Genomic DNA, 72089 nt, shown 5'->3' on the forward strand with positions numbered 1-72089 from the left:
AGGTAAGTGTGTTTTGTCTGCAACTGACAAAGAAGCTACGCTTTCCATTCAAACCAGAACTTCCTTGGAGCGCAACAAAACTAATGACTAACGAACCCTATCACATCCTTTTCTCATGAGTGTTACTTCCCTGTGTTAGCCAGCCACTTAGGCCAAAAATGACGACATGGAAGGAAAGGGCAGCCCACAGTCCTTCCTCCTCGCACAGCTTCCTTACTCATCAGTAAGGCAGAGAATATTGGTAGAACATGCGCATATCCAGAAGAGAAATAGAAATAACGGAGGTAGCTTTGTGCAGTGTTTCAGCTGTTCTGGGAGGAATGAAATACACGTATGAACTACAAAATAGGAGTTGTATAATTTCAGTGATTCCACGTACAAGTTAGAAGCTCTTATGTTTGAATTTTAAACTGGCCCTACACAATCTAAAGATGAACCATAAAATTCATGCTATTACTTTAAATTTAAATTTTTACTTTAAATAGCAAATTTCTAAAAAAAAAAAAAAAGTAAGTCAAGAGAGAGAGACTGCGGAAGAAAGGAAAGCTTTATATTTGGTACCTGTAGTGGTACTTTCCCCCTGCTTTTTGAACAAGGGGCCCCACAAATTATGTGGCTGGCCTTAGTGGTGGGGTGGTGGGTAGTGACATTAAGTGACGGAGACTTCACATTTCTAGGAGATAGATCAGGAGGCCCCTATTTCCCTGTAATTGAAAGTAACATATTCCTTTTGGGTTTGATTATCTTTTTTATTTCTCCCTTCCCACAACCAGTATAAAAATACAATTAATGCAGATACAAGGATCCAATTTTTAAAAATCAGAGTGCAAAGAGGGCCAAAGCCCCACCCAGGTTTAACTTACATATTTACAGGGTGTGTGGCACAGGTGTGGCTACAGAGGCACACTGAAAAGGTGGTATTACAAAATATACAAAGACAGTCTTTATATTTCATAGTAGAACCTGGCCTTATTTCCAAATGAGAGCACTATAGAATACAAATCACACTACTATTTACTATATAACTTATGAAAAACGCTGTACAAGTGTGTGACCATAAATAGAGAGTATAAATGGCTCTGTTTGGGAATTGGTATCTACATGGGGGAAGGTCGGGGGAGGGCTCAGTTTGTTTCCCCAACCTGTTAGGATGATGGATAAGCTAGGATGGGGAGGGAAGGGTCTAGAGTGTGGTTGCACGAATCTCCCTTTCTCAGACTTGATCGAAGATCACTCAGTCTCTGGGGAGAATTGGAACTCCTTAGGGTGAGGAGCAGTGGAGGGAAGAGGTGTAACTACAAGAAGAGGCTCTAGAAGGCACAGAGAAGGCATCTGGGGCAAGAAGGAACACATCCCTTGGACTCATGGACACACACAGACCCCTACTGCTACTTGATGACCACAGTTCTGTGGGCAGTCCAGCATGCCCTGGTTTCTGCCCTTAGAGAGAAGGAAATCAACGTTCATCTATCTATGGGAGAATGTTTGGAAAGAGGTTCTGGCTTGGACGGATGGATGGATGGATGGAAGCTGACCACCAAAAGCTGACTCAGTCATCTTGCACAGGGAGCACACAGGCAGAGAGAAATGTAGCACTGTTCCATACTCAGGTGCTGCCTGGGATTCAGGTGACAGCAGTGGAGGGGACTTAGAGAACCTGTATATCTTATTCCAAAAGACTCAACAGGGATGGGTTTTTATCTGACCAAGAGAGCAGCAGTAGGCTTTAGCCACAACGTCTGTCAATTTGGCCTCTAAGTTAGTCAGATTAAAAAGAATGAGGTCCTTTGGGTAGATAAACTATCTCCTCAAATGTTCCCCATTCCCTAGCTCTCATCCTACAACTGCCCAGCTCAAGAACAGGACCACTCTCTTCTTAGGAAGACAGCGCAACAGGTGAGCCAGAGTTCGTCCTGAACCTCCCTCTGTAGCCCAGATGTGGCTCCCATCTCGGAAACTTGAGAGCACAGCAGGTAAACTGCTTGGACTAGCTATACCTGCTCAGGTGACTTGCGGAGCACTGGGAAGTGGGAAAGACCCCCACCTGTGGTCTTCTCCAGGTCTCCAAACAAACACATTATTTCCCCTGAACTGGGCTGGTCTGGGGCAAGGACGCCTGGGAGCAGCTGCTCTTGGTTGAAGCCAGTCTTTGCTATAAGAGATGTCTGAGCTTTATCACAATAAAGAAAAGCATATGTGTATGTATGTCACCTTTGAGAACCTTCCATAAATTCCTCCCTTGGGGCTTTTCCTTTGGAAGAGGATGGTTTGAGTCTGAAAATAAGTCCTATCAGCCAACCCAGCTGTGTGCAGGGGCGGGTGAGATCATCTCTTCTGGCCAGGTTTCATTGTCTAATTCTCTTTCAGTGTCGTTCTGCGCCTTCCTGGGAGGGGAAGACCCAGGGTGCAGGGGCTGAGATGAAACTACTATGCAGGCTGATATACTGGGTGAAGGGAAATGAGAGTGGGGACTGATGTCAAATCCATTTCTCGATGGGAAACAAATCCCCATGAGATGGACAAAGGCATGTAGAACTAGGAGTGTGAGCATGTGGGACTTGAGGCCCCTCCTCCCACCTCTGGGCAGCCCCTACAAGGCTGTGAGGCTGGAGACGGTCTTTGTGCCCAGGGCATCCACTTCAGACTTGGGGACTTCGTCCTGCGGCTCTCTGCTCATGGCCATGTTATCAAAGGCCTGGGGGGCCTTGATGGGGATATCCTGCCCCTCCTCCGGGTCCTTGCAGCACTTGCTGCAGCGGCAGCAATTGGGACAGCCGCACAGCAGACAGCAGGCACGGCAGCAGACGCGGCAGCAGCAGCAGCAGCGTGTCTGGCAGCAGTCGGTGAGCTGGGAGATCAGGTTGTCCCAGGGCTTCAGCGAGTGCATCCACAAGGGCAGGAAGTTCCAGTTCTGGAGCTTCCTGGGCAGGATGCGTGGGCAGCGGGACTGCAGGAGCCTGAGGGCCACCACGAGAAGAAGCACGAAGATGATGGGCACTCCCACGCCCACCAGCACCGGCCAGCCGGCCAGGGAGAGGCCAAACACTGCCAGCGGGACCAGGAAGAAGAGGAAGATCAGGTAGAAGATGGCAAACCAGCGGTACTTAGCTGAGATGTTGCCCAGCCCCTTGGCCAGGCGGATGGGCAGGCGGGTGAATGGGATTGGGTACCACAGCAAGATGCCTGAGATGTTGAAGAAAAAGTGGCACAGGGCAATCTGAAACACAAGAGGTTGGACAGGTGAGTGGGTCTGTGGCGTGGTGGGGGTGGAGAGGAGGGCTTCACCAGGCAGGCATCAGTAGCAGAGTCACGGGGCTTCCTTGACTTCTTAGCTCAGCCCAGAGTGAGACCTGCATTACCTGAGGACCTACTATGTGTCTGGGGACAAGAGGAGGGAGGGCAAGGGAGGTGACCTGCTGAATCACAGCTCAATTTTCAGAAGTCCTTTAGGCAAAATGACCCTCATGAATGCGCCCACTGCCACCCAGTGTCTTGGACCTGCTGCTTTCAGCTGGGCGGTTGAGAGCTGGTGGCACAGAAGGAAAAGGCTCACAGGATAGCTGACTTTCTTGGCTCAATGGGAGAGTGAAGGAAGGATGGGTACAGCTAACAAAAAATAATAGCAGCAGCAACTGATGTTTATGGTGTGTTTCTTATGTGCGAGGCAACTGTTCTAGGCACTTTACGTGAATTACTTCAATCCTCAAAAACTATCCTATGAGATGGCAATGTTCATAATCCCCATTTGATGGAGGGGGAAACTGAGGCACCATGAGGCTAAACTATTTTCCCAAAGTCACATAGGTGGCAGATGGTAGAGTGGGATTCAAACCCAGGTGGCCTGGCTCCAGCGGCCACGCACTGTGCCACTTCCCTATGTGTGCCAAGTGGGGGCCAGGCATCATGCTGGGGACTTGGGACCAGCCTCGTACAATACACTAGCCACTAGCCAGCCACGTATGGCAACTGAGCACTTGAAATGTGGCTGTTCCACATTGAGATGCACCGTAAGTGTAAAATACACACTGGATTTCAAAGACTTAGCCCAAAAAAGAATGTAAAATATCTCACCAATTTTTTTATATTGGTCACATGTTGAAATGACAATGGGTTAAGTCAAACACGTTATTAAAATTGATCTCCCTGTTTCTTTTTACTTTTTAAAAATGTGGCTACTGTGCCCGGCCTGGTGGTGTAGTGGTTAAGTTCGCCTGCTCTGCTTCGGGGGCCCAGGGTTCGCAGGTTCGGATCCCAGGCAGAGACCTACACACCACTTATCAAGCCATGCTATGGCGGCATCCCACATACAAAATAGAGGGATATTGGCACAGGTGTTAGCTCAGCAACAATCTCCCTCAAGCAAAAAGAGTAAGATTGGCAACAGATGGTAGCTCAAGGCTAATCTTCCTCACCAAAAAATTAAAAATTTAAAAATAAAAATGTGGCTCCCAAAAAATTTTAAATTACATGGGTGGCTCAGATTTATATTCTGTACTCACATTATATTTCTGTTGGACAGCACGACTTCAGATAGTTCCCCATCAGATCTTTATAATAATCTTAATGAGATAAGGATCATGGTTCCCATTTTTCAGACGACAGAATTGATGCTTGAAGGTTAGGTCATCTGCCTAAGGTCACTTAGTGTGTAAGTGGTGGGACAAGGATTCAAATACCAAAAGTCTTCTTGCCCAAGGTCACCTACTTGATCCAGGCAAGGCAGGTTCCCGATTTTTCTTGTAATGCCAGGCCCAGGCCACAGGCGACCTCCTAATGTCCAGGCAGAGTTCCCCAAGAGGGGGCAAGGTGACAGGAAGTGGTGTCTATGCTTTCCACCTCTATCAAGTGGCCACCCCAAGTTTGTTTAAATGACCACCAGGGATGGGAGTCTCACTACCTCTCTGAGGGGCAGATGGCTTTCACTGTTCTCAAATCTGTCTCCCCATGGCTTCTCCTCCACATCACAGTTTTGACATAACAGAACAAAGCTTGACTCTCGTTAGAAACCACCTACTTGCAATAACGCGGATGGGGTTGAATCCCACCCCCAGAGCCCCTGCCCCGTGCAGCATTTCCTGACCTGGAGTGAGCTCTTCAACGTATTCCCTGGGCTGGCTAAGGAGGCTAGAATGGCGGTGGTGGTGGTGCCGATGTTGGAGCCCAGCGTGAGAGGATACGCCCTCTCAATGCTTATCACACCGATACCTGGAGGAAAAAGACAAAGCCCATGGCATCAGCCCCAAGGGATCATGGACGATGGCAGTGGCGGCCAGAAGAAGCCAGGGAGAAACTCACCAATGAGTGGGGTCAGAGCAGATGTGAACACAGAGCTGCTCTGCACGATGAAGGTCATGCCGGCCCCCACGAGGATGGCCAGGTAGCCAGTCACCCAGCCAAAGGGAAAGGGGAAATCTGGAAGACAGAAGCAAAATAGATCTGTTATAATCCTTCTAGGGAAGGTGTGGATTGGAAGCCCACCTGGCCCCTCCACAGGACCCAGGGGGCTGGGCTGGGCTCGAGGATTAGGTTGTATAGATGCCTCCCCACCCCACACCTGAAATGGCAAACCGGATTTTCAGAATCCTTTTACCCTGCATGTGATTATGAAGACAAAAACACATACTCACTGGAGGTCAGAGGTGAGAAATGCTGAACCCATCTCTTATGGACTGAATGTTTGTGTCCCCCCAAATTCACACATTGAAACCTTAACCTCAGTGTGATGGCATTAGGAAGTGGGGCCTTTGGAAGGTGATTAGGTCACAAGGGTGGAGTCCTCATGAATGGATTAGTACCCTCAGAGAAGACAGCTTGCTTCCCGTCCACTCTCTGCTCCCTGTGAGGACACACTGAGAAGGCAGCCATCTGTAAATCAGGAAGTGGGTCCTCACCAGAACCTGACCATGCTGGCACCCTGATCTTGCACTTCCCAGGCTTCAGGACTGTGAGAAATTAATTACTGCTGTTTAAGCCAAACAGGCTCTGGTAATTTGTTTCAGCAGCTGAACTGACTGAGACACCACCCAGATAACCACCCTCCTCCCCAAAGCACTGGGAACACTTGGACCTCCATCCTTCCTCCTGCCCTGGTCTCCCGACACGGCGCACCCTCTCCCTTTGTTTCCACTTAAAGGAGCCCTGAGGAAATGCAGCAGTTCAGGAGCCCTGCGAACCCAGCCCTCTGGACCACAGGCACAGGACCAGGCCCTGCATCCCCGGCCCTGGATCACCCAGAGCCACTCAGCTCTTCCTAAAGACAACCTTCTGACAACCCTGGAAGGTAGATATTGTTGGCCCTGCTTCACTGAGATTTCACAGAGGACTGATGTCCTCGGCTAGGTTCGCTCTCATTGGCCAGGACGCCATACTCAGCAGGAGCTCCTCTTGGCCAGTAGAGTCGCAGTGGCTGCCTCAGGATGCTGATGTATTTATCCAGAACCACATTTTCTTCCCAAGAGTCAGAGGGAAGTGGGGACCACAGTGGGCATCTGTCACCCTTTTTCCTAAGGGATCCTAACAGACCCAGTAAAGTCCTGAGCATATAGGAAATCTTCCAGGAAGGAAGACCACCTCAAAGCTCTCTGGATTTGAGCTAGCTCTTTCTCAGGACCTTGCAAACCTGCAAGGGAAGCTTGTGCCCACTCCCCAGGCTCCTCTCAAGACACCAAGGAAGATTTCAAGGGTGAATGGCATCTTAATTTCTGCAGCTTATCAGATCCAGAGAGAAACTCCCATGCAGAGGCCATTGCTAGAAGCGAATCTAAAGGAGCCCACCCTGGGGTGGCCACAGCGATGTCACCCCCTAGAAGGACCAGAATGAGGGACAGTGCACCTACCAGTGTTGAGGGTCTTCTTGATGACAACTGCTACCTGCCCCTGGAGCACGGAGCCCAGGAGCTTGACGATGACGATCAGGCAGCCACAGAGGACCAGCAGGGAGATGATCAGCAGGATGATGCCAACAGCAAGATCCGGAAGGCTGGAATTCACAAAGATGTGCTGGCCTGAAGAGAGTAGGAAAAGCCCCTGTTAGGAGGATGTGGGGCCCCCTGAGGCCACAGATTCTTATTTATTCTCCAACATTCTCCTGTCTCATAGTAAGAGAGTCTTGGTTTTAGCTTGACCCAGGGCAGCCCCAAATAGAGCTCACGCTTCCCAGCTTCCCTTGCAGCTAAGGGTAGCCCTGAGGCTGTGTTCTGCCAGTGGGATCGCCTGAGGCTGGAAGACGAAGTGAAATCTAAAATCACACAACTAGTCAGGGGCAGATCCAGGCCTCCCACCCCATTCTTCTATCTCTAAATCCCATGCTGTGTTTTACTCATGATACTGAGGATACTCACAATAAAGTTACTGTCAAAGGGATATGGAAGTACATGGAGAAGCACTCTGGAATCTGTCGACGAGTTCTCAGATGGTACGGAACTGCCAGAGGAACTGGGCTTCCAGTACTGCTTCTGCCCTTTACCATGGGACCTTAGGCTTGGCACCTGTCCCCTAAGCCTCAGTTTCCTCCACTGTGAAAACACATAGCTCATTCCCCGGTGCAGAGTTGGTGCTCAGTGAACCTTACTGCCCTTCTTTCCATCACTTACTGGGGCTCCACACAGAGAAGAAAGCCCCACCACCACCCGAGACAGCCCGACTGGGTGGCTGACGCTCTACCGAGTTCCACTCACATTTGGCAATGTTCTTCTGGTAGGTCACGTTCTTGATGGTCCAGGTGTAGTTGCCATCCATCCAACAGAGGGAAGGGGAGGTGCAGTTCTCACCCGAGGGGATGGTGACATTCATCGGCGTCTGGGTTGTAAACATGAGAAATGGTATATCTAGTCCAGCGTGCTCACTTTTGGTGGGGAGTGGCAGACAACGTGGGGAACAGTAGGGAGACACATATTGATGTTTGCATCTATAAGCGAGATGCACTGCTTCCAAGGGTCCTTCCATAAATGGAAACCGAGAGGCAGCCAGAGATAAGCCAAGAGCCATGAAAATGATGACAACCCAGAAATAACGTATCCATGGTGCAGGGTGGGGCAAAAGGGGGTCTGTCTGTCCTACTGCATTCTGTCTGTCCACCCAGCATTCAACAACTTGTTTCCTTAAGGATTCTCACTGGCCCATCTTGATTTTTCACATTTCCTTAATTTTCCTTTCCCTTATCTTTTATTTGCCCATTTTCCCACTTTGAATGAAAGGTTTTGCTTACAGTATGCCAAGAATTCACCCACCCAGTGATGTTCTTAGAAACTTACCATGCTGGTCAAAGTTTTGCACCAAATCTTGATCAGACTCTTGTTTTTGGCTGCTTCGTCATTCAGTGCAACTTGGTTGATAACATCTTTATCCAGCTGAGAAAGGCAATAGACAGAAGAGCGTGTCCTCAGAACTGAGGTGGGGCAGAGCATGGGGGTTGCTGTTAAGAGGGGCTCTGAGGACATGAACCTGACTGCGAGCCCCTGCAAGAGTGAGTTGGGACTCACTATCTGCACTCCCAGGGTGGAGCACAGCACAAAGACATCAGCAGGTACTTGATAAATAAATGGTTGTATGAACACGGACTGGTACCTAGGAAGCAGACGGTAGATATTCACTGGTAGAGCGAATGGCAGAGAAAACCAGAAGGTAACCAAGCAGAGAAAACCAAGCTGGCCCTTTCTCCCCAGGCCGCATCCACAAAGCCTTCTTTCATTTATTTCACTTATATGGACAGACTGGTGACCAGAGGGGTGAGATGGAAGGAAGGACGGGAAACTTCCTCTTTGGCTGGGAGTAGGGTAATCTTTTATCAAGTAGCCCACTGATGCTGAGGTTAGTAGTGGGAATAAAGTGGTCCCAAGTGTCCAATGGAGAGTCTTTGAGTCTTGAGAGGCACTCGCCATCCCCCACCCCGACTCCAATAAAGATGACACGTGTTGAAGTCAAGGAAACCAAAAAGGCCAATGACTCCCCAGTGTCTCTGAAGTTCTGCGCCCCCCGCCTTGGCCTTTTCCAGAGGCCACCAAAGAGCCATGTTTATACTCATCCTTCTCCACCATCTCTGCCCCTCTGAGGAGGGTAGGGAAGGGGGAGGGAGTTAGCTCCCTTCCCTGTCTGAACGAAGCTGGTTACCTGGACTATGAGCTTTGTGAAAGGATCTGTGATAACTTTCAGAAGTGCTGGGGCATCTTCTCCATTCTTGAAGTTGAAGCTGTTCACCACCAGGTTGGTCAGGATCTCCAGATAATGGGTGGCGGCTTCCAGGGGCAAGAGCACCAACACGGAGAGCCAGTTGAAGAAGTCGTGGACAGTGGCCCCCGCAAAAGCCCTACAGGAGGGGAACCCCACCCCAAGCCAATGGCCAGGTTAGTCAAAGGGCAAGTGGGCACCAGTCTAGGTAGGTCATTACTTGTATCATCTGCCAGGTGTCACCTGTGTACACAAGTGTGTACAATCTCAATTCGTCCTCACAGCAATCCTCAAAGTGGGTGGTATTAATATGCCCATTTGACAGAGGAGGAAATTGAGGACCAGCAAGCATAGAGGAGTTGAAGACCACTGCAGGGGCACTGGGTCCAGGATCCTTGTCTCCCACTGCCTGGCAGAGCCTTTCCCAGCAATCAGACAGCACTCAGTGCTCTCCTCTTGGGAAAAAAGGAACTAGCCACGTGACAGCTGCAGCAATTAGCTCCATGACCACTGTTTGGAAGGAGTGCATCAAAACCACTTTTGACTCACACATATCGAAGACACCCTTCCTTTGGAAAGGTGGGGACCAGGATGATGGTCATCGTCAAAGCCCTCTACACACCTGAATTCTGAACCCTTTTTTAAAGATCTTGAGACTCTGATGATACATTTGAACAGTCTCCACAAGAAACAAGGCTAGTATATACCACAATTTTCTTCTATCTGAGAAAATTCACAGGTTCTCCCTGAATTCCATCCTTCTGTCTCCAGATTAAGAAACTCTAGTCGTTTTCCTTAATGAAGAAATTTTCCTTTTATAAACATCTGCAGGGTGCAGCAGTTAAGTGCACACATTCCACTTCTCGGCAGCCTGGGGTTTGCCGGTTCAGATCCCGGGTGTGGACATGGCACTGCTTGGCATGCCATGCTGTGATAGGCGTCCCACATATAAAGTAGAGGAAGATGGGCATGGATGTTAGCTCAGGGCCAGTCTTCCTCAGCAAAAAGAGAAGGATTGGCAGCAGTTAGCTCAGGGCTACTCTTCCTCAAAAAAAAAAAATTAAATTAAAAATAAAATTAAATTAAAAACATCTGCATGTCAAAAAACACCCAAAACCAAATGGGACATGGGATATGAACAGAGAGAAGTTAATAAAACATGTGAGAGAGAATGCTTAAATTCTCTAGTAGTAAAAGAAATTTATTTGTAATTTATTTATTTGTGAGTACAAACTTTCACCTACCTTATTAGCTAATATTTTAAAAAGTAACTTTTTCTTCCTAGAGAGAATGATTTAAGACTTTTTCATACAATGCTGATGTAAAGTGACACAAATACTTCTTAGCAGTTTGGCAAAATGTTTTAAGAGTTTTACAGCTGTTTAATATAGTAATTATTGTTCTAGGAATCTGTCTAAGAACATAATCCAAACCACCAGGAAAGAAAGATACACATTACCTAAGAAGTTACTGAAAGCAATCTATTTAGAGAGCCCAAACCAGGCGAGCTAGGTCAGTTATATTCCTCTGTGTAGGCACCTTCATAGATCTTACTTTTATATCTCATAGGTTATCCAGAGGCAAAAGTTAGTGTGAAAAGACCCCAAAATCTAAAATAAGAAAACCTGGATTGAGTCCCAGCCATTCCCCTCAGTGAAGTTACTTAATCTCTTTGCATTCCTAGATTTATAAGATGGGACATAAAAAAGCCTACTCAAAGGCCAGCCCTGGTGGCCTACTGGTTAAATTCAGTGGCCCAGGTTCGGTTCCCGTGCACGGACATATACCACTTGTCTGTCAGTGGCCACACTGTTGTGTTGGCTCACATACAAAAGGAGGAAGATTGGCAACAGATGTTAGCTCAGGGTGCATCTTCCTCAGGGAAAAAAAAAAAAAAGCCTGCTGGACTTCTTGAGAAGATCAAATTCGCAAGCGCCCTGGATAACGTGTATTATTGTTGTGACACTTGGGACATTGTATCAGGGACCAAAGGAGGTCAGCCGCGCCTCTGGGGCAGTGAATGTCTCTGCAGACATCTGCTGCCTCCAAATCACCAACGCAGGAGGGACGATGTTTGCTAGCCCCCGCTACCAGCCTGTTTGACGCCATCTGCCTGACCCGCACAGTGAGCACATCTTGTGGACACCCTGGTAACTGCTTCTGCACTTTAATAAGCTCTGCAAAAAGTGCCTCACCCGTTAGAAGAGAGGCTTCCCCTTGCCTATATCCAACCCGCCCCATTTTCAGATCTTACGCATCCACAAAGCTACATTTTGCCTTTTATTGGCATGCAGTGAAGAACAAAGAAAAAGTGGCCTGGATTCAGTTGGCCAAAAATGGAAGCTTTTGGAGGTTATAATTATTTATGACTAAGTGGGACAGAAAATCCTATCCCAACTGGGCTTGTTTTAACTACACCGGCCTGTAGGTAAGCTTCTAGCGAGGGCTTGCCAAGCACCTTGCTAATCATTTACCTGTATGGTTGTGTTTAATCCCTTAGACAACACAGTGGTGACAGATACTATTATTATCCCTGCCATGCACACCAGGGAGCTGAGTTTAATTGCTGGTAAGTGTGTGATCCCAGCCCCTAGCTGTATTCCACTGCGGTGACTTCTCTACGATCCAGGAATGACAAGCATATTCTTACTCGCTAGTTAAAGGTAGTTACAACAACCTGGCCAAACCGATGCGCCTGATGGTGGCAAAGGCTGGTTCTGAGCCTCCTACCTTCTGAATTCATTCCGGTCTCCTGCCTGCATGAGCGCCACGATGGTGTTGGTGATCGAGGTCCCAATGTTGGCCCCCATGATGATGGGGACGGCAGTCCGCACTGTGAGCACTGGAGCATGGGGAGAAGAGGAGGTCGGCAAGTTAGCAAGTTTAGGGAGGCAGCCTGTCTGGGTTCCTGACATTCCTTGTTCAGGCTGGCAGTTCCCTAAAGTAGCAGTTCTTAACCTCTTTGAGGTCTGTACCTCGCTCGCTGTGAATCTGATGAAAGCTGGGGCAGCTCACCGTAGAAATATTCACGTGTACCACCCCCAAAATTTCCAGTGCCTAATTTCAGGGACTTCACAGACTCCACGAAGCCCTTCCGTGGATCCCAGTTTAAAAGTGCCTTTCTAAATCCCTCTCTCCTCCGTGTGACAGAGGCCAGGGCAGCTTAAGGGAGACGAGGACTAGTGTGTTTATTACGGCAAATTCTTGGCAGTACGATTTCTTTTTCTAACAAAATTAGTATATTGCCACAATGTTCTGACACATAAATGTAACGTATTTTGAAATGATATCTTATTCTAATTTGGCCCATAAAAGGTTCTAGTTAATGTGGGCTAAAATGCTGGTTTGGGCTGAAAATTAACCAGCTCAAACTGGTCCCCCTCAGGGGGTTCTGTCTCAGTTCAGCCAGAATAAATATCAGGTAGGTTCAAGTTTGGAATGCCAACTGCCAAGCTCAGTTTTTTGTTTCGGTGAGGAAGATTGGCCCTGAGCTAACATCTGTGCCAATCTTCCTCTATTTTATATGTGGGACGCCACCACAGCATGGCTTGATGGGCAGTGTGTAGGTCCATGTGTGGGATCTGAACCCACAAACCCTGGGCTGCTGAAGCAAAGCATGCAAACTTAACCACTATGCCACCAGGCTGCCCCCAGAATTTTCTATTTTAAATTAAAATCAATTAAGGTTAAATGCAATTAAATAGCTACACGTGGCTAGTGGCTGCTGGACTGGACAGCACAGTTCTAGATAATTCAGAGCTGACTCTTCAAATACTGGGTCTATTATCAGACTCAGCTATGGAAATGGAAACAGGAGGCTGCCTAGGATCGAAAGTGGAATATATCACAGTTGGACAAGATAGGAAGCTAATGATGACAAGCCTGGACATATTCAGAGTAACTCCCAGGCTCCCCAGTTGGACAGAGAAATGGCTGGAATGCATCTGGACTCGTGGGTGCCTAAACTCACGTGAGGAAGCCACCATGCTGACAATGATGGACGAGGAGGTGCTGGAGCTCTGCACCAGGACGGTCACCAGCACCCCAATCACCAGCCCCGCCACAGGGTTGGACATAATAGAGTTGTTGCTGAAGAACTGCCCGGCCACCTTTCCTGAAAAACAAACCCATGGCCACATGATGGGGGTTGGGTGGGTGCAGGGTACCTAGAAATCTCCAGCCACGCTGGTACCCATGACATCCTCCTTTCTCATGCTTCTTCCCAGCGCTGCACTGATGCCGTATCTCCACTTCTTTGACCTAGCTGCCCCTACCCCCCACTCCTTGTTCCACTTGTCCCTTCAACCTCCTGTGCTTCTCCCATTCCACCAGCAAGCCCTCCTCCAGCCTTCTCTGGTCATGAACATGGCCTTGACTCTGTACTTGGCCCGACGAGTATCAGTGAACCTCCTAACACCCTAATTCTCTTCTCTGGGATATACCCCAATTCAGAAGGTTTATCCTCCAGGAGTGGATCTCCTCATTCTCCTCTATCTACTCCCTAACCCCCAGCCCCAACTGCATCCTGTAAGCGAATGCTGGGAGCATCATTTTGAGAGTGTGCCTCTGAGACCATCAATTTATTCCCCAATCCATTTTATATAAAGACTGAGGCCCAGAGAGTCAAGGTGTCTTGTCTGAGATAGTCAGAGAGCAAAGACCCTCACTGATGCTACCTGAGAACAGGGCGACTAGAGGTGGCTTCCAGGAAGTCAGTCCCCCCTCACGCTCCAATAAGTGCTCCCCTCCCCAATTCTCCCAGGTCAAAAAGATGAGTTCTCAAGAGAGGCACCAAGGGATGTGGAAATCCATGGTCTGTCTTCTGTGTCACGTGGATCTGAGTTTGAATCTCACTACATCAGTTACAGGCTATGAACCTTGTGGGGCCGGGCAGTGATCTCTGAGCCTCGGTCCTCTCCTCTGTAAACGGGAAGGGCTTTGGAAAGGAATGTTTAAGACAGTGCCACTGAAAATGCCTGCACCCAGCAGGCACTCAAAGTGCTGGCTATCACTGTTGTCACCCATTTTGGGTACAAAGGTGGACCAAGTACTTCTGGGTTCCCCTCATACTGCATAGCCACACTTAGTCCTGGGAGATGTTTAGGCAACTGCTATGGATGCAGATTCCCCCAGCCCAGGGACCCATGTCCTTCTCCCGCAAAGGACCAGCTCTGAGGTCACCTTGGCCTAAGAGAACACCCTTATCCAATTATCTCCTCTCCACTTAGGGTGGGGGGCCCAAAGATGGCAGGGAATCCCTTTGATAAGTCTTTGTGTCGATCAGCTTCCTGTCCAAGGTTTGTGGACAAACACAAGGGGCTGATAGTTTGAGACTGGCTCCTGGCCTCAGCCATCTCAGCCAGTCATAGTCCTTTTATAGGTGTCCATTTTGTCTTCTTTAAAATGGGGGCATAGGCTTCACCAGATGTTCCGAGCTGGCTTCCAGCCCTCAAACACCCCAGGAGGCTGCAAGTGGAGAGGGCTTGCTGCATCGCAATGGTCTGAGCCAAATTCAATAAGAACTCCCCCAACCCTGACCTTGACCTTTTCCTCCATACCTCCAACCAGCTGGAAGGCGCTGCTGAGGACATCCAAGGAGCACACGAACAAGTAGAGAAACCCCAGAAGCAGGATGAATTTGCCAATCCCTTGGAAGACACAGAGAATCTTCCCTCTGGTGTCTCTCTCTGGAGCAGAGGAAAAAGCACAAATGCTTTTAAGTGTTGAAACACTGAGAAGTTTGGCAATGAGCTCAGAACTCCCCCACCCCACCTCCTGGCCAGGCAGCTGTAAATTTACGTTCTAAGGCCTAGAGATGGGACGCAACCATGCAACCACTTCCTAGGCTGCAGTTTTCCAAGCAATTACCACTGTCGTCCATTTAGCTGAAAACCCTGGTGAAGGGTATCTAAAGGATTTGCATTTGGGAGGAGAGGTTCAGTGTCGCCTGGGGCACAGACAGGCAAACCAGGCTCCAGGCTCAGCTGAACCAGGGTCGCTGAGTGTGGCAGTTAAGACATCTTGCCATCTGCTAAGTGAGGGGTCAGAGATAAAGGCCCTCCTAAGCCCCTTCAGAACAGGACAGAATATTTTCTAGAATGTGCCTGCAAGGTAGCAATCACAGCCTCCCTCTGGGGAGGGCTTGGGCCCTCACACATCCTGGAATGCTACATCCTTGGCTGCTGCTTTCTCCACTCGCTTTTAAAGTGGTTCTCACCTCCTGCCTCCCAGCTCCCTTCCCCACCCAGCTGTGGATTCCACAGACTTGACACCCTGCACCTGGAAAAGAAATGCAGGGTTTGCTTGCAGCCAGCTGTTCTGCCTGTACCTTCTCTATCTTCTGGGAGCCTGCCCTGGTGGCTGCGTTTAGGTAAGGGGACCCCCCCACCCCCCACCTTGCAGCTCTCAGAGCAGGGGCCTTGTCTGCTCACTGCTGCATCCAGGGCACCTTGATGGTACCCGGGGCCTGGTCAGCATGCGATGCATTCTAAGGAGCAGCACCATGCCTGGCCTGTTATAACCCCAGAGCCTGGCACCTTTGTTGAATGAAAGAAAGAACGAGAGATCCCCAGTCATTACACTGGCCTTTGACTCTAAGCCTCCCAGACAGCCAGGAGGCATCCCTAGCCAGGACCTTCGTTTGAAGGGGCAGAGAACGAGGGAAAGGGGGAGGATGACGTGAAGGAGATGACACTGAAGACAGTGAACTCCTTGCCCACAGGCAGTCCCCTCCAGCCTACCCCAGCCGGACTCATTTTTACCCGACCACTTGATCCCCGTGTTCTGAAGCGCCGGCAGGTCCCAGGGGTCTTCCACCTCTGTAGGCTCCCCTATCAGTGTCGCGGTGGAGTAGGATGGCAGCAGTTCAATCTTGGTTACAGGGGTCCCGGTGTCATCTGCCCAAACAAGCAATAAAGGCCATGAGGAATGAGGAGTCAGATGTCTCTCCCAGGATCCTCCCAGGAGGCCGGTCTGGGGCTGGATGAGCGGCACTTACTTTGGTCCTTCTCCTTGCCTTTCGCAGGTGTGGCAGATTGTTGGCTAGTGGCCCCTTCGATGTATTTATTGGAGTTGGGCTGGGCATTTTCCAACTCAGGCCAAGGAGCCATGGTCTGTGGACGGGAAAACAGAGCTTAAAGAAGCAGCCACTCAAAGGAGGCGCACTCAGTTGCCATGACAGGGAGACCCAGCGGCTGCAAGGAATTGGGAGAGTGAAGGGGGGTCGTGTTATACCTTAGAAGTGTGGCATCCTAGTGCCACATTTTATCTTCTGTAGCCCTCCCTCAACCACTCACCCAGGCTATCACTAAATCAAACCAGTTCTCAAGCGTTTTTCCATGCTAGCCTCATATCTATATAATCAGTTGAACCTCCTTTGATTTCTCTAACTTCTGTCTCAGCCTCTGTCTTGACTCTCTCCTTTATTTGAAAAGGGGATGTGAACTCATCCATCTTCATCAACTCATGGTACACCAAGTCCTCATGACCCTCCAGGGGGCCCCCATCGACTTTCCACTTCCAGGCCACTTATGAATGGGTGTGTATTTAGGTTAGCCCATTAATGCCTCTGAGCATAAAGTGTCAGTTTCCCCATCTATAAAATGGGAGTAGTTCTTCATACTTTGCAGGGTTATGAGATTGATGGTGATACCTAGAAAGTGCCTGGCGCCAAGCAGGCATCTGCTAAGTCGTAGCAGTTATTATTGCGCTATGCTGCCCGCATTAATGACCCTTCGTCAGAACGACATTCTTCCCAGCCCGCAGTAGAGACTTCCTCACAACTCATTTTCTGCACAAAGCCTTTCTTGGTTACACAGAGAGGAGCTGTGGCTCTTGGCACACCGGAAAGCCCACTCCTGACAGTCCTGCCCTTTGACGCTCGTTAGACAAGGTGGCCCAGAGGACTGGGACAAACAGTTCACAGAAGAAGTACAAGTGGCTAAAACACTTATTTAAAAATAAGTTCTGCCTCATTAGCAATCCAAAATATACATATTAAAACAGGGAGCTATCAAATTAGCAAAAAAAAAAAAAATTTAAGTCTAATATGCTGTGCTGGAGAAGATGCTGTGAGATGCACACTGCTGGAAACGCTGGGAAACACTTTGGCAAAATGTCTAAAGTGCCTCACACTTTTCATACATCTCTGACCCAGTAATTTCACTCCTAGGAAGTGGGAATCTAGGAATATTTTTTCTCAGAAAATCAGAAATACCTGCCTTGCTCTGATCACCTCCTAGGAGAGGGCTTCCCAGAATCTGGGTCTGTCTGACTCCAGCATTTTTCTTCAATGGATCTATTTACTGCCTACCAGAATGCAGGCTCTACCAACAAAGGGGCTTTGTCTTGTTCCTGCCTGCATCCTCAGGGGCTGCGGCTCTGCCCAGTGCATTGATGATGCCCAGTAAATGTGTGTTGACCGAACAAAGGTGACACAAACCCAAAAGACATTTGCTGCACTATCACTTACAGAGTTGAAAAATAAAAATAGGAAAATTATCGTATTAACTACGGTACATCCAGGCAGTGTAACAGCATGCCATTAAAAAGGTTATAAAGAATCAGCAAAAAATAAAATAAAAGTAAGTAAAAAGTACTTTTTGGTCCCATTCACAGCTTGATCTCAATAAGGATCCAGAAATGTTCCATGCGGTTCAGAGTAGGCGGTGGGATTGTGGGTCATTTTTATTTTCTTCTACCTGTAATTTATAAATTCTTTTAAAAGATGTAGCCCAACCCCCAAACCCACAAAGGTAAGATGGCCCAGGGACACCTGTATTGTTACCATTATTCATGTTGATGAGGCTAGGGGAGGAAAAAAAGCTGATTCTGTGAGTTCCATCATGAGGGGCTTTTATGAATTTGTTTAGCCCAAGGAACTTTCTCGACTTTCCTCATGCAACCACACGGCATGGCACATAGTTGCATGATCACAGGGAAGTGGCTTCCGCAGTCACTGGCTTCCAGGAAGGCACAGATTAGGTCTTTCATTTCAGCTTAATAAGCACCCAGCCCATGGCCTGGTACACAATAGGCCTCATGTGCTTTCTGAGTAGGATGCTGGGACCTGCCCAGCCAGTGAGAGCTAATATTTATTGAGCCAGGCTGTGCTAGGCACTTCCCACAAGCTCACAGCCACCCATTCAGGGAGGGGTCATTATTCTCCCATTATACAGATGAAGCAACTCACGCACAAGGAGGCTAAGTGACTTGCCCAAGATCCCAGGTGGGAGGGCCTTGAGCCCAGGTCAGTGTGAATCCAGAGCTTTGGGTGGTGCTTTGGCTGGTTTCGAGGGGCAGGGCTGCTTCTCACATAGTACCTCCTGGAGTTGCAGTGCCTGTCACAGGTTGAACTCCTCCCTCAGGCTCAATGAAAAGCCTTTTTACACTGACAATCAAAGGCAGGGTAAAGCCTGCCGCTCCCCAGGCCTGCTGGCTGGAGCTCCTTCCTGGGCTGTGCTGAGCAGCAGCTACATGGCTGGGGCCTGGGCAGGGGAGGTGGGGTGGAGGCAGGTGGTTGAGGAGGAGAGGCCAAGGCTGACCTGGGAGACCTCCAACCTCAGCTTGAAGCTGCCATGTGGGTGAACCAGCTTGGGTTTGAAACGGCACAGAGGTTGAAAAGAAAACGTGTTTTCTGACTGTAGGTAAAGTGTCTATCCCTCTGACTCTCCCAGCACAGGCATCCTCAGCCACAGCGTCTTGGGGAAAGAAACTAACAATCTTGGAACACTCAGTTTCAGTCAGGCACTAGACTGGGTACTTTACCCAGCATAGATGTTCAGAACCAAACTCTAGCTCTGCCCCAGATGCACTGTGACCTGGGGCAAGTCACTTGACTGCTCTGTGCCTCAGTTTCCCTTATGTAGAAGGGGATTATATTAGTTTATAACCTATTGGGTCATTAGGCAACTTCAATGAGTTAATTTCTGTAAAGCGCTTAGAACAGAAATCTGTTCCATGAGTTGGTTCATGTCACTCCTCTGAGCAACCCTGTGAGGGGTTAGGGTCATTCCCATTTCACAGACGAGCAAACCGAAACACTCAGAGGGGTGAAGCCACTCGGCCTAAGTGGTAGGCGTGATTTGAGAGTTTCTCTGGCTCTGGAGTCCGTGCTTGTCTCTCAATTGTTACATGAGCTGGAACACTCCTGGAAGGAGTGAGTCATGCATTAGTAACATCAAACGTGAAATATATCTGATTAAAGGCCCAATGCTAGGCAAATGGAAAAGATGCTTCAACAATCTGATGGCAGAAGTCAGTGGCCCACTCACCGTATACAGAATCCGGGGAGGAAGTGAGTGCCGTGATCTCGGTCTTGAAGCACCTCCCACCCGATATTCGTACAAAAGCATTCGCACCTCTAGGCCTCCGATCTTCAATGTTCATGTGCCGTGTACAGAAGTCAGAACTTCAAATTCACCCTAACCTAGATCCAGCACATTTCTGTGGAACTTTGCTGCTTATGTGATTCCTGTTATCATCCTCCCAGACTCTCCCACAGCCCCCAAATCCAGCCAGCACCAGGACCTGCTGATTCTACCCCTGGTTCCCAGTGCCACCCCCCCTGGCTGGGCCTCAGCACCTCCTGTCTAGACCAACGCAGCAGCCTGTTTAACTGGTTTGGTCCCCAGTGTCCACAGGGTAAATTCCTAACACCCAGCTGTGATGGTGTGGACTCCCCATCTTTTATTGCCCACTGCTCCCCAAATGATCTCTGTGCTCGGTCACACTGACCTGAAATAGGGACCCTGAATCCTCTCGGTAGAGTGCCACCTCTGCTTTTGCCCAGGCAGCCCGCTATTAGGAGACCCTCCCCCCATCTCTTTCTCTACCCCTTTTGGCTCAGCCCGAGCCCTCCCTCCCCTTCCGCCTGAGTTCCCCCCGATTCTCTGGTCTTGCCCTTCACACCCCTTGCACGTCCTACCCGTGTGACTCATTTGGCACTGCACCACACCGCACTGTGACATCCTTTAATTGATTTCTAACAACAACAACTACCATTTAATGAACACCAGGCGCTGTGCTTGTGCTCAGCACATATTATCTCCTTCAATCTTTATGCAAGAAAGGGGTCATGACCATCTCCATTTGCACATGGGACACCCTCGAGCTCAAAGAGATTAAGCAACTGATTCAAAGTCACCCTGGAGGTGAGTGACAGAGCCAGTTTTTAAACACAGCTCTACCTGTCAGTGAGGTTGGGGCCCTTATTCCCCAACATCCTTGGCCGTGACATAAACATACCTTCCTGGAGCTGATTTTATTCACATAATCGGGGAAAAGGAATATTAAATAATGTGACTGGTAGATAATTTACATTTGAGATGCGATATTTACAAGGTGCAAACTGTTTCTCAACTTTGGCTCTACTGACATTTGGGGCCAGAAAATACTTCGCCATGGCGGCCTGTCCTGTGCTTTGTAGGATGTTTAACAGCATCCCTGGCCTCTGCTCACTGGATGCATCTCTGGCCCCCTCATCCTTAGTTGTAACAACCAAAAATGTCTCCAGACATTGCCAAATGTCCCTTAGGGACTGAGAACTACTGGTCTAGAGGTTAGAAGGCTGGACTTTAGCTCCCAGCTGCCTGGGTTCAAGTTTCAGCTCTGCCGTTTCCTGTGTGACTTTGGGCCAGTTCTTTGACTCTGTTTCCGCATATGTCAAATGAGGATACTACCTAGGAAAGATTCTTGTGATGGTTAAGTGTGTTTTGTTTTGAGTTCTCATAACAGTGCCTGGCACATGTAAACCTTGTGGTTATCAGCTATCATACTAAAATAAGCAGGGACATATTATAGTATAGAATGCAAAATTTATTTAAATTTATAAAAAACAAAAATTGCTTTGAGCTTGCAATGGGCTGTTCTGGGCTACTCAAACCCCAGAGGTTCATATACCTGACTCTCCTTCTCTGGGGGCAATTTGAAAGAAAAATTTGAAAATTGTGACTTTGCATCACCTCTCTTTTCTCATGATCTTAATTAATTCTAGAATTGTTCTCCTATCTCACACACATTTATACTGCCTTCCCAATTGGAATTTAAGTTTTTGAGGGCAGGAGCCATCTGTTATTCTTTTTCTTCCAGTGCTCAGTAGACTGCACACAGTAGGCACTTTATATTGTGAATGGAGGAATCAACATACAGGGTTTGCTGAAGGAAGGCCCTGGTCCCGGTTGATTACGCATAGGAAACAACTCCAGCCTGAATCTTTCTGAAGAGTGGTTGTCCCTCATCACCATATGCAAGTTGGGTTGGCCAAGATCTGTTGGATGGAGGAACTGTGTCAAGAAACTGCACACAGCCTGGATGACACAGCAGCCACATTAGGGAAACATTCTCAGCAGCATGCTGTAAGAAGGATGATTATTTGTTTATTATTTAAGTGATGTTTTCGGTGAGTGCATTTCTCTGATTGATCAGTCATTCTTTCAAGAAGTGAACATGAAGTGTCTAGCGAACACAGAAACAGACATTCCCATGGTCCAGCATCCAAGTAGTTTATAATACTATAAGCATTGGAATGGGCAGACCCATTTGCACTGAACTGAACAGAAAGGAATAGAATATGATGGCAAGGGATCCAAAAAGCTAAGTGTCTTTTGTTTCTTTTGCAAGGAAAGATTCACCCTGAGCTAGCATCTGTTGACAATCTTCCTCCTTTTTTTTTCCCCCAATGCCCCAGTACATGTTTGTACATCCTAGTTGTTTAAGTCATTCTAGTTCTTCTATGTGAGCCACAGCCACAGTATGACGGCTGACAGATGAGTGGGTGGTTCTATGACCAAAAAGTGAATCTGGGCCACTGAAGTGGTGAGCATTCAACTTTAACCATCAGGCCATCAGGGCTGGCTCTAACGGTCTTGAATACATACCCTGTATGAGGCCTGTGCCTCTGTCATTCACCTTCAGATACTCATTTACTGTTAGCGTCCCCAAAAAGCAAAGGCAAATCTCTATTAAATGTCTCTACTCCTCCTTCTGGGAAGTCTTGTCTTCCCTGTTCTGAGTTCAACTATTTGTCACAAGCCCATTTCTTTTTTACAAATACTTCCCTGATGAAGCAATTATTTACCCTCATGCTGCACTTCATTTTCTGGTCCGTGCATCGTCTCCTCCATCAGTTTGTGGGTGTTCACTGTGCTAGACACCTGCAGGTAAGGAAAGGATGTGCAGGGCCACACACCAAAGCATTGCCCCTCAAAGGGCAGGGAGCCCGGAGCGCCATCGGACCCAGCCCAGAGCTCTCTGAAACTGCTGGCCACTCCCCTCCTAGTCCTCTCCACCTTGACAGCTCAAGCTGTTCCTCTCCGGACCCAGGCAGGGGGGAAATCAGAGCACCTGACACCCAACCACTATACTTGGCAGTGCGGGCACAAAGGCCTCAATCTTCCTGCTCTCCTGGCCAGCAAAGCCCCAGCACTCTGTGCAGGCTGACCCCACAGATCTGGAGTAAAGGCAGGACCTGGAGCAAACTCCCCATGATCAGCCTCATGACTAGGCAGCTGTTCAGGGGCTCCTCTGGGTCCCTGGAGTTGCCACCTCTGCTGATACCATGAGGCCTGGCACGCAGTACCAGGAGAGAGAACCACACACTGGTTTCTCAATGAGAGTCCTGCCACTCACTGTGAGTGACCCTGAGCTTCTCCAAGCTTCAGTGTCATCATCCCAAAAATGGGGACAATACCAGCTCCCTCACTGAGCTGTCATGGGACTAATTCATGAGTATAGGTGAGGCCCTGAACATAGCGTCTGGTGGAGCCAGCACTCAGAACTTTGTGAAATGCATTGCACCATGAACAATGAAGAGACTTAACTCCACTTTGCCCAGACCATAAGCTCTTCATCTCAGTACTCAGCACGGAAGCAGACCCTCGGTAAACATTCCTGCAATAAATGAACCCAAAGCAAGAGAGATAAAGGAGCTACAGTTTGTTTTATTATAGGCGAGTGCCCAACATGATCTGTGACCTCATTAACTCTTATGAAAAGGAAGCAGTTTTTTCCAGCCTACAAAGAAACTGAGGCACAGCAAAATTAAGAAAGTTCCATAGCTACCTAGGGATTGAGTCAGGATTTGAACTCAGGACTGCTGGTTCCAAAGCTGAGGCCCTTTCCATTGACCTCACAGTCGGTTGCCAAGACAGAGAGAGAAGGAATCCTCCAGGTCCCATCAAAGCAGCAGGGTACCAAGGGGCCTCAGGCCCAGGCTCCAGGGGGCTCGGAGGGTTTCTGGGAGACCTGGCAGGGCTCATCTCTATGCAGGTGTCACTCCTGCCTAGTCATTCAGAGGCTAGAAATGCAGCCAAGAATGCTGTAATGACAGGCTGCTGAGCTCCGGCAAAGGCTTCTGGCATACCAGCAACCTGGATTCGGCACATGCCAAGCCTTTTAGGAGAGGCAGCATTGAATGGGCTGGACAGAGGATGTAGCCTGAATCTGAGGCCACTGCTCCCAGGGGTGTGGCAGACACTGTTCTGTCTGGAAGCTGCTTCCCTAGGGAGGGGCTTTGGGCACCACCAGGGGTCCTGGGAGCTTTTGGGTCCCTCCAAAGACTTTTTCCCATCCTCATCCCCTGATCCAGCTGTTCCCTCTCCCCACTTTCCCTCAAGCTTCCTCCAGCACACTCCTGCTACCTGCCAGAAGAAGCAGAGAAGGAAAAGTCATCATTTTGGCAGTTTGGTACTAATACCCAGAAAGATGTTTTTTAACACCCAGGCAGGAGACCAGTGGCTACGATCACACATTTGCTCCCTCACTCCCCACCACTCATCCCTACAATTGAGCCTGCTGTGTTGATAACCTTTTCGGCTCAACTTCCTGCATCCACATGTGTATCCAATGCCAAGAGGAACTCTTGCAGGCCAAGAAGAGGAAATTTCTCGGCTCTTCTGAGACGTGGGTGGCAAGGAAATGTAGGGCCCCTGGCAGTCTCCCAACCCTTACACTCTGCATTGTTTGGGCCTCTCCAACCAGGACCTGTTCTGGGGCCGCCTATGCTCAGAACAGCAGCAGCCCACGGCCATCTGAAGAAGTGGGGAGAGGAGGCGGCACGGGGCAGTATCCCACGGAGAGACCGGGACACACACACATTCTCCCACCAGGGGGTGGCCTCCACAAGCAACGGCAGGATGACCTCTGTAGCTCCAGCATACAACACAGTTCTGGCACATTGTGGCCAGCCAAATGTAGTTTTTTGAGCATTTTGTGCCAGGCACTGCCGTAAGCCCTGTACACAAATTAACCTATTTAATCTCAGATGCATTTTATGTATTTTTGTTAGTAAATATACTTAAGTACCCATGTTATCCCCGTTCTACAGAGGAGAAAACTGAGTCAGGGAGAAATTAATTGCTCCAAGGCCCACAGACACTACACCCTCAGACATAAATCAAACTCAGTCTGGCTCCAATATTCTCAGTGTGCTGAAGAAATATTTCCTTATACTTTGAAAGAATAACCAAGACTTCAAAAATTCCCAAGAGGGTGATGGCTACTTTTCTTCAGCTTCCTTTAACCAACACAAAACAAAATAATCTCCCAAGGACATCGAGGTGGGAGGGAGGTGTGTGGGACGGGAGATGGGGGAAGCAAATGGCCCGGGTTTTACATTGATGAATGGCTTCAGTTTAGACTTTTGGGGAGATGCACTAATAGATTTTTTAAAAGACATTTATTCTATCAGTTTAAACTAGGGCCCTAACTGATGTTAGCTCAGGGCCAGCCTTCCTCAGCAAAAAGAGGAGGATTGGTGGCAGATGTTAGCTCAGGGCTAAGCTTCCTCAAAAAAAATAAATAAACTAGGGCCCTATTACCAAACGACACCCTCCTGGTACACTTTCAATTTGTATTTATATTTCAAAATAAATCCTGTAATTAACCTGCCACTATACCGATTATTTTGCATTGCATTAGAGGGTCAAAAGGGTTAATTTATAAACATCTTAAATATGGTCGCCATCTTTTGGCAGCCCTCTTTTTCACTCTTGCTTTTTTTAATTCACTAGGATGAATTAATTTACCAAGATGTCCTAACAACTCCCTGCTGATATTGCCCTTATCCCCAGGGTGGAAGTGGGGGTGTGGGGTGAGGAAGGCAAGGTGGGAGGCGGCTGAGAATAGTATTAAAAGTTTTATTCGAAATCACTGATCCCAAGAAGCTATTTTCTTCATTAAATTGAATTCAGGCTATTTTTATGTCAGCTTTGCGTCTAAGAGCAACAACCCAGACGTCTGTCCTCCCACTTCTGGGGACTTGTTTCAATGAGATGGGTGAGTGGTTTGGAGTAGATTTTGGAGGGAGCAATCTGTTGAACATCCCAGCCTTTTAAAAGCATGCCTTTCTTGCCACCAAAGTTATAAAAATAGAGAAGAGATCATTATCAGCTGGTGGGCTGGCTCTGACCAAGAGATTTAAACACTCAACAATCTGAAACAATTGTCAATCCTATAAGGCACGACTTGTTGTTTTTCAAGAACACCCAACACAGAACAGGTTAAAGAACTGCTGGCACAGTAGGGGGAACAAAAGGAAAGAAAGAGAAACAGGGCGGAGCGAGCAGAGCTAACAGAAATCTCTTGGTGAACCTGAACAGGGAGAGGAGATTCTAAGTGGTGAAATCCACAAGCTGCCTCCGTGAAATCAACAGGTTTGAGAAAGTTGCTTCTTCCTTAGAAAAAATGGAGAGATTCTAACTCTTCTCATCTCAATGCCAGCGACCCGTGGTAGGCATCGACCCGGGGGAATCTTAAAACTGAATTAACTCCATACTATGTCCCTCTTCTTTCTGGCCTGGAAGATGCTGGGTGCCCTCAATCCAACTGCACCTGTGCAAATCTTGTAAGGCGTCTCCCCAGCCGCCCGCCGCCCCCCACTTCCCTCTGACTCTGAAAATACTGAGAAATTGTGGGCTCTATTCTCCCAAGACAAAACTGAAGGACAGGCCCTTTGCTGATAGCCGCTTGCACTGATGGGACCAGCAAACTAGGACTGTTTGCTGCAATAATTCTGCAAACAAGAAGCGGGACACGTGGAAGTCACAGGAGGGGGCATCGCATTGCTGGGCAACCACAAAAACTTAGAATTTTCAGCACAGGAAAGACTCTGAGACGGTTCTGTTCTTGTAAAGAGGGGAAACTGAGGCCCAGGGACTCCCAGGGACCTGCCTTGGGTCACATATCCAGTTAGTGACCAAAAAGAGAGCCCAGTCGTCCTGATTCCTACGTTCCCCTATTTTTCCTCCCCAAACCCAAGAATCCCAAAGCATCTATAATTCTAGAATCCCCAAGTACAGCTGATTAATAACACTGCCAGTAGTTAACAGTGTAGTCATAGGAGTGGTAATAACAGCAATAGCAGTAATATTAAGGGGGGAGGATCTGAAAGTCTGGGAAAGGTTTATTATTTTTTTTCTCTTCTGCAGCCCAAAGCCAGCCAAGTTCCTTGAGGGCAGCCTGGAGGAATTAAGAGAATTAAGTAAATTAAAAGTAAATTAAGGTTCTTTCAAGAGCGGAAAGAGCAGGAAGCGCTCTTGCCCCAGCGGCGGTACTCACCAGCGCTCCCTGCGCAGGTAATGGACCGAACGAGGCACCCAGGTGGAGCGCCGCGGCCCCGCAGTATATATAGCGAAGGTGTTGCGCAAAGAGGCCGGCGGCGGCTGCTGTCATCACGCCCCTCGCACATTCCAGGACCGCCTGCCGCCGCCGCCGCAGCACTGCCTACCTGCCGGCTTAATGAGTCCATCGTGACCTCGCGCCCTGCGCCAAGGAAAGACAGACGGCCTGGCTGCAGGGAGAAAGCTGTCCGGTCCCCGGTCCCCCGTCCCCAGTGCCCGCATGGCCGCGAAGGTCCCGCGCGCCCTGACCCCCGGCTGGAGCGCCCTCCTCCGCCCCAACGCGGGCCGCGGGAGATCCCAGCGAGTGGAGACCAGTGGGGCTCCCCATCCACTGCTTTCTCCTACCCATGAACCTGAATCTTCTAGTTTAGCTCCTCTGAGGCTGAAGAGGTCAGAAACGTTGAGACACAGATAAAAGGCAATTGGAAAGTCAGGGACAAATCCTTCCAAAACAAAGCTAGGATTGTTCGGCCTTATCAGTCTTTGGGGTGCTTTCTGCCCCGGTAGCTTAGACTCAGCAGTCAGACACTTGACCAGCTGGAGCCTTGGGTCTGCGACGGGAAAGAGCTGGATTAACCAGCCTGAGGAAGGGGAGGGAGCTGCTCTCTCCAGGAGACCCGCTCCCCCCATGCTAGTCCCAGCTTTGGCGAACCATGGTCCTTATTTCACTTTCTGCTGTACCCGGGTATTCCCTGTGTCTCCACACGTCTTTCTCCATCTGGGCTGTGAGAAGACCCGTCCCAGGGAGAGCCCGTCATGGCGCTTACCCTAACAGCCACCCAGTTCCGTGCTGGGCAGATGTTTTCTCCAATGCCCACACAAACACCTTCCCTGGGTAAGAGCAGCTTCCTTTCTAGTTGGGGCTAGGCGTTGGGGGCATGACACAGGATTAGTCAGGATTTGCTGAGTGGGGATCAAACCTGGGTCTTATTCCACAACCCAGGCCCTATCCCTCTGCCGCATGGTCCTGGTTTTGTAGCTGGGGAAAGTGAGAGTTAGCAAGCTTACTAGTTGCCTAGCTGCCCAAAGTAACAGTTGAAGCACCTTGTTGGAACTAAGCTGGTTTCATTCCAAAACCCAAGAGCTTTCTCCACCATCAGGGAGAAGAAGTCGGGAGAGCTGCTTCCAGGACCCATAGAGCCTGGCTCTCCCTGGGGCTGAGAAGTCAGAGGTTAGGCACGCTAACTCTGGGGTCTAGCTGCCTGAGATCAGTTGCCTGTTGCACCCCCTTACTTTCTCTGCCTGCATTTGCCTGTGTAAAATGCGAATAGTGGTCCCTCTCTATTAGAGTGAAACGAGCTAAAATATTTAGAGCATGAAGAACAGTACCTGGCACATGACAAGAACTCAGTGCCTGTTAGCCACTAGTTTTCACTGGAACCTCTGGTGTTGGGAGAAGATGAGTGGGAAGCTTTGATTAGACTCATCTGGAACTTGGGACTCTGGGGTCGTCATTCCACAGCCTCACACGTTGGTCACATCAGTCTGAGGGCCAGGACATATTACTTGGAGAGTGGGCATTAGAAATCAAGTCAGCCCAGACTGTTCTTATTAGCTGTAGTGGTTCTGCTGGTGGGTGCTAGACTTCAAAGCCAGCCCTTGGAGAGTGATCAACAAGCACCCTTCCACAGAGTCATTTCTAAAGCGGAATCCACTGGTGACAGGAACCCACTGGCAGGTACTCATGGGGCTCAGCCCCTCCTCCAGCCCTGGGCAAGCAGGCTGCGGATAACACCTCAGGGGGTCAGAGGGGCAGGTCTTAGTTGAACATTCATCCCAACGAGCCTCCCCGCAGTAACTCTGGGCTTTGATATGGGGCACAGATCTAACTGCCTCCACATTGCCTTTATATTACTCTCAACAAGGAGCTAACAGAAGGATCGAAATTTCAAAAAACTTGGAATGAGAAAGCTTTCCCTTTTAGGGTCCAAAGGGCAAAATGCTGGTTCAGACAGAAGACTTTTTTCCAATGTCCATGGATCTCATAATAGATCAGAGATGATATCTTTTTGATTCTAGTTTTGGATTGTAGTTTTTGTAGTACTTTTTGCACAGAATGGAGAAAAGGTAGATGGGGTATGTGTGTGTATCACTCTAGAATCTCTCCCTTTAGGGGATCACAACTTGCTGCAGAACATTTTCCTACCTTCATTCCATCTCAGATAGAGAACCCTGTCACCATTTAGTACTTTCAACGTTCAGTCTACGTTTACACACAAACTTCTAAAGTACTTTCACTCGCACATTTCTTTGTGCCTCCTGTTGTTCTCTAAAGTAGCATTGATTAGATTAAACAGCATCATTAATGTGAGACTGAGGCCCACCCAGAGCAGGATCTTGCCCGAGGCTACAAAACTGTGAGCTGATATAGGCCCACATCCCTTACGAAGCTCCTGGGGCCAGATGTGTCTTAGACTTTAGAAATTTCCATTTTTATAAAGTAAGATGCAGACACTCCACTGGGACCTGGACAGCACCCTGTAATCAAACTCACGGAGATTTTTACTGTAAAAATGTATAAACATTGATACTATAAAAATATTGATTTTATATATCAATTTAGGTTAGGATGTGAGCTAAATGAGTTTTTAAATTGCAGATTAGAGATCGTGACTGCTATTTTAATTTTTTACCATGGCCAAATATTTTATTTATAGTTTATTTATAGTGTTATATATATAGGGTAATTTACATTACATGTGTTCCATTTATCTGTTGTTTTATTGTCAACATTTTTAAACATGCCAAAGTGGAAATATTTTGACACTGAATACCTATATGCATACTACTTAGATTCTGTAAAACATTTTTCTATATTTGCTTTATTACATTACTGTCCATCTGTCGATTCTTCTATTAATCCATTATTTTTGCTTTCTTTCAAAATTGTAGGCATCAGTTCATGTCAGCCTTTATAGTTCAGCTTGCAGATTTTCAACCAGAGTTCAATATTTGTTTATGGCTTATTTCATAGGTAAAATTTACATAAATGAAATGCACAAGGTGTAAAAATACCATAGATACATTTTGACAAATACGTAACCTTGTGAAACTCAACCTCCTTATCAAGATAGAGAGGATTACCACCACTCCAGGAAATCCCCTCATGCCTTTTCCCAGGCAATCTAAACTCTCATAGGAGCGAGAACTCTTCTAATTGCTTTCCACCAGAGATTAGCTTTTCTTGTTCTCAGGTTCCATATAAAAGTAATCATATAGTATGTGCTCTCTTGTGAAAGACTTTGTTCACTCAGCCTAATACTGTGTGTATCAGTAGCTATTTTACTGTTTTTTTATTGAGGTATAGTTGACATATAACATTATATTAGTCTCAGGTCTCCAACATAATGATTCAACATTTGTATACTATGAAATGATCACAGTAAGTCTAGTTAACATTCGTCCCCATCCATAGTTACAAAATTTTTGTGATAAGGACTTTTAAGATCTTTTTTTGAGTGCTTTCCATGTGCAAGTACTGTTATAAACACTTTCCATAGATTGTCATTAATCCTAAATATAAAGGCCAGGAAATGGGGCCCCAGAGAAGTTGAACAGCACGTCCCAGTGTTAAAGGACTAGTCGGTAGTGGCAGAGTGAAGATCTTAACCCAGTTATCAATTTCACATGCATAATCAGCAGTTTTTCACTGCTTTCTTATCTCCCTTTCCTTATAGGGATATTTAATTGCCCAAAGGACTTGTACGATGAGTGGAATGAAATAGAACAGAGAATCCAGAAACATACAGACACTTGACTTACAACAATGTCACTGCAGAGCAGGAAGGTTAAGATAACCTGCAGTAAATGGATGTCCAAACGGAAACAAAGGAAACTTGACCCTCTACCCAGCACCCTACACACAAAAGAATTTATCTAAATGTGAAAGGCAAAATAATAGGACTTCTAGAAGACAATATAGACAAATTTTCATGAATTCAGGGTAGGGAAGGAGTTCTTAGATAGGACACAAGAGGCATTAGCCATAAAAGACACTTTTAAGAGAGTGAAAAGGCAGACCAGAGTAGAACATAGCACTGACCAAGAGCTTATTCCAGAACATGTAAAGAATGCCTATATATCAAGAAAAAGAACCCAATTGAAAAATGGTCAGGAGACTAGAACAGGCACTTTACAAATGAGGATAGTTAATAAACACATTAAAAGGTGTTCAATGTCACTATTGAGGGAGATGCAAATTAAACCACAATGAGACTTAAACCCAGTGTATATACATCCACTCCCAGGCATATGCCCAAGAGAGATGTGCACCTATGTTCATCAGAGGCCATACACAAAACTGCCCATAGCAGCAAAGCCCGCAAAACAGCTCAGCTGTCCGTTGCCGTTGGTAGAATGGAATATTAACTGTGAAACCCTCATACAATAAGATACTGTTATGAAGTTGCTGTTGTTGTAGTCGAAAGTGCTCAGGTAATATGCATCAATGAAAACAAACAATTTATTTATTGTTACATGGAACTAAATAAACAACTCTTATCTGACAAACATGTTTGATTCATCCTGTTTGACTCCACTTGCATAAAATTCCCAAACCAGCCCTAACTAAATCTTAGTTCAGGAATGCATACTTAAGTGGTAAAACCATGGAGAAAAGAAGCAAGTTCTTACTCTAGAAGTCAGGTAGGGTTCACTTTCTGGGGAGGAGGAGTAAGACTGAGGGAACAAGGATTTCTGAGCTGTTGACAGTGTTCTTCTTGTTGTGTCATTGTTTCATGATCATAAATCCTTGAGTTGTACTAATCCTATGTATTTTTTCTATGAATATCTCACAGTTAACAGGTTGAAAGAAATTAGTGCTGTTGGGGAGGGGTGCAGGGAAGAGGGTGGGCTCTGGGTTACGTCACAGCTTGAATCTTTTTGAAGCCAGAAAGTTTGAACCACTTACTGGATCTGTCACAAAAATGTTTACCACAGCGAGCACTTGGATATGGCTTTCTCTGTCCCAGATGTTTAACCAATAGTTGGTTTGTAAACTGGCCCCCATACACAGAGGGCAAGGAGAGACCAAAGACAGAGGCAGGCCACTCCGGATTGGTAAATGGCAGGTTTAATAAGTGAGGGAACTTACATACGAGGCTTGTCTTGGGCGGCTGTGAGATCAGTAGATGTCCGCACCCGCCAGCCAGACTCTTAAAAGTTTATATAGAGGCCTTAACTGAGTTTAGTCACGTATACTGCCCAGATGCCGCCCAGATGGTCTCACCAACACCTTACTCTCTCAAGGCTGTGTCCTTGGAACAGTTCCCACTGTGGGAATGGTTGGCAGAGCAGACATATTAAGGACAGAGGAGGGAGTGAGGAGCCTCTGATTGCCTGGGTCCAGCTCGAGGGTCACCCGGTGGTCACATCCTTAAATTACCTCCTCCAATGCCAATTATGTGATAAACTTTTCAAAGAGAACACACGTGGACTTTCCTGCCGGGAGCAAACTGAATGTAACAACCTCCTGATGACTGAGGATCATTTTACAAAATCCAGTGACAATCCCATAAGTCCTTAAGCACCTCAAGAGCTGTTTTTCTGTCCTAAATAGGCCCAGACAGCTATGCTTTTAGACTTTTCCTGTGTGTGTGTCTGTGTGTGTGTGTATACGTATGTACGGATGTGTGTATGTGTGTGTATTTTGTGTAATTTTTCTACTTCCATTGCTGCACAGTGTTAGCAGTGAGGCTGTTTACAGGCACTTTCTGCGTTATCGCTGTAACTATATGCAACAGTAACCTCCTCGCTTTATTGTCATCATCCATCATTATTATATTGCCTTTTCTAACCTGTTATGAAGAAAATAGCTCACTTCATTCATTTATCTATTCAACAAAAAGTCATTAAAACTGTGTGTAAAACAGGAGTTAGTAAACCTGACAGCTCTGATGGGTCTATTTACGTGCATCTTCTACTTCCTAGAATTAACATTTACTTTGAATAATCAGAAAACTTTCTTACTACACAGCCCTGGGCTAAGTTCAAAACAGTTGAGGCCGTTGGCACTAAACTCCCACTTTACAAGGATGTACTGTATTAGGACTAAGGCTAACAAGTTGGTGCCATACAGAGGGTCTGGGGTAAAGAGCGTGGACCGGATCGTCACTCTGGGGCCCACAGCCTGGGGGGGTGGCCAGGAGTCCAGTGCAGAGAAAGAGGTGGCTTCTCTTCCACCCTGGCCTTCTTTCTGCTTCCATCACTCATTCCCACCCAGGGCCTTTGCTCTTGCCATCCCTTCTGCCTAGAACGTTCTCCCAGATTTTCACATGGACATTCCTCCATTGAGCATTTCCCTTGCCTGCAGCCATTGTCACCCTATTTTTATTTCCTTCATTACATTGTTGTATGACTTCTTTTTTCAAACCAAGAAATGGTTTCTTCCTGGCTTGGGGGATTGGAATTTGGGGTCCAGCTTACTCCCTAAATATTTCACTTTTGACTTAAACGTTTTTAACCATAGGGATTTAAAGGTATTACATATATAACTTTTGGTCACATTATTTAAAATTACTTCTTAATTAATTAAATTCAAAAGATAAAATAATAATTTAAAGTTAAGAAGGAACTCACAGCTCTGAAATTCAGTCTGAACGCCATCCAGGAGGCTTGAATTTTCTTTCTGTTCTCCATTGAGTCTGAGTCTGACAAGCCTGGTTGGAGATGCCAAAGGAAGAGATGTGAGTGATTGCTAGGCACCCCACCCGCACAGAAAGATCTCCCAACAGCCCTTTAGGGCATCTCATATTCCCATTATGTGCAACTACCAAAAAAAAAGGTGAATGTTATAGAACCCAAGGTGGGTGGAGCTATGAAAAAAAGGGGTGTGTGTATTATCTCAGGAGACAACGCCAGCAATGTGACAATAGCACTAAAACATGGTCTTCCACTGTGCTTGAGCTCCTACGCTGCCTTATGAGCCTCCCCAAAAAGCATTTTGTATTCAGATGTTCCTAAAGGTAATGCTTATGGTGGCCAATAACTGGAAACCTCTTATCTGAATGTACAACTTCAAACTTCACAACCGTTTTCACATTGAAAATGTGGGTCAAACAATATCTTTACTGTTTCATACGTGTATAACAGATCCTTATATCAACCCAACGACGAGCCAGTGGGGTACCACTGAAAAAGCAGAGGATAGCTATGGATAGAAAGAAGATTGGAAGATATATGCCAACATTAACAGGGAAAAATCTGAGGATAAGATTTAATATTTTATTGCTATGGATGTATGTATCCATACATACTAATTTTGAAATTAGAAAAAAAAGTTCAAAATTTGTATTCATCTATTTGGTTCTGTCACTTATTGGCATGGACAAGCTACCTAATCAGAGCCTCAGTTTTCATCTGTTAAATGGGGCGACGTTTAGACCTACCTTACCCAACTCATAGATGATGAAAATTTAGTAAAATAACATAAGGAAAGGGCTTTGTAACCGTAAAGAGTTACACAAATGTATGAGTTGGATTGTATCAACATACTATATATGCATGCACACATTGTTATGTTAAACATGTAGAAAACAGGGTAGTCCATCCACATCCCCAATAACTTCTACCAAATGTGTGTTTGTGCATTGACAAGGACTGGAATTGCATTTAAAACATTTTTATCCATTATACATCCATTTGCTTTACCTGAAAAGCTGCTGAAATGTATAGTATACTTAAAATAACACAAACTCTACCCCTTTGGGCACCGAGGTTGGGTTACAGTGAGGCCTGGGCTGCACCAGTGTGACCCTGTTCTTTCTCTTCCTCCTGAAGCGCTTCCCGCATTATAACCCGCCCTGCTGTCCACCTCACACTTGACAAGCTGACAGAGGAAGACTTTTTGACTTCTTGCCCATAAAAACAGTATCCTCTCACACTGTTTCCTTCTTGAAAGATCTAGTTCCTGGAAATCTCGCAGCCTGCGAGCCCTCCCAAATGTCCCTGCCTTCCAGCTGACCCCACCCCACCCCAACGTTCCTGCCTTTGGAGGGACAAGACACACCAGGAGCAGGAGAAGGAAGCAGCTTCTCTTTCAACAGTGCTGCTGCTTTTAGAAGTCACCAGCGATCCTGCTTAGTTGAAGAGGAAGCAGGTAAGATGCCAGAGCACAGAGTGAGCAGGAGTCATCCCCTAAGGGCAGGCTCCAGGTGGGTACACACCTGGGGCGGCCAGGCAGGTAGAAGACAGGCATGTTCATTGTTGGTTGGAAAGGAAGCGCCCTGTTCAGAACTCAGCTCCAGATGTTGCTTGAGGACACATGGCCTGATGCTGTCAGATCTTTAGACTTTTCTAGAGAAGCCAGATATCTAGTTTTGTATGTGAAATTCACCATTACAAAAAAAATTACCAGCCAAACAAAGCAGGTCTGTGGACTGTCAGTTTTCATCCTGACGCCAGAATATAGTCTCAGGTTTTCAGACACTGCCCCAGTGCCCTTTCGACTAGCATCCATGGTTTATCCTCTGGGCCCCCTGGTGCCTCTACCTGCCAGTGTCTTAACCCACTCAGTGGGGCCGGCATTCTTTACAAAGTGGAAGTGGCAGAGAGAGGCTCCAGAGAGGAGAAGATGGCACTTTCCCCTGGGATATGGCTATGCCATGAAAGAAAGGCCTCCAGGAGCCCAGGCAATCATTTCTCTTCTTCGGCTCAGTGCCCACCCTGAGTCACCAGGCCTGGGGAAACCAAGGTGCTCAGACTGATGGGAAAATTCCTGGCCTTGCCCTGTTCATTCCAAACTCCCCAGCAGCAAGAAGCTCCAAGTGACTGAAGCAAGAAAAGAGGAGGGTGGCAAGCATTGCCTGCTTGGCTCTCAGCTATCAAGGCTGGGCCTTCTGGGCCTGCTTGCTTGGGCATCCACCCCTGAGGGCCTGTGGGCAAGCAGCCTGGCGCTCTCCTGACCACAGCTGCAGCAAGAAAAGGGTATAAAGTGGATTGTACCATAAAAGCCTGAAAAAGTGGCTCGAAAACAACACCTGAACAAAACCACTTTGAACTCTCGCATTCGTTAAGAGCTTCTCCGGGGCCCTAGGACAGTGCTGATAATTTCAGAATTGTTCGGTCAGGCCCACTGACAAGGGAGTGTTTCCTTGGATGCGGCCTGAATTCAGGAAATGGCAAATGTGTTACTTAGTTGTGAGAAAGCACTAGACTTCAAAGAATCAGGCTTAAATGAAGACCTGTTAAAGGAACAGAACAGACTGACATAACTACAGGCTGTTTTCAACCTTGCCTTAATATGCACAGTCATTTGTGGCTTCGCTGCAGGGACTCATTCTGAGAAATGCATCGTCAGGCAATGTCATCTTTGTGCAAACATCAGAGTGTACTTACACAAATCTAGGTGGTATGGCCTACTACACACCTAGGCTATATGGTACTGGTCTTATGGGACCACCATCATATATGCGTCCCTTATTGGCTGAAACGTGGTTATGTGGCACGCGACTGTATCTTCAAGAATATTCAGGGGCTGGCCCCGTGGCCGAGTGGTTAAGTTAGCGTGCTCCCTGCAGGCGGCCCAGCGTTTCGTTGGTTCGAATCCTGGGCGGGAACATGGCACTGCTCATTAAACCACGCTGAGGTAGCATCCCACACGCCGCAACTAGAAGGACCCACAACGAAGAACATACAACTATGTACCGGGGGACTTTGGGGAGAAAAAGGAAAAAAAAAAAAAAGAATATTCAGAGAAAAATACTGGAAAGCAATATACAAGAATGTTCCTAGTGGTTCTCTCTGATTGTGAGAACGGGTGACTATTTTCTATCTGTTTGTATGCTGCTCCAAAAAGTATTTAAGCCAGCTTACAAATAGACAAAAATTGATTATAAAATAAGTGGAAAAGGAGTGGCAAAGAGAAATGTAGGCAAGTAAGACTGAGCCAGGAGAGGGGCAAGAGCTACACATGAAACTGCCATTTTTTGTAGGTTAAAAACTGTCGAACAGCCAATCTCTCATGGTTCAACTTAAAACAAAACAGAGATCTACATTCACTGGAGTTAAGGCAACTATGGCTTTTAGTTTTCTAGTCACCAACTAGAAGAGGGAAGGAAAGAAGACCAGTTAAAAACCTATGGTGTCCAGCAGGTAGAAAGCTAGGTGCTCAGGACTTTCCTTCTATATTTTCCAGAATGTCTTTTGTAGGCAGAGATGTCTTTTGTAGGCAGAGATTTTAAAAGTAAATTCTTTTTAATGAAATTGGTACTAGTCCTGAGTCCTCCATCTCTTGAGTTCTCAGATTTGGGGCAATTTCACTCCATTTCTCAATAAGAGGATAATCCCAGCTTAACCCACCTCCCAAGGTGGTTTTGAGTGTTCAAATTAGACAAGGTTATGTGTAATTAACCAAGAAGCCTTACAAAGAATAGTAATGGTACCAGTTATTGAGTACTTGCAATAGTCAGATACCGTGCTGGTGCCTAGTAACAAACAAGCCCTAGAAAGTTACAGTCACAGATTATGGAATTGGTGAATGTCAGTGTTATGGATAAAGTGGCTTGTATGAGGTCTTACACACAGGAGATCAATCATAGTAATGATCGATAGTGCTAGTAAGGTTCGAGAATGCTTTGCCTAAGTCATAACTAACAGGTCCTAATAATAAAGTTGGTGGAACTTTTATATTTTATAAGTTATTTGGCAAGTTAATGAATATAAAGCATTACCATAGTGTGTGATACATAGTAGGGGTTCATTAAACAGTTATTATTCCATTTATTCCTTGTTATGGGTCTGTTACAACTAGAGGCACAGCCAGGATCTCAAACCCTGGCCCGCCTACCTCTCAGACTCTTCCCATTACACTATATACATGTATTGAATACATAGTAGGTACAACATATAACTATCAATTTAATGAATCAGGCCTCAGTACCTCAAACTTTTACCTTGCGTCAGTTTTTTTAAGTTATAAATGTTCCTTTAAAATCCCCTGCCATCCTCCTTTGTTTCACTGCTCCTGGCTTAATTTACCATAACCAATTCTTCCTCCCACCTCCCCTAAGCGACGATCATTCTTATGTTTCATTTTCCTCTGGAATCTGAGGTCTCCCCTGTCTCTTCTCCCCAGCCAGTGGCATCACCTCCATTCTAGAGACAGGGCCCCTCCCACAGTGATCAGTCAAGAAGACTTTATGGAGTGCCTACTATGTGTCAGGCTCTCTGTGAAGACCTGGTCCCTGTCCTAGAGAACTTACACCCTAGGGGGCTGTAATAAAGAGGAATTTAACGAATATATGTACCATGCCAAATATAATGCTCGGCACACAGTAGGTACTCAGTTGTGGTTCTTATCTTTGGTTATATGTGGAGGACCTCTATGTTCCAAGCACTCAATCTAGCTCTTCATGCATTATCTTACTTCATCCACACAGTGACTGGATTAGTAATTGTTTACATTCTAGAGATAGGAAATCCAGACCACAGAGGTTCATTACTTTCCAAACCAGTTGGGATTCACTCAGGTGTGCCTAACTCCAAAGCTTGTGCTTCTGTCCAGTGTCAGGCCCAGGATGAGGCAAGGGACACCTAAAGCACTCGAGGAGTTTAGAGCACAAAAGTCGAGGTGCACACTCTCAGGTTCGCTCAAGGCACACATTTCTATTCCCTACAGGACCCCAAAAGTTTACTGATATCTGCATCATCTCCCAGCGGGTGAGATTCTAGCCTGGAGTTTTTCTGTGAAAGTTCTTTCTCTACTTGTAGACTCCTTTCTTCATATTTTCTCCTGCCTCAACTCAGCTCGGAACTGGCCTCTGCCCTGCTCCAAAACCACAGCAAGATGGCCCAGCCTTCCTTGGCTTTCTGGCCGCACAAATCTCTGGGCCAGTGGTCTCTAAAGAGGAAGCATGCTCTGTGCGCTGGCGTGCTTTGCTGGCTGCCTTGAATCTAAATCACAGGACAGTGCTCTAGCAGCAGGACTAGACACAGCTCAACGGCCAAGGATGTTTCACACTGGCCCAGACTAAAGCAAGAGCGAGGCCAGCTGGCAGGAGAGGCCAAAGAACTCACAACAGCTCTTCAGCATCTAAACAATAGCTCCTAAAGCCTGGTTCCCAGACCAACAGCACCAGCAGCACCCAGGACCTTGTTGGCAATGCAACTTCTCAGGCCCCACACCAGATCTTCTGATCGGAAAGTCTAGCGATGTGGTCTGCAATCGTATGGGTGATTCTAGTGTGCGCTCAATTTTGAACTATAAGATAGAACCTAAACTCTGCTCTAGCGGAACCTCCACAGTCTCTGCCTACACATCTAGCCTCACCTCTCTCCTCCCCCTGCATCACCTCTTCTAGGAAGCCCTCCCTGAGGAAGGGCAAACACTGTGCCTTATTACTCTTTGTGTCCCTGGTGCCAAACACATGGTCTGGTTTTCAGTAACTGCTCAGCCAGTGTTTGTTGAATAGTAGGGAAATCAAAGCGGATGTGCAAAAGTGGGGGTCAGCGTGTGGTTTCCATGGAAAAAGTGCAACACCCATCTGAGCCAGACCTCTGGCCAATGGCCTAGGGCTGCAGCCACGGGCCTTGAGTGAAGAAGGCCAGGTGTAACAGAAAGTCTCGGAATAGTGAACTGACCCACATACTTCCTCCTAAAAGGGGCAGCCACAACTCTGTTTTAGCTGATTGTTGCTGTTAGGAATGAGGGCCAACGTTGCTATCTCTCTCAAATTTCAGAAGCCAGAAATTAAGACCATTAGGTGAAATTTCAGGACTTTTAGATGTTGGCTCAAATTTTTTTAAAGAACTCCAAAAACCCAACTGTAGGAGCCACACAAAATACATCTCAGGCCAAATGCAGCACACTAGCTGCTTGCTAGCTTGCTAGCTCTGTCTGTCATCAGTTTGTTCTTTTAGGCAGGGAGTTTGTCTCTTACCTCTGCATCTGGCAAACCTAGCAGGGTACCTGGCTCAGAGTAGAGCTCAGTTGACATTTGGGGAATGAATGAAAGACACAGAGGACCCCAATACCATCCACCTCATCACCTGTCTTTGTGCCAATTCCCCCTCCATCAGAACCTGGCTCATCTCAGGAAGGAAGGCCCCCAAGAGCCCACCTGATTGCAAGTGTCACATTTTCACCCCAACTCTCCGAAACACCCATTGCCTTCCCACTATTAATGACAATGTGGTTCACCCTTGGTTCTCTCCCATCATGGAACACAGAGGGAAGGGCAGGGCAGGGTAGGGGGACTCCTTGCCCCTATGATGTGTCCACATTTACACTGAGCAGGTGTCCAGAGGATTGTACGCTGGGAACAGTTGCTAGTTACTGAGAACAATACATGTTCTTTGTCCTTAAAGGAACTCAATAAAATTGAGATTTTTTTTTTTCTCTCCCTTGCTAGAGGCTTTATAACCCCTGACAAAGGGCAAGGAGTTTTCCATTTTTAACTGCCACCATCAACTATTATTTCATTCTTTCTCATCTGCAGGGGGTGGGACCCTTGAAGGTGACTCATAGAAAAATGCAGTGGGCAGTCACAGCTGAACAAATATAACCTAGACTCATCATGTTTCAAGAAGTGGGCCTCTCTCAATTTGGGGTCACTGCACAAGTCACAGATGTAATGGGAAGTCTGGCCAAATTTCACTTCTTTCCAGATGCTGCATCAGAAGGAGTTGCTTCTGGCTACTGTGGTACTCACTGATCCCCGCTCCCAGGGAACCTGTCAAAGCCCTCTGCTCTCTCCCAGGAATTTAAGGTACAGCCTGTGTATAATTCCGTGGAAACCTTTGTTCAGATCAATCACAGTGCTGCCATCATGTCAACAATTTATAGGTAACACAGACACACAGAACGTTTATGTTGGAACAAACCTCACAAATCATCCAGCCCAGTGATTTTTCAGTGCAAGCAGAACAATAGAACTGCTTGGTCTGATCCCCCTCCCCCACGCTCACCTCCTCCGAATCTCCCTTCCAGCCCAGGACAACCTGGGGGCAGGGTGCAGACTGGGAGGGAGCTCTGGGAACCCCCTGGGTCTGCTGAGTTGCAGTTTAAAAACCTAATCCAGTACTTGTATTTGGAAAAAAAGACAAAAAAAATTACAGAACATTTCTGTTACAAAAGGAATCTATAGTTATTGTGGAAATTGTGAAATTTCCAAAATAGTGGGGAAGTGACTATCAATGAATAGCCACTATGACAGTTTTGGTGTATTTCCTTCCAGTTTTTTATTTTTCTACCCATAGGGGGTTTTTGCTTTTTGTTTCTTAACCTGGGGTTGTGTCCAACCAGAGTGAGGACATTTTTTCCCAATTCATACAAAGAATGCGCCAGTAGTGTGGACTATGTTGTAGTTGCACACACTTTTCAATTCAGACCAGGCTGACTACAGATCTGCCTTTATTCTATTTGGAACCACAATCGCCTTTTTTGGTGACCTCTGTTTGGTGTGGATGAGCATAAATGGCAGATTTGGGGCTCTTGGGAGAGATTTTGATGGGAAAATGGGTACTATCCTTAGCCCCAAGTGAAACCAGCGTTAAAGCGACCACACAGATGTCCAAACATCCTGCAGTAGGTCAGGCGGAGGAAGACGGGCAAGCAGCCACTGAGGCTCCAGTGGTAGGCTGCAAACCATGAGAGAACTTTATTGTTTTTTGTTGCGTGAGTAAGTCCTCACTCCTCTTTCCTCACTCTCAGCTGATAATGCTGTTTCCAACCTTGTGGAGAAAATGGAAGCCCTCAGAAGAGACCTCCCCATCCCTCCACCAAATTAAGTGATCTTCCTGGATGTGTCCCTGTATACTCTGCATTCCCTCTTTGAACATGGCGGAACTCTCCTGGCTCCTATCACAGACAACCCTTTACTAGATCCTCTGCCCTCTCTGCTCCAGGAAGACTTCTGTGAAAGTGTCTCCTCCCCCAATGACCCCCCTTCTCCTGCATCACTGAGTTCTTCTCTTGATGGGAATCTTTCCCATTGGCATACAACTTGCAGGGTTTTCTGCCATCTCTAGAAACCACTCCCCACCTTGACTCGCGTCCCCCACTCAGCTACTGTCGCATTTCTCTCTCTCCTCTCTTAGCAAAATTCCTTGAAAGAGTTATCCACATTCTGTCTCCATTTCTTCCCTCCATCCCATTCTCTCTTGAACCCATTCTAACAAGGCTTTTGCCCCCAATATGGGGCTAAGAGCCCTCATCAAGGTCATCTTTGGGGGCCAGTCTGGTGGCATAGTGGTTAAGTTCACGCACTCAGCTTTGGCAGCCCGGGGTTTGTGGGTTCGGATCCCGAATGCAGACTTACACACCGCTCGTCAAGCCGTGCTATGTTAGCTCAGGGCCCATCTTCCTCACCCCACCAAAAATAAGGTCACCATTGCCTTCCATGTTGCTAACCCACCCATCAGTCTTTGGTCACCTTACTCAAGATTGTGACGGCATTTGAGGCACATGATCCCTTCCCCGGACTTGAAATGCTTTCATCCTCAGCTTCTTTCCTGATGCTCCTCCTCCATCATGGGCTGGCCACTCCTCAAGAGTCTTTTATTGGATTCCCTCGCGACCTCTACAAGTCAAAGTTCCCCAGTGCTCCGTCTTTAATTCTCTTCCACTTACCCCTTAGGTCAATGACTTTTAAATTTTGACTATGACTCACAGTAAAAAATACATTTCACATCCTGACCCAGCTTGTGCATGTATGCAAACACAACTAAAAGAAAATATTTCATAAAACAATGACCTACTATGTACAACACACTCTGAAATTTTCTATTTTATTCTGTTTTTTTAAAAAGCTGTTCAGGACAACCACTGGTCATGCCCTTGTCTTTAAACACCATCTCTGTGCTGACAACTCCCAAATATATCATCTCTAGCCTAGACCTGAGCTTCAGACGTGAATTTCCAACTGCCTACTCAACAGTTTCCTTCACAGGCATATCCCACCAGCCTTTCAAACTTGACGTGCCCTAAACTCCACTCCTGACTCCCTCAGCCTTTCTCATCTTGTTAATGATTCACTCAGTTGCTCAGATCAAAAATGTTAGAGCCTGAATTTGTACCCTTTCAACTTTTTCCTTTCTCACTCTACATTTAATACGACAGAAAATCCTTCAAATGGCTCTACCTCCAAAATACACCTCCAGTGCAATCACTTCTCACCATCTGTTACCAGGGTAGCCTGGCCACAATCTTCTCTCATCGGGATTATTTCTAGGGTCTCAGTGGTCTTTCTGCATCTACTTTGCCCCCTCTATAGTCTGTTATCCAATACAGCAGCCAAAGGGATCTTTGACATAAACTAGATCAGGTCCTTTCTTGCTCAAGCCTTCCCATTTCTTCCTATCCCACTTACAACATAAAAGTCTTTCCAGGCCCTCCACATAGGGCCGGTTTATGCTAAGACATTTTCTTCCACTCTGGCCTCATCAACCTTCCTGCTATTCCTCAAACTTGGCAAGCATGTTCCTATCCCAGGGCCATTGGCCTTGCTGGTCCCTCCTTCTTGGATGGCAGGTCTTTGTACAATGTGCTTCCTTGCTTTACTCAGGTCTCTGCTCAAATGTTACCTCCTCTGACAGCCCCTTTATCTTGTTTTCCTTTTCTTCAAACTCATTACCACAAAACAGTGTTACGAATTTTTTGTTTCCCATTCTCTGTAGGCTATAAGTTTTATGAGGTTGAATTTGCTTGTTCACTGGGCCTAGTAAGTGCCTGACACACAATATATATTCAACAAATATTTGTTGAATTAATAAGTGGTACTCGAATGGCTTCATTCCAAACAAGTCAATGTATGAATGGCCAGATGGGGATGATAGGCAGTAGTGGGGCTTGAGGCAAAATAGATAGACCATACCCTGCCCTAAAGCATTCAAGCGCACATGCAAAACAAAACTAATCTAACAAAAACTACCACTGTCCTGACACAACCAGAATCCTAAAATAGGCTATCAACAGGGCACCTGACTGAAAAACTCAAAAAATGTTAGAGTTGGGATCTTTACAATCTTTAAGACTCTCCTCTTTAAACTAATTGGCAACTTGAGGTTCTTTAGTGACTTGTTCAGGGTAACTCTGCAATTGGAGGCAAAGCCAAGGAAAGTCAAGGGTCTTCTGAACCCACTACAGGGGCCACCTTTCTACCTAAAATGGCAATTCTTTATGAGGCCTTGTAGAGGCTACATGGATTAATTGAATTATTGAAACATAGAAAAGCTCTTGGCAATCCATCCTCTGCAGGAGTACTTATGCAGGTGGATAACTGTGGAGAAGAGCAGATCTGGAGGAAACTTCAATCAGGACTGACAATGTTATGGCCTTTAGCTTACCCACCCTACCACCAACCAGATGGTGTATTAGCATAAATTCTCCACTTTGAACCAAAGCTGGCTTTGGCTAAGATTTACATACTTAAAGGCAAGTCAAATTTATAACTCCAGATTCAATGAGACTTCCTATTCTCAGGTTACCATCTGCAGACTGAGAATCTAAGTCGATAAATAACTTAAACATGGCACTGGACTAGGGCACCTTGCAAACAAAGGTTACCTGGGCACCACTGGCGTGGAAATGAGATGGGCTCACGAGATATTAATAGAATTGCCGTCATTCTTTACACAAGCTTTGATTTCCCTGCTTCTTCCATTATCAGTGTTGTGAGCATTTTGCTTTATCAGTAAATTTTCTTTGAAGTTATTGACTCCACACTGGCAAATGACTCTCAATTCTGCTGAGAGCTCTTGCCAGAGAAATGTGTGGGCACCTTCACTCTCAGCCCTCCCCAGGCTGTCCTGCATCTTACAGAGTTGTTTATGGGTACCCCTGAGCCAGGTGGTTCCCTCTTGCATTAATAGGGTCTGTGGGTACCTCCCTAGGGGTAAGGTGGCCCCACCCACCTATAGGGAGACTATCCTCTCCCTCATCTTAAGTCCCCAGAAGCAAGCGGGAAAAACAAGGCCACATAATTTAGCCTGCATGCAAAGCTAGGAGCACCCTCAAGGCCCCAACTCCCCCCACCCCACCCCTGTGCCTAGGAGAGGTGGAGCAGGAGTCTGCTGAGTAAATGGAGCATCCCTGGGGCTCTGGAAATCAACATATTTGCCAAGAGAGTGGAGAAACATGACAGCCCAGGGTTAAACCTTTATGGGCTTGGGTTCATCTCACTTAATCTTCACAATCACCTTATAAGTTTGATCCCATCATTATCCACATTTTGCAGATTACCCAAAAATCACACAGCTATTAAGTAGCAAAGCACTGTAAAACCAAACCCAGATACCAAAACCTATTGCTTTTCATCTCTAAACATTATGGCAAGCTGCAAGACTCATTGTTTAATTCTTACAACAATTCTAAGTAATCCAGTCATTTCATCTCCATTTTACAGGTGAAGAGTTGGGCTCCGAGAGGCTTCAATATTTTGCGCAAAGTTACGAATCTGGGTTTGAATCCTGGCTGGACCAGATTCAAACCCAGGTTAACTTACTGCTCCTCACAACCTCTCACTGGCCTAAGCATGAACCTGTGAGCACATCTTCTAGTGGGACCCAAGCTGTCCAATAAGCGCCCCCCAATGGGGAGCTCAGTGACACACAAGAACACCCCCATTACTCTAGACACAGGCGCTCACCCCCTGGCTCTACTCCCAATACACAGAACCTCCTGGGACTAGAAAATGGAGACCTCCTTGACTGATCACTGACTTCCTTCATCACTCACTGCCAAGCACAACCATCTGACACCCACCCTCCACCATCTTCCCAGAGACCAGTTCTGTTCACCCAGGACTTGAGGAAACCAAGTACACTGTGGCAAAGGTTCTAGGTCCCTCAGATCCACAGCAGTCTTCTTACCTGGGAAAGATGCAATCAGGAAGAGCTGGAAATTGCTGCTGCCTGAGAAAGAAGAGCTAGGCTTTCTACAGAGTAAGCCAATATATAGTCTAACCCACTCATGCCTGCAGTCTCCCTGAATCTACCCCACCCAGCTCCCACCTCAGGGCTGAACAGCCCTACTCATGCCAGCTCCCTCCCTAGGGCTGGTTTCATCCTTTCTTGTCCAGCTTGGAGATCCAGCTCTGGGCTTGTTCCTTGATTCTGCTCACACTTACAACAGGCCCCTTGTTCTGATGACCTGACTGAGCAGACAAGTCTGCGTCACACACATGTGCGATGGGGGCACTAGAGATCTAGACCACTTGGGCCAGCCCACCCTGACACGCCCGACCAGGGGAGAAGGCATGGCTATTGGTGAGACAATTCTAAAACTCATCTGGAAGAATAGAAAAGGCAAGAGAATGGAAGGGAATTCAGAAGGAAGTAAAGAAATGAGATGAAACACGCCCTATAAGCTATCAAAACACAGTAAAAGAACATAGTTATCAAAACAGTTGGGTAATAGCCTAGGAACGGGAAGATGGATTGATTAAATAAAATGGCCCAAAATAGACCCCTGCTAAAATTTGATAAAGAAAGCCTCTCAAATAAACTTTAAAGTCAAGGATTATTAATACATTTTCTAGAGTAACCAGTTAGCAAATTGAAAAAAACATTAACTCAGACCCACCTTATATCATGTGTCAGAATTAATTTCAGAGAGAGAGACCTAGACCACAGAAAAAGACGAGTGGGGTAGACAGAAAGAGCTATAGGTTTGACTATATGGACATAAAATTAAGCAAATACGGTGAGAAAAAGTATCCCCTCTCAATAATAAACATTGAGGGGCTGGCCCCGTGGCCGAGTGGTTAAGTTCGCGCGCTCCGCTGCAGGCGGCCCAGTGTTTCGTTGGTTCGAATCCTGGGCGCAGACATGGCATTGCTCATCAAACCATGCTGAGGCAGCGTCCCACATGCCACAACTAGAAGGACCCACAATGAAGAATACACTACTATGTACCAGGGGGCTTTGGGGAGAAAAAGGAAAAAAATTTAAAAATCTTTAAAAAAATAAAATAAAATAAAACCATTGAATTGCTATCTTTTTTATTTTTAAAGTTCATTCACATTAGTAAGCCAAACACTGAATCCCATAAATAAAAGGAGTAAGCAAAAAATCCACCACAACAAAGTTCTACTGATCTGATCTCAAAAAATGCCAGCAATGTTTGGAAATACATTAAGACTCTTAAAGACACTTCTCCTTCCTAGTACGATTTGTTTGAAACATTAATGTCCTATGATGGTGGGCAATGGAATAGATATTCTCCTGCGTGGCTGGTAATTCAAGTTGATTTAACTTTTAGGAGAAAGTTAGAAATGTATTAAGAAATATAACATGATTTTTACCCTTTGACCTAGTAATTATACTTACAGAAACCCACATTAGGAAAAGATTCCAACGTGTATGAAAATATTTGTCTAGTGTACAGAATTAAGAGGGAAGCACACCACATGTCCAAAATGGGGCATGACACGTAAATTATGATACTTCCACTCGATAAATGAGACTGTTTGCAGCCACTTTAAAAAATAGCATTTATGAAAACAATGTCACAAGATAAAGATGTGTATGACACGCTATAACAAAGAAACGCTGAATTCAAAACAGAAATAGATGGCAAGAAAAAACAAACAAAAAGCCACACAAAGCAAAAAGGATGACATACATCCAAATTTATAAGAATGGTTGTGTGAAGGTAGAAGGAGTAACTTTTAAAATGTTTCTTATTTTTCCAAATTTTCTTTGATAGAGTTTTTGTTTTGTGATTTGATGTTTTTTAAAGAACACACCATAAAATCTTCTATTTGGTAGGTGTTCTTCAGTTAAAGGGAAGACACAAAAGGAAAAAAGATGGCAAGGCAAACAACAGAAAAAGGGAGAAAGAAAACGGGATTGAGATGCTAAAAGGCAGAAACCGGCAGAGAAGGGAACGCAAGGAGTGAAAGATGCACAGACTTCCCAAGGGAGCAGGACAAAGTTGCTGAGCAACAGAGGGTATCGGATAGATGCAGTGATGGAACCACTCAGATATGGAGAGACAGTGGGGATCCAAGGGTGGACATGAGAAGAGGGAAGCAGGGAAGAAAGAGTCACTTCACCTATCTTATCTATAAATACTCCTTTTTTAAAAAAAGAAGATAACTCTCCAGATGAAAAAACTGGGGAAGAGCCGGCCTGATGGCACAGCGGTTAAGTTCGCACGTTCGGCTTCTCAGTGGCCCGGGGTTTGCCGGTTCGGATCCCAGGTGTGGGCATGGCACCACTTGGCACGCCATGCTGTGGTAGGCATCCCACATAGAAAGTAGAGGAAGATGGGCATGGATGTTAGCTCAGGGCCAGTCTTCCTCAGCAAAAAGAGGAGGATTGGCAGCAGTTAGCTCAGGGCTAATCTTCCTAAAAAAAAACTCTCTCTCTGCTTAAAATTGCTAAGCAGAGATTCTCCACCATGGGCAGTCCCACCCCCGGGGACATTTGGTAAACTTTGGAGACATTTTTGGTTGTCACAACCCAGAGTGGGGGGTGCTGCTGGCATCTAGTGTGTAGGGTCCAGAGATGCTGCTAAACATCCTAGACTGCACAGCGCCCCCTCAACAAGGAATGATCCAGCCAAAACTGTCACTAGTCCCGAGGTTCAGAAAGCCTGAGCTAGGGTGTTTTTCTGTTTTCTTCAACACTGATAGAGCCCGCCGCTTTGCAGCTTCTGTCCTAAATCTGTGCTCTGTCTACTGCTCCCCACTCCTGATTAGGAGGCTCGCAGTGTCAAGAACAGTTCGTGCCTCTTTCCAAGAAACACAGCAAAGTGACCTGAAATAAAGTCAAACGATAGATTTCATCTTCCAGTACTCAGAATAACAGATAAAGGGAGTTTGACAGAAATTTGAAATACCTGGTATAACAATAAGGAACCTGTGAGAAAGGATACAGCTGTTTCTTTGACTCTAATATAGTGTGGGGGATCCAGAAATTCTAACACATTTTAGGAACAGGACAGGCCACACTCCTCGAAAGGATGCTGGCCCTTGGACAGGGTACCAGAGAAGCTTCAGCTAACTATCAGGTTCAGAAACCAAGCTCTTGTAATCCAAGTGATTTCTGGTCTCTCTTAAACACTCATCCATCTCATCCTTTCTGTAGTTTTGACATTTTTGATAAATGCTCCTTTCTTGAGACTCGTTCCACCCTTGGCTTCTGTGACATTGCGTTGTTCTGGTTCCCCTCCCAGCTCTGGGCTCATTTGTGCTGCCTCTGATGGCTCGACCCTCTCCCATGACTTCCCTCACCCCCTTTGAACAAACTCTCTTCTCTACTTTCTCTAAATTCACCCCTTCACACCACTTGGCGGTCACAACTTGGGGTCCATGGGCTTTCACAGCCTTGCTGCTTCATGGGCGTGGCCTGACATTTACGACACGTGGACACAGGCAAGGCCCTGAGAGATCCGGTGAGACGTCATTGTACTATCTGTGAGCTGTAGGGTGCCACCAGATGTGAACAACATAAAAGAAGAAAGAATTCCATCAAATTCAAGGTTTTCCGGGTAAGAAAAGACATTTAAATATCCTAAGATATTTAAAACCAAACAATAGCCCACAAAATTAAATCCAATTGAAAAATGTAATCTGAGCATGTGGCAGCGATGGAGATGCAGATTTCTGTGAGTGGATTAGCCATGATTTCTTTTAGAGTTTTGGAGCCCTTTGCATAATGACCCAAAAAAAGGTCAGTACTGAAGTGACTTGATTTTTTCCCTTGACGGATAAGCAAAATTAACTCTGAGGGAGATTCAGAATTAAGAAGAGCCACAAGGTAAACCAAATCATTTTTGTGATAAATTTAGAAATAATCTGTACATATCTGTTATTTTAATTTCTTGTTAAGGACAATTTAGCATATTAGTATTTGTAGTAGGTTAACCTAGTGATTTTAATTTAAAATAGGTGATTGAATAATTGATTTAGACTTGTGAATATAAATAACAATTTTAAGTTAGTAAACCATATTGGAACACTTGGGAGAACTTAAAATCCATCATTTTGAGGTTTAATTTTGTAGATTCATAAAAATTATTTAGGTATGTTGGAAGGTTTGTTGTATTTGACAATTGCAAGACCTTAAAGAAACCAAATATATTAAAAGTGTAAGTGAAGTTTAAAATGTAAATTAAGTGCTTTTAAAATTTGCTATTTAAACTTCAGTGGATTTATAAATAGTGCAAAGATATTTATAAACTGAATTTAAGAAGATGCAGAGAGAAGTAGAGTTTTTAAAGACTGAAACTTGAACAAATTTAAAATCCTTTGAAAACTGAAATCTGGGCCAGCCCAGTGGCACAGCGGTTAAGTTCCCACATTCCACTTCAGTGGCCCGGGGTTCGTGAGTTCGGATCTGGGTTGCAGAAGTTCACACTGTTTCTCAAGCTGTGCTGTGGCAGGTGTCCCACATATAAAATAGAGGAAGATTGGCACGGATGTTAGCTCAGGGCCAGTCTTCCTCAGCAAAAAAGAGGAGGGTTGGCAGCAGATGTTAGCTCAGGGCTAATCTTCCTCAAAAAAAAATAAATAAAAACTAAAGTCTTTTCAGAATAATCCTTTCCAGGCACAAAAGCCAATCTCAAGGGCACACAGAAGACAAAAAAACAAAAAACACCCATTTGAAACTGGGGTGAACTTGAAGGAGGGCCTGGATAGGAGCATTTTTCTGGGGAGTGAGTCCAGGGCTCTTCTCATATCCTCAAGGGTCTTGGAGCCTAAGAAGGTTAAGACCCTTTTCCTGTGGAGGGAGTGACTTGTACACCTCTCTCTCCAGCCGCACGGGTCCTAACAGCTGTCCTGGAGCATCACTTGGATGGCCACCAGCACCCTACACACAACAGTCTGCAAAGCCCTTCTATAGGAGTGACTCCCACAGAGCTCCCTCTCCACCCAGCACCCCAGATCTGGCGGCTTGCATGTGCCCTCTCCTTTGCCGAAAACATCCAAACAATTACCTAATTCTATTGATCTCCCTATTGAATTTCCCAGTTCTATTGATTTCTGCACTTGCTTAATTGTATTGGTCAATTCTAATTGATTCTCTTGGAAATCAACACAATTAGGTAAATGGTCAGATATTTCCATCTCCTCTGCCACAAAGATCCAAACTGCCACAAAACCCTAGCAACTCTTCCCTCTGAGTCTTCCCTGTGCTTGTTTCCTTTCTCCCACTCCCACCTTCTTCTCTTCACCCCTCAACTAGCATGTGTGCTGCAGTGGACCAATGGTTCTCCCTGCCGTCCTGACTGGCTTTCCTCAAAATAGCGCTCAGCTGTGTTGCTCCAAGCTTTCCGTGGCTCCCTGCAACTCCCATGGCAGATTTCATCACCCAGGCATCAATGACTTTATGCCAACTCCGAAGGCTATGCCATGGGCAGACCCTGTGTGCTGTGCTCATTCCTGCCTCCATCCTCCACGTATGAGGATCCCCCTTCAAGTGCCCTTGGCTTCACCTCTGGAAATCCCATTTCCCTAGGCACTCACAACCTACTCAGGGACCCTCTTTTCCTTGGAACAATTCAAATAGTACCTAGTCACTTGTCCCCCTCTGCTGTGTCCTCAAGCCCTTAAATGCACAAAGCTCCTAGGAGGTAGAGACCGTTTCTTCTGCAGTTTGAACCCGTGAAGGGAGGCCTTGCTTCCACTCATTTGTAAGCACTGACTGTGTACCCGGCACTGTTCTAGGTGTTGGGGATTTAGTGGAGAATGAGGGAAAGAAGGTCCTTGCTGTCAAGGAGTTTACATTCTGGAGGGAGCAGAAAGGAGACGAGAGGCAATAAACAAACAAAAATGCACACAAGTGTTTCAGTGGTGACACATACATAAGGAGAATAAAATAGAGTTACAGGAAAAAGAGTGACAGTTTAGGGGAGGCTAAAGTACATCTGGGTGGTAGGAAAGCCCTTTCTGAGATGGTGACGTTTGTGCTAAGACCTGGATCATGAGAATCATTCAGGAGATCATCCATGTGGAGATCCAGCGACAGCGTTCCGGGAAGAAGGGACAGCAACGGCAGACACGGAGTAAGGGGACTTGCCATGCTGAGGTGGTGGCTCCAGTGTGGTGACCGAGGAAGCGCTGTGCCAGAGAGGTGGGAGTGAGCCCAGAGCCCATCATACAAGGCCTTCAGAGGCTGTGCCGAGGGCTGGCTGTGGGTTCAAGTGCATCGGAGGGTCTCAAGCAGAAGCTGCTAACCCCTGACTCAGTTGTCTAAAAGTTCACTCTGCTGCTGGGTGGAGAGTGGCTGTGGGCCCAGAGTGAGGCAGAGAGGCCAAATCTGAGGGTGTGCAGTAGTGTCAATTGGACTAGTGTGGCCATAGCCAATTAGGGTGACCAACTGCCCCAGTTTGCCTGGGACTAAGGGATATCCTGGGACGTGGGACATTTGGTGCTAAGTTGGGAAAATCCCTGAGAAGGCCAGGCGGTTGGTCATCCTGGACCTCGATGGGTGCAGATCGAGTCCACCAGACTCATTGATGGATCTGATGGAAGGAAAAGAAAGAAATCTCTGGTGACTGCCAGGAATTTAGCTTGAACAGCTAGGCAGATGGTGGTGCCAGTTACTGGGATGAAGGGAATGAGAGAGAAACAAGTTCAGAGAGGAACTCAAGAGTTTGGCTTTCTGAGAGCTCCATAATGAGCTCCATAAATCTCTACCAAGCGGCAATGCTGCTATAATAACACTTGAGAGACCTGCTGCTATCCCAGGTCTACGGAGACCTAAAGTGGATGCCAAAACAGCAGCTAATCAATAGCAAAATCACTCTGGAATCTCTTAATTGTTGGCTAACAGTCACAAATGAGCCATCCTTCCCAGAAAGAGAGGATGAATCCATTTCCTGTAGATAACGATGTTAGCATTTCCTGCAGAAGTGGACAGGGGATGTGCTGACCCTGGCCTCCACAGTCCTCTTACAGACCTCACGCCAGCAATTTATGATGGTGGCAAATTTAATTCAAGATGAGGCTGGGAGGTCACAGGGAGGGGCACATCAAGTTAGGACAGTAGCATCCTTCTCTGTCTCCACGCTCCCCTCCAACATTCTCCACTCCAGCTCCAATTTCGTTCTCTTCTCTGTTATACAGTAGCTTTCTCCTTCCTCTGATCCCAGCTGCCCCGAAGCCCTGGGTCTGTAGCCTCTACAGCAGATGGGCTTCTTGAAGCATTTCTTGACAGAGTTAGTCGTCTCTCTCACTGACTAGGAGAACACGCTCTCTCGTCTCCTCTTATGGCCTTCCTCCCACAGCATGCCCCTTGTTAGCCATGCGCTTCTGCAGGAGGGAACACCTCTCCTTGTGTTTCCTCTAACAAGCCCAGCACACTCCCTTCTGCTTTGCAGCGGCTGCTCCCACTGCTCCCAGAGATCCATGGCCCGTCTGCCAGAAGCTAAGGACGACCAAAGGACAGGTCTCCGGGTCCAAGCTGGAAAGAGAGGACAGGAGAGCCTGGCCTCCCTGTCTTGGCTGACCTGCCTGAGGCACCTCGTGCTCTTTTCCCTCCTATGTCTGGCTTCGCCTCTCCCACTCAAACACGTTCTCACGGACGGAGCAGGGCAGTGATGACTCCCACTAGCACTGATGCTCTCTTTATTTAAATTTGGTTATTTTGTTCATCATGTACTTTAAATTATTTTAAATTATTTTGATTATTTTAAAAATATCACATTGGGGCTGGCCCAGTGGCATAGTGGTTTGGGTTCATGTGCTCTGCTTTGGCAGCCGGGGTTCACAGGTTTGGATCCCCATTGCAGACCTACACACGGCTCATCAAGCCATGCTGTGGTGGCATCCCGCACATAAAATAGAGGAAGATTGGCACAGATGTTAGCTCAGCGACAATCTTCCTCAAGCAGAAAAAAAAAAAAAAGAAAGGAAGATTGGCAACAGATGATAGCTCAGGGCCAACCTTCCTCACCAAAAAAAAAAACCAAGAGAATTTTTTGTGCAACATATATTCCTGAGAATGTGCCAGGAATGCGTGTGATCTTATGTAATCCTCTCAACCAGCTTGTAAAGGAGATTTTGCTCCTCCCTCATTTTCCAGACGAGGCCAATCAGCGAGAGGTTGGGACTTTCTGGGATACTAAAATGAGCAAGAGACAGATTTGGGATCTGATACCCATCCTCACAACTGACTGATCATCTGCCCATTGCCTCTTGGTGGCTCTGGAAGGTACCCAGCACAGCTAGAATGCAGGAGGAATAAATTGCAGCTAACAGTTTATCTGACATAAATTTCCTTGCACCAATAACAACTTGTCTTTATCAGACATGTTCCCGTGAGGAGGAGCTTGGCAAAAATTGACCAATTACCGCTGGCTGCTTTCACACGATGGAGCTGGCTGCCCGGGGGAATGGGGTGAGACGGGAAACTTTTACTGCATATCTTTTTGCACTTTTGAACTTTGAGCCATCTGACTATAGTTATTACCTATTCAATAATAAATGATAATGTTAAAGTTCAAAAAGGAAAGAAAGACTTACAAACTATCCTCAGGAGAACCCTGGAATGGATTAGCCCCTAAAGGCATTCGGTTTCAGCAAAATCTTGGTGGATCCCCAGAATGGTCTTCCCCAGCTGGCATGGTGGGCCAGCCTCTCCAGGGTTAATTCACCCCTTGGGTATACATTTCAGATGTCCTGGATATATGACTTTCTGCTAATCTCAGATAGGCCTGGAGGGACACTGGGCCTAGAAGGTTTTCCTTGGGGCCCCAAATGGTCCAGACTCAAGAACGAGCTTCACAAGACAGCTCCCGGAGAATGCGAAAGAGTCCTAACTGGCCTGATCACTGTCTCAGTTCATTGGACGAGAAAAAGGAATATCACAGCCAATAGCTCACCTTTGGGATTAACCATGGAATTCAAGGTGACACCAAACCCACGGCCCTTCTCAGAAGAAAGCGTTGTTCTAAAATAAAACCCAGGAGTTAGTACAATGGGGTGATGCGCGCCCCAGGTGAAGGATCTGGAGACCTAAGTGCAGGTCCCAGGTCTGTTACCAACCCCGGGCATTGGAGAGGGTTCCATAGCTCTGAACCTCCGAATCTGTGAAATGGGGGAGTTGGGCTGATGTCCCTGTGGTCCCCTCCTGAGCTCTAAGACCTCGATTCTGGACTTGTCTTCCAACTCTCTCCTCCTTCCCTGGTTTCACACCCCAAGAGCTGGAGTGTCAGCTAACTGGCAGTGTGTGGGGGCACCGCTCCCCGAGGCAGGGAACAGGGCCTTTGTTCCTTTTGTAATCTTCCCACAGAACACGCAGTCCCAAATTCTGCACGTTGCCTCCCCGGCACTTTCCCCTCCTTCAACATCTCTGTTCTGCCTCAACCAATGATGTTCGCTTTTGCCTCTGGCCTCACAGTGACAAGTGTCTTGTCATCTCTGTCCTGCTGAGCTGCAAGAGTTTCTGAAGACTGTCAATACTGGGGGTGACCCCAGGCTAGGCCAGCTCCCCCTACAATTAGTCTGGCGACCTCAGAGCGTTGAGCAGCGATGGAAGGCAGTTTAACACAGACAGAGACTCACAAACCCCACAGACTGGGGCTCTTATCCTAGGAGAAGTCCCTAAACCTGTCCTGCAACGTGTTCCCTCCCTCAATCCACGTTGGTAGAGTGTTCAGATCATCTTCGCCCCTCTGGCCTCAACTGATTGGACCAGAAGTAGATAACTGACTTCAGCTGGATCAATCAGTTCCTTGCCTGGAAAGCTGAAATTGTGCTAAGGGGGGCCGGCCCGGTGGCACAGTGGTTAAGTTTGCACGTTCTGCTTTGGCACCCAGGGTCACCAGTTAGGATCCCAGGTGCGGATCGACGCACTGCTTGTTAAGCCATGCTGTGGCAGGCGTCCCACATAAAATAGAGGAAGATGGGCACAGATGTTAGCTCAGGGTCAGTCTTCCTCAGCAAAAAGAGGGGGATTGGCAGTAGACGTTAGCTGAGGACTAATCTTCCTCAAAAAAAAGAAAAGAAATTGTGCGAAGAGATTCAGTCACACTGTGGCTGGATCAGTCAAGAAATCCTGAGGTTGTGGATGGACATTTTCTACCCAGGATGCAGAGAAAGTGAGTTTTCAGGGAAAGAGAGAGATGAATGAAGCAGAAATATAAAGAGGGCTCAAAATGGGGCTTGGAGATCGTTCTGTGGGCATTCCCGTCCCTGGTCAGTTCATGGTCAAGAGCTGGTGAAAGGCCAGCTCGGTGGTGCAGTGGTTAAGTTCACAGCTCCAGTTTGGCAGACCAGGTTTTGCTGGTTTGGATCCCGGGCACGGACCTACACACCGCTTATCAAGCCATGCTGTGGCAGGCGTCCCACATATAAAATAGAGGGAGATGGGCACAGATGCTAGCTCAGGGCCAATCTTCCTCAAAAAATTTAAAAAGGGCTAGTGAAGAGCAGGTTTGTGATTTTTGTTGTCCGGCGCCCGTCGCCTTCTACAGCATGTCTGTGTTTCCCTTGGGGGAGAGATCTGTGTCCACTGTGACCTGCTTTGTAGGCACAGGTCTTTCCAGGTACCCTCCTCACTATGTTAGCTAGCTCCTTCGGCCCTCCTCAGGGACCACGACGTCCAGGTGCACGTCCTGAGCTGCACAAACACAACGGCCTCTCCCAGGACATGAGTCCCGCGCAAGTAACTGACAGGGACTATTCACCCCAGTGACCAGGGGGGTGGTTGCCTGCCCAGGCTGTTCCTTCTGGGCCTCCTTCTTTTGTCCCTCCGAGCAGCCTTGGGCCCCGGCCAAGCTGCCACAAGCTCTGTGTGCCCCCCTCATTCTTCCTTAAATTCCCTTTCATTTTAGCAAAACCAGAGTCACTTTTTCTTGTTTGCGACTAAGAGGTCCTGACTCATATTCACAGTTACATCATCTGCTTGGGTTCCACGAGACAGCCGGTATACATCCTGCTTAAGTAAGCTCGATGGATTTCCATTTCTTATGACCGAGAGTCCTTATAGCTTAGGGGTGGACCCTGGACTAGTTATTGTGCCTCTCTGAGCCTCCATTTCCTCATCCTGAAAATGACGCTACAGATTCCTACTATGTAGAGAAATAGGAAGGATAAGGTAGCAACAACAACAACAAAGGTGATAAAGAGCAGATGTTCGATAGTGTTACGACGTGCTGTGAACTGCTCCAACAGCCTGCGTAGAGTAAGTCACCCAGCCCTCACAACTACCCTATGAAGTAAGCACTTTTAGCCTCGTTTTAAAGGTGAGGAAACTGAGGAACAGAAAGGCTAAGTAATTTCCCCAAAGCCACACTGCAAACAAGTGCCAGGGTACCTCATACACGTTTGGTTGTTCAGTAAATGGTAGCTATTATTTGTGCTAGTCAAAAGATTTCACAATCAGTTTGTGATTTAGGTAACACCCCATTTGTGAAGGAGGGGTTGCACAGGCTTCCACCAGAACAATAGCTAATCAACTGTGGCCAAGGCAGATGCAAAATGTGAAATCACTCAGTCTTTACACAACCCTCCCAGTGATTTCACCACTCCCGTGGCTTCAACTGCCCCCTCTATGCACAATCCTCTCACATCTCTGCCTCCAGCTCAGCCCTCCCTCCTGAGCTCCCAGTGCATCTACCCAACTGCCTGTTGGGCATTTCCGATTCAGTGGACCATGGACACTCCAACTCAGCATGGCTTAAGATAAAACCTGCATTTGTATCCCAAACCTGCTCTTCCTTTAGTACTTTTTGCTTCAGTGAATGGAATCATCATCCTCTAAGCTTCCTAAATCAGCTGCCCAGGGGTTGCCTCACTTCCTCCCTAACCCCAAATCCAAGCAGTCAAACATTAAACCCCATCTATTCTGCCTGGATAATCCTCATCTCTCCACTCCCTAGAAGGGAGCACCATCACTCTTGCCCATCACACAACAGCTGATCACCAGTCTCCATCCGTCTCCAATCTAATCCACATCGCAGCCACAGTGATGCTTCTAAAGTACAAACCTGGCTAGTCGCTGCTCTGCCTAATTTTCAGTGGCTTCCCCTTACCCCAAGATAATGTCCAAATTCCTTTTTGTGGCTTTTGAGACTCCCTGATCTAGCCCCTGCCTACCCCTCCAGTTGCAAACCTTGAGATTTTCCCTCTGACACTCACTGCTTCAGACGTGCAAAACTTTCCCCTTGGTTTTTCACCATTCATTCATTTACTCATTAATTCAAAAAATTCACTGAGCCCCTGCCGTGAGCCCGGCACTGGGAGTACAATTAGACAGACACGATTTCTGTTCTGAGGAGGCCTACACTGGTCTGGCTGACTCCTTTTTGTCTTCGAGATCTCAGCTAGTGTGTGTGCCTAGATTACCCTGTTTTTCTCTGCCATAACGTACACCACACTTCACTACTGTCTAACCTCTCCCTCTCCTGCCAGACTGTCAGCTCATGGGGATGAGCACTGGCTGTATCGCCAAGCCTGGTACATCGTAGACACTCAATAAATAGTTGATGAATGAATGAATAACATTATACTCAGCAAATACTCATACTTCTGTTTTCCTACAAGACTCTAAGCTTTCTTTTTTTTTCAAACAGGAAAGCGCAGGTCATGTTTCTATTTTTCTCCCATACTAGTACTCAGTCTTGGTTGAATGGATGGACAGGCGTGTCTCCATGTAGGAAAATGAGAGAAGTCTGGTCAAAGCAGGAAGGGAGCATTTTTAGGGGACTGGGGTGTGCGGAGATCCCTGGAATTTATAATTACATGATCTGATTGTTCTCAGAGGGGCATGTGGTTCCTTGGTTCTCAGTGCTGGCTGCACAGTGGAATCACGAGGGGAGGCTGTCAAAATACTGATGGCCAGGCCTCTCCCCCAGAGATTCCAATTCAATCAGTCTGGGTTGCGGCTTGGGCAATGGAAAAAATTTAAAAGCTTCCCAGGTGCTTCTAATGTGCAGCCAGGGCTGGGCAGCTGTGGGGCCTCCTGGGATTTATAAGGCCTTGGTCAGACCTGGGTCTGCAGATGTGTAGATAAGCTGTCAGGGATTCCTGGGTATTGGATGTGGATCAAGACTTATGACATAATCAGAGGTGAAACCAAGGGAATGACGATGGGGAAAGAAGCCAGGACCAACTAACCATGCCTCCTAGCTGCACATTTACTGAAGGAATGAATGAGTCTATAACGGGCAAGAGCAAATCCTTTGTACTTCTGTGACTCACTGGGAATAACATTCTTTATGGACAATCAAGCCAGTACCTAGACAGCCATGGAAAAAATTCCTGAAAAGATTGAACAATATTAAACCAGTAAAATCTCCTACTATCACAGATCCCCTGGGGATGCAAGATAGTCCACTTATTCTCCTATTCATTCATTCAACAAACATCTATTGAGTACCTACTGCATGCCAAGCACTATTCTAGATGCTAGGAAGGATACAGCTTGTTTGGGGCTGAATTGTGTCCACCCAAAATTCATATATTGAAAGACTAAACCCCAGTACCTCAAAATGTGGTTGTATTTAGAGACAGAGTTTTTAAAGAGATAATTAAGTTAAAATAAGGTCATTAGAGTTGACTCAAATCCAATATAACTGATGTCCTTTTAAGAGGAGGAAATTTGGACACAGACAGACACAGAGGGAAGGCCATGTAAAGACACAGGTAGAAAATGGCCATCTATAAGGCAAGGAGAGAGGCCTCAGCAGAAGATTTCATAAAAATTGCTAGTTTTATTTTCATTCATTCTCTCGCTTCTTTAATTCCACAATGCTGCCTGAGCACTTACTAGCTTCCAGGCATTGTGCTAAGTATTTTCTCATAAAACACCTTATTTAATTGTAGAAATACATGAGACAACAGGCACTACCTTTGTCCCACTCTTTGCTGTACCCTTATCACCTAGGCACACTGCAAACGCACTCAAAACTTTGCCTTTAAATGATGCATGCACATTTTTGAGTCAAGAGTCAACATATTGAAGGATGAATATTGAAATCCAAAGTGCAGGCCACTAAAAATTACCTGTAATGAAGGGCCAGTTGTTGATTCTCTCTACTTCCCTGAGCTATAGTCTCTTTAAAAAACTATCATTGTGCGGAGAGAGTTTGCTAGTTCAATGAGACTGTGGTGCTTTCTTGAGACATGAGGTGAGCTGTCCTGTAACATGAAATGAGCCCCTTTTCCCATCTATCCAACCGTCCATCCATCCATCCATCCATCCATCCATCATCCATCCATCTAACTGATAAAGAAACTTTGGCAAAAACCAGGAAACCTACATCTTTCCTTCAGGAGGACTTGGTTGGCATCTGTAAAGCAACTGATCGAATTCCACCAATTCAGGCCCTAGGGAGGGTGAAGCTGGCTGCCACTACCTACTTTATCCACCTCCAGGGAGCAGTTCCAGTTACCCCATGACCCTTAAGCAACTATGGGGCCTCAGCCCTGGTGATTAAGAGTTTGGAATTTGTGATAGGATTTTGGGTTGGATTCTCAACTCTACCAATGACTAGCTGTGGCCTCCCTGTGCCTCAGTTTCTTCACCTATAAACCAGGAGATATAATTACATAAAAGAAGATTAAGTAGGCATACATAAGCTATTAGAGGAGTACCTGGCACATAGGCAGTGTTCAACAAATCTTAGCCATTATTATTGTTATTGTTATCTGGCCTGTTTAAGGGACAAAAACTCCTGCTCTTCAAGGCCAAGCTCACTCTGTCTGGGATTTAGGATTTAGGCAGATTCCAAATGGGGGAAAAGTTTTCGAAACAAGATTATGGAATTCTGGGGAAGAAATAACAGCAGAGCTGCCTGGTCACTTTCTTTTTTTTTGAGGAAGATTAGCCCTGAGCTAACATCTGCTGCCAATCCTCCTCATTTTGCTGAGGAAGACTGGCCCTGGGCTAACATCCATGCCCATCTTCCTCTACTTTCTATGTGGGATGCCTACCACAGCATGGCATGCCAAGCCGTGCCATGTCTCCACCGGAGATCCGAACCGGCGAACCCCAGGCCACAGAAGTAGAACGTGCGAACTTAAGTGCTGCGCCACTGGACCAGCACCTGGTCACTTTCTATTTGGGAGATAAAGAAGGCAAGCCATATCTTCAAGGCCAGGGTACGAATGCACTACCTACAGAGAGACTCGAAGTCTTGGTTGAACACTGCTGACTGGTTTCCACTCTGTCCTTCCAGGTCAATTGCTCAGATATAGATAAGTCACCCCAAATCCTTAGCTTGGCATGCAAGATCCCATCTAATTCAGTCTGACCTATCTTTCCAGCTTTGCCTCCCACTACTCCCCTTCTTGAAACTTCCACTCCAGACAGACTGGTTTACTTACTTGTCCCTAAAAATGTCACACAGGGTCCTGCTCCCATTCTTTTGCTTGTGCTATTCCCAGAGGTTTGATCATCCTCCCACACACACACTCCTATCCACTTGGATAAATTATAACCCTCCTTGGGCTCCAAATGCCATCACACTTCTTCCTTAGAATCTAATGTGACCTCCTCAGTGTACAGGGATCCCTCCTTTCTGAGGATTACTAGGTCATTTGGAGTCTGTGGAATTAATTTGGAGATTCAACAGAAAGAACATTATGGTGCCTCTTCTATCATTGCCTGTAATGGTTAACTTTATGTGTCATCTTGACTGGACTCAGGGAATCCCAGAGAGCTGGTCAAACATTATTTCTGGGTGTATCTGTGAGGATGGTTCCGGAGGAGATTAGCATTTGAATTGGCAGACTGAGTAAAGATCATCTTCACCAATGTGGGTGGACATCATCCAATGTGAGGGCCTGAATAGAACCAAAAGGTGAGGAAGGGTGAATATGCTCTGTCTGCGTGAGCGAGGACGTTGCCTTCTCCAGCCCTCAGACGTCCACACTCCTGGTTCTCAGGCCTTCAAACTTGAACAGAATTACACCACCGGCTTTTCTGGTTCTCCAGCTTGTAGACAGCAGATCCTGCATCTTCTCTGCCACCATAATCTCACGAGCCAATTGCTACAATAAATCTCCTCTCACATCTGTCTGTCTGTCTGTCTCTCTCTCTATATATACATGGATATATTGATATTTATATATAGATATTGATACAGATATAGATATAATATAGATATAGACTATTCTGTTTGTTCTGTTTCTCTGGAGAACCCTGGCTAATACATTGCCTCAAACTAGTTTTATCTGATTTCCTGTAAGCTCCTTGGTGACATAGATTTCTTTCAATTCTATGAGCTCCCCCATTGAATTCTTTCAATTCTATGTCTCAAAAAAATCCAATTGAGATAACCAATAACAGTTTCCGTTGCTTGCAACCAAAATACCCCTAATTTATCCTCTGTGAACTAGAGGTGGGAAAATATTTTGGATTAAATTAAATTAATGTCATCAAGGACATTTTAACACATTTGTAGCCAAAGATTCCCTTACTTCTCAGGCAGGACCTATTTACTTTCATTTTATATTCATCTCTCTCAAGCTTAACGATCCAGTTCCATCAAAATCGTAAGTGAATAGTAGGAGAATGGTTGTTGAAGGTGCTTCGATGATAGAAAGAGAACAGCTGGTAGCCCAGCCAAAATGAAAAGAGAAAAGCCATAAGAGGCAAAGACAAAAATTCAATAATCACAATGGTTTGTGCAGAGGCCAAAAAAATTCATGCACTTAATAGGACTGGATGATAGTCCAGCATAAAACAACTAAATTCACGATGATGCCCCAGGTCATTCAGAATAGGTTTAATATTCTGGTATCTCCTATCTACAGAAGGCATGAAACCAAATAATTCATTTTAGTAAAATTCCTAACCCAAATGTCTAAATCAAATTTTTAAAAACTATGAGGCTCTGAAGACTGTTCACACCCCATGATTCATACATTCATTAAGGAATATTTATTGAGCACCTACCATAGATCAGCCCTGTCCTAGCTGGTGAGGACAGAAGCACGAACAAGACAGATGGGTCCTTACTCCACTGGGGTTTACATTCTAGGTACAGAAGAGATCATAAGCAAGGAAATGTTTAAATGAACAAGATAATTTGAGATAATAATAAGTGCTATAATATATATGGAAATATATCAGAATGATGTATCAGAATGGTGTGGTAGACATGTCTAGGGTGGGGGATAAATTATATTGAGTGGCCATGAAAGGCCTCACTGAAGAAGGGATATTAGATGTCATTCTTGTCCCCCATCTCTGCAATTGATCCCACCGTCCTGGCTCCCAAAGATGCCCCTTCCCACCTGGAAGACTCCTTGTGTGACAGCCACTGATCAGCTTCCCTGAGCTGGGGAGAAGAAAACAAAACAGCCACGTGCCTTTGCTGAAGAGGCATTTGAGTAAACTCAAGAGTTCTGGTTTCTAGAAGGAAGTTTCTTCAGCACCTGGATTAACATGTCCTTAAGTCAATCTGAAGGCTGTCCAAAAAAGACTCAGAAAATACGTCAACAATGGATCAACGGCTCTCAGTGGAGAAGGCATTCCATTCTCCCTGATTTAGCAATCAAGTCTCTACCCCGACACACAGAAGTTGATAGCCAAACAATGACTGTCACTAATTCAGCAGAAGATTTGACGCTGCTTTAGCCCTGATGTGTTCTACACCCGGTCATCCAGAAGTTACCTAGGGCAGAGGTCTTTCTTGGCCTGACACTCAAAGCCATGTGACAAGCAGCCTTTCAATGATGCCTCCAGAGCTAGCAACTGTCCGTCTCTGGCTCCAAAATGCAATCTGTGACTCCCTTCATGCCCACCGACTGCCAGCCCTCCCGGGAAGCTTACTTCTTTGTCCATCTGGACATCTTCCTCTAAAGGCTCCTTAAAAAACTTCCACCTGCTTCCAGCAAAAATGTTGGAGCAGAGTCCAGTTTCACTTCACATGCCTCAGGAATGTGAGTAATCCAATTTAAGAAGATGCTTGACTAAGTTTTTAGAACCCAAATCAATTGGTCATTCTTCAATCCCTAGAGCATGGTCCGTCATGAGATGGAAACATTCCTAACCAAATATTATCCCAGAGGAAAGTCTGGTTTGGCTGGTTTGAAACACACAGAGATAGGTTGCTGTAAGACACAATAACAGCGCTTCCCACATACGATGTCTCTTAGGCCAGCTCAGACCCTCTGGCCTAAGGAAACGCATGTGCCACTAGACAGACACCTGGCCTCTGAGAGGTCAACGTGTGCAAGGCAGAGAGAAGGGAAGAGCTGCATCATCAGGCCTCACTGTGTCATCCACCCTCCCCAGCTGCCTCACTGTGTCATCCACCCTCCCCAGCTGCCTCACTGTGTCATCCACCCTCCCCAGCTGCCTCACTGTGTCATCCACCCTCCCCAGCTGCCTGACTTCGTGGGAGAAAGTATTCAAAGAGCAAATTCACTAAGCAATTACTTACATGAAAAGTGTATTATCACATCATTTAACAGGTCAGTAGAAAAGTCTCTCTGTATATCTCCTCCTGCCAATGGCCACAGCAGCACCCTCCCACGGAAGCTGTGAAAGAAGCCCAGGAGGACACCTCTGAGAATGAGGTGTCTCTGTCACTGTAGTTCCTATGCCTATCTCCCAAAGCCATGCCAAGAAAAGCACGTGACTTCAGACATGCCAACCCAAGGTGTTGGAGTCCTCACCACAACACGGAAGGACAGAAAAGGACTTGCTTCAAGACCAACCCTGGGTAACTTGAAAGCTGCTATGTATTTCAACAGATAAGAATTCACTTCCTAGGTTCTATTACAGGAATATTTTTCCCCTGAGAGTAGCTGGTGTGATTTGGCATATATGAATACCTGAACAGTTTCCCTCCATTACTGCTGAGGTGGAACTAAGGGGTCTATAAAGTGTGAAATGAGAGATGGACGTGGTGTGGCTTAATGCTAATTACCGCTCAGGTGATGTGGCTGGGGCTTCCGTATTCTTACAGCTTCCGAAATCGGAATCTGATTAGTGGCTATTTTAAGACTGCATTATAGAGTCCGTCCCAAATACTTTCTAAATGAGAGGAATGTTATGGGCTGCCACCAAGTTTTTCCTCTTGTTAATCATTTCAAGGATTCATGTTGTGCATACAAGGTGACTACTGAGCAATTAACCCGTTAAGGGTATTTTTCTTTGCAGGGAAAGAGGCTTTTTTTTTTTTGGTAGGGAAAGATTGACTCTGAGCTAACATCTGTCGCCAATCTTCCTCTTCTTTTTTTTTCCTCCCCAAAGCCCCAGTATGTGGTTATATATCCTAGCCATAAATTGTTCTAGTTCTTCTATGTGAGCTGCCACCACAGCATGGCAACTGACAGAGGGGTGGTGTGATTTCATGATGGGGAAACAAATCCTGGTCGCCGATGCAGTGAGCACTGAACTTTAAGCACTAGGCCATCAGGGCTGGCTCAGGGGGTATTTTTTTAAATTTAAAGATTTGATCAAACTTGAGAAGGATCCTCCTCCCCCTTTCCCCACCCAAACACACCTTTTAACTTAAGTACCTGAGTTCACCTACTACAGCTTGTTGAAGGTGTAAATAAATAAGTTACTAAACAGTCTGGTGAGAAAAGCCAGGAAAATTATTTCTATTTTTAAAAAAACATATTTGTACTAGGATGAGTGCCCTTGATTACAGAACTACAAACAATTATAAACCTGAAATTTCCTATTCCCAAGTTGTATTGTTTTGATTGCTTCGGAGATGGAATAACCAATCTATTTACTTCATTCTACTTCCTTGTTTTCAACTCCACATATTTCTACTAAAGACTTTGTGATTTTTCTGTGTTTTTGTTTATGTGTGGTGATTTGGGTGAGGGAGAGACGTGGTGAGAAGGAAGGAGAGGCGTGAAGTGGAAGGCAGAAAAGCATTTAGTGATATGTAGCTCTCTTTATTGATTTGCAAAATTACCAGTAATAGGCATAACCTTTCCCTCCAAACTGGCTTTCTTTCCTTGTCTGAGTATCTGCTCAAAGTCAGAAGCCAATTAGTCGTTTTAGGATTTTCTTTCAAGTTTAATACCCACCCACCTCCAATCAATCGCGAACCTCAGTTGATTCCATCTCTGAACTATCGAATCCACCCCATCCTCTCCATGCCAGGTAACCACTGCTGTTGTTCAGGACCCAGTTACATCTCACCAGGGCAGCCAGCAGGCCCATGACTGGGCTCCCTGGCCTTCCACAAATCCAGCCTCAACCCTGTGCCAGAGTGACTTTCTAAAACAAAATCAGAACCCTGGCTCCCCAGGTCTACAAAGTCCTTCTTTGGAAAGGCCTATGGAGGGTCTTTCCTTGCCTTCCCCAGGCTGACTAGGGGCCCTTCTCCAAAATTCCCCTTCACACACTTCCCTTGTACCAGGGATCACACTATGTTTTAATTGTTTGCTTGTCAACCTATCTCCCTCACTAGACTGTGTGTATTCTGAAGGTTGGAACCATGTCTTTCCCAGTGCCCCACACACCAAGAAAATGCTCAAGAGATGCTTGTAGGAAGGGAGAAGGGGAGAAGGGCAGTGGGAAGCTCACTGGGCTTTGTATGCTGAACACCCCACAGAAATCACTTGTTACCTTGCTCAGCTAACTTCTTAGAATAAAAAAAGGGCATTCCAGTGGAGCGGCCATTGTCCAACATCCAAACTATGCTCCCATTTGAAGACAATCCCCTAGTGGCAGGGCCAGCTTCATGTACAGTTACATAGGACCCCACATTGAGAAGGTCCCCCCACTTGGTTTAATGTTCTAGTGTCACTATGTTGGAAATTCTTAATTTTTAACAAGGGGCCCCACATTTTTCTTTTGCACTGGGCCTTGCAAATTACGTAGCCAGTCCTGCCCAGTGAGTATGGAAGTCATGGGGTCTGGGGACTCAGATCCTCCTACTTTCTGCCCCATGGAACAAGACAAATCCCCAGTCCCTGTCCTCGAAAGGATATATTCACCAAGCATTCATGATCTGAAGGCTGACTGAATATGTTTTGCATGTCTATCTACTGCTATTTTTCAATGCTATGTAGTCATTGATGAATTTAATAAAATACACATTCATTTGAAAGAGTTCTTTAATTTGAAGTGGCATTTTAGCATTATATACAGTTTATTCAAGAGAGAGTCTCAGTTGGGTATGAGCGCGTCTTTACCACTTTTCTAACACCCACCACCTTCCCTTTGCTGATGACAGAAGGAGGCTGTAGGCTCAGAAACTTCCCCAAGCAGAAATATCTGGGTAGAATTGAGCATCCCCTGGCACTTCCTACCCCCTGGGAGACACACCTTGGATGCTCCCACCCAAGGAGAGGAAGGGGTGATGAGAAGCTCTCAGGGGGGCGGCCATGGCAGTGGATTTCAGCAGGAGAAGCAAAGGATACTGGGCATCCCTCCCAGGCCTCCTCCTAAGCTCCTGCCTCTTTTCCCAGCCTGCACCTTTGAGGACCCACTGGAGCTCTGATGGACTTCCAACAGATTCCCTTTTTGTTGAGACAGCAGAGGTGGGTTGCTGCTGCTTGAAACAGGGAAGCTTCCTCCTGAAGAGCTATAAAGACCACAATTGCTTTTGCTATAGGCTCTTCCTTTCACTCGCCTGCACCCCTGACATTGGAGGTGGGGACAGACATGATAGATAACACACCCAACTTCGGGGCTCTCAGCCTAGCTGAGCCCTGGCCCCGGGCCCAAAGGGAGTATATTTTTGCCATTTGTTGGAATTCAGTATTGTTGTTGGTTCCCACACCCACCTTTCTCTCTGTCGGCTCTTCTGGGTAATAACAGCTAAGTATTACCTTGGTCTCACCAAGTGCTCGGCTTGTCCTGAGCCCTTCACGTTATCCTAAGAGAAGCATCATGAAGCAATCATGAGTACAGAGTCTGACATCAGAATTTTGGATTTGAACCTCAGTTTCCACATCCATGAGACTCGAACAACGAAAGTACCCATCTCCAGCACTGCTGCGAAGTTACGTGAGTTAGCCCAGTGCCTGGTAAGCCCTGTTTGTGTTTGTTATTACTGTTACCTTGGTATCATTCAATCTTCACAACAGCCTCACGAGGGAGGTTTTATTATTAGTATCATCCCCATTTTGCAGATAAGAAAACTGAAGGGCAGAGAGATTAAGGAACTTGCCAAAGGTCACCCTTTAGCAAGTGGTGGGACCATCTAAAATGGCCTGAGATGGTCTGAGCCCAGAGCCTAGCTCTCTCACCTTAGCAGTACTGCCTTCCTCTTGAGACTGCCTAGCTGACTATGGTCCACTGTGAGCCCAGATATTTTTTCAGGTCTAATTCACTCTTTGCAGTCCTGGGCCTGGGTCCTGTATGCATAAACCCGCCATTTTATAACTGTGGCTACTGAACTGCATTTTGTTTTTCACTGAGCCCTCTGACCGCCAAACCCCAATCTATTATGGGGGCTGGTGGTATGAGTTCAGAGTTGGGGGGTGTGTGGGAGTCACGGGCTGGGGCCAGGTGGTGTACCGGCAGTAAGACCCTACGTGACGGAACGGTACGGCTCCTGTGAGAAATATGGCGGATCAACATTTCCTACCTTTCTCCACCAACCAGAAGGAAGCAGGAGGCCACACTTCCGCTGCTTCCGCCATTTCTCCTGGCAAGCGCCATGGCTGCGGAGTTTGGCCTTTCCATGGTGTTCTTCCAAATCCAGCCAGTAGCTTCCTGATCATAAAAGACAGTGGTGGACTTGATGCCCTCTTGTTCTGTGGTGTGGCTCTCAAAGCTATTCTTGAAAGCTCATCATGGTACTTTAAACCTCCTGAGTAACTCTGTAAACACTATTAAATCTCCTTCAGCCTAAATGAGGGAGCTAGAGTGGATTATGTCTCTACAATTAAATCCTAACTAATACGGCATTTGAGAGGTGGAAACTTGACCACGACTGAGGGGGAACATGTCTCATTATCAAATATTTTATTTATCTTATTTTATATTTATCAAATTTATTTATTCATTTTAAAAAGTAGAGAGAATAGTGTGACAGACATCTCCGTATCCCCCACCCAGCCTAAGAAGTGAAACATTACAAATAAAATTGATGATGCCCTGTTTCCCCTTCACCTTTTGAAGCTCCTTCTTCCTACCCTAAAGACCCACCATCATAAATGCCTCTGCATGTGTTTCTATTTTTACTTTGTGTATAGATAGCCCAACCAAACAGAGCATGATTTTGCAGGCATCGTTTTACAGCTTTTCTTTGTTGCTCAACATTATGTTTTCAAGATTTGCCAATACTATTTGGTCACCTCATTTTATTCTTTTTAATAGTTGGATGTATTCCATGTATGAATATATTTCTTGCGTATTCTGTCACAGTTTGTTCTGCCACTGGTAAGGGACACAGTTTAACTTTCTAAGATCTATCAGGGTGGCATTTCAATTGTCTTCAGAGCAGACAGTGTGCAAAATGCTGTACTGATAGTAAGGATGAGTCCCCACGGTGACCCAGGCACTCACATTTACATCTTAAGACAGTGCACTGGCCGAGCAAACCTCATCCAAGGAGCAGGATCATCCAGGGTTCCACTCTAGTGTCACCAGACGTACCATTGAGGCTGTCATGACAGACAAGGCCCCATGATAGACTTTACAGACTTGCTACCAGGAAATGAAAGTCGAGATGAAGTGGGTGACTGGCTTCTGAAGTCCCAGCAGACATGCCCCCAGGTTCTGGGAAGAGGCCAATGAGCTCACTGACCAATCACGGAGAAATTCCAACACCTTAGTCAGGAATTCTGAATAATACATGCACTCAGGTCAAATGATTCAGGAGAGTTTATCAATCACCAGGGCTTAAAATCAGTTACTTTGTCACCCAAAGTTAGTCAATCATAAAAAGTGGAGATGCATTTGAGAGGACTCAGTTCTGGTCAGCAGAACTTCCCCTGGACACTGGTGTGGGGAGAGGGAAAAGAATGGCTTTGCACTCGAGCACACACAAATCCCTGTCCCTCCACTTTCTACATGTGTAATCTTGGACAAACAGCTTCCTGTCTCTGAGCTTCATTCTCTTATCTCTAAATGGGAAATTAAAATGACAAGTGGACATGGCTGACTTGGTGTTCCATTCTCCCTTCTTTGGGTAACGGCACCAAGATTTCCTTCTGGGGAACCCCCCCCCCACCCCCCCACTCATAGTCCATACATTTTGGGTGATGGATGGTGCCTCCACCTTTAGTTCAGAGGTGGACGTGGGACTCAGGCCTGGGTGATATTATCACCCATGTCCCTGGCCCAACCTCTGTTCAGAGGCAGGCACACGATGCAGTCAGAGTCAATGAAATGCAATGAGACTTTTACTGGAACGTCAGGGGCTCTTTCCTGCTGAACTTGAACTTGAGAGGAAGTGAGTCTAGAGAAGCAGGGAGTCACCAAATTTTTGACCAAGAATGAAGGCCATGCAGCAGACTGCATTGCTGAGAGGTGGAAAGAAACCAAGTGCTAGTGGCATTATTTAAGTTCCTGGGTCAAGGTATACTGAAGGCCAAGATCAATTCTTGGGCTTTTCAGTTCCTTATTAATTTATGTGTTTATTTGTGTTGCTTAAACCAGTTTGAGTAGGTTTTCTGTCACGTGAAGGGCAGTAAGTCTTGACCTACACTCTGTTGGGTAGCTGTAAGGATTAACTGAGATGACATGAAAGATGCCTTTCCAGATTCCCTTTCCCTGCCTTGTTCTTGTTCTGATCCAAAGCTTTCTTCACTTAACTCTTTTTAAAATATTACATAACCCTAAATCATTCTGAGTTTCTAGAAACTACTAGAGACTATAATATAGTAGAAACTTGAAAAAGTTAAAGATGCTTAGCTTAGAAAAGAAAAGATTGCTTGGCAACATAATAGCTTTCTTGAAATACTTAAAAGCCTGACCTATGGAAAAGAACTAGGCTCCAACTTGGAGAGCAGAGTTGGGTGACTGGGTGGAAGTTAGCAGAAGACACTTTACTTCAATGAGAGGAAGAACGTTTTTTTTTTCTTTGAGGAAGATTAGCTCTGAGCTAACATCTGCCACCAATACTCCTCTTTTTGCTCAGGAAGGCTGGCCCTGAGCTAACATCCATGCCCATCTTCCTCTACTTTACATGTGGGATGCCTGCCACAGCATGGCTTGCCAAGCGGTACTATGTCCACACCCCGGATGCAAACCGGCGAACCCCAGGCCGCTTAAGTGGAAGGTGCGCACTTAACCACTCTGCCACTGGGCTGGCCTCAAGAGAGGAAGAACTATTTAGTAACAAGCTCTGGATCGCACCTCTGAAGTGCTGGGTTTCCCCTCATGGGACACCTTCGCTTGAGGATGGACAGTCACTGACTGTGATGTGCAGAAGGGACTCTTACTTCAAGGAGAGAGTTAAGTGGATGACCGCCAATGCTCTCCCACTTACAGGATTCCAAATCAGGTGCCAAATATGATTACTACTTACGCCCCCAATATAAGGGGATCTCTGATTTTTCCAACAAGAAAAGTTTCTGAGCAATTTGAAGATAAAAACTTTTAGGAATGTAGATGAAATAGTCACATGTCTCTTCATACATTCAATTTATTATATCAGTTGCCTACATCTTTACAATTGTGTATTACATAAAATTATCATATGTGAATTTAGAAAAGTTGCTTTTTCCGTTCTCGCCTTTAATGCCCTTCATAGCACTTTGACATTAGTTTCTTTTTTACTGGAGTCACTTTTGAATCATATAATGTTGAGTTTGTCCAATAATGTTTAACTTTTGGAGCTGTGCCCTTATGACTATAAAAAACAACTCTAAGACAGATATTCTAGAAGGAAAAATACTCTTTTTATTGTGAGTTTAAAAATTTCTAGGATATAACCTCTCTGGTCCCATTGTAAGTGATTCTTAATGAGTTTTCTTAGAAGCTCAACTATTACGATATAGCAAAATAAACCATACTTAGTAGCTACTAGAATGTCCTCTGAACAAGGAAGATACAAAACTGCATATTTAGTGTGATCCAAAATACGAAGAAGACTTAGAAATGTAAATGCAAGAAAAACATGACAGGGAATATACAAGAAGATCAATAGCAGTTGCCTCTGAATTGTGGTTATTATGCATATCATTATTTTATTTTTCATACTTTTCTGTATTTCCAAATTCTCTACAATCAGCATAACTTTAAAAAATTTTTTTAATTTAGTTAATTTATTTATTTTGAGGAAATTAGCCTTGAGCTAACATCTGCTGCCAATCCTCCTCTTTTTTGCTGAGGAAGACTGGCTCTGAGCTAACATCCATGCCCATCTTCCTATACGTGGGATGCCTGCCACAGCATGGCTTGACAAGCAGTGCGTAGGTCCACACCTGGGATCTGAACCAGTGAACCCCAGGTTGCTGAGGGGGAACGTGTGAACTTAACCACTGTGCCACCGGGCTGGACCCATAATAAGTTTTATAATAAGACAATAGAACGTTATAAAAATAA

At 46.1% G+C, this 72089-nt stretch overlaps 1 protein-coding gene across 2 annotated transcripts; it reads right to left on the reverse strand.

Moving 5' to 3' along the window:
* Positions 1–728: 728 nt before the first annotated feature.
* Positions 729–26932, reverse strand: SLC34A2 (solute carrier family 34 member 2). Of its 2 annotated transcripts, XM_070613042.1 has the most exons (14): positions 26719–26755; positions 22241–22316; positions 16163–16277; positions 15927–16061; positions 14724–14852; positions 13136–13279; positions 11896–12007; positions 9109–9304; positions 8253–8348; positions 7677–7797; positions 6837–7004; positions 5296–5412; positions 5081–5205; positions 729–3217 (listed from the first exon to the last, which is right to left on the reverse strand). In XM_070613042.1, the coding sequence occupies exons 2-14, from the start codon at positions 22256–22258 to the stop codon at positions 2591–2593; spliced, it is 2103 nt and encodes a 700-aa protein (XP_070469143.1). In that variant the 5' UTR covers positions 22259–22316; positions 26719–26755; the 3' UTR covers positions 729–2590. The 2 variants fall into 2 exon arrangements, with proteins under 2 accessions (XP_070469143.1, XP_070469142.1); XM_070613041.1 differs by lacking the exon at positions 22241–22316 and having other exon boundaries at positions 26719–26932.
* Between the last annotated feature and the right edge of the window lie 45157 nt (positions 26933–72089).

This window comes from Equus przewalskii, chromosome 3, assembly GCF_037783145.1.
Source record: "Equus przewalskii isolate Varuska chromosome 3, EquPr2, whole genome shotgun sequence".
Taxonomy (NCBI): domain Eukaryota; kingdom Metazoa; phylum Chordata; class Mammalia; order Perissodactyla; family Equidae; genus Equus; species Equus przewalskii.

Excerpts from the sequence above, each read along its gene's own strand:
- SLC34A2 (XM_070613041.1), bottom strand. The coding sequence starts at position 26,832 with ATGACAGCAGCCGCCGCCGGCCTCTTTGCGCAACACCTTCGCTATATA. Across the intron at positions 16,062-16,162 it reads AGGCAAGGAGAAGGACCAAA|ATGACACCGGGACCCCTGTA; the intron begins GTAAGTGCCGCT and ends TTGTTTGGGCAG. Across the intron at positions 9,305-11,895 it reads GACCGGAATGAATTCAGAAG|GGCTTTTGCGGGGGCCACTG; the intron begins GTAGGAGGCTCA and ends CCCCTCCTGTAG.